At 49.9% G+C, this 71,362-nt stretch overlaps 1 protein-coding gene across 13 annotated transcripts; it reads right to left on the bottom strand.

Moving 5' to 3' along the window:
* Positions 1 to 27,924: 27,924 nt before the first annotated feature.
* Positions 27,925 to 67,926, bottom strand: KCNA6 (potassium voltage-gated channel subfamily A member 6). 13 transcript variants are annotated; one of them, XM_070269157.1, is made up of 8 exons: positions 62,419 to 67,876; positions 58,085 to 58,134; positions 57,036 to 57,140; positions 39,233 to 39,380; positions 38,968 to 39,125; positions 38,060 to 38,150; positions 37,186 to 37,930; positions 27,925 to 28,305 (listed from the first exon to the last, which is right to left on the bottom strand). In XM_070269157.1, the coding sequence occupies exon 1, from the start codon at positions 67,167 to 67,169 to the stop codon at positions 65,577 to 65,579; it is 1,593 nt and encodes a 530-aa protein (XP_070125258.1). In that variant the 5' UTR covers positions 67,170 to 67,876; the 3' UTR covers positions 27,925 to 28,305; positions 37,186 to 37,930; positions 38,060 to 38,150; positions 38,968 to 39,125; positions 39,233 to 39,380; positions 57,036 to 57,140; positions 58,085 to 58,134; positions 62,419 to 65,576.
* Between the last annotated feature and the right edge of the window lie 3,436 nt (positions 67,927 to 71,362).

Genomic DNA, 71,362 nt, shown 5'->3' with positions numbered 1-71,362 from the left:
TTCTGGCTCCTCTGCTCTCCTCTAACTCCCTCCCCAAGCTTGGTCCCACGGGGCATTACCCCCCAAACCTCGACGTAAGGTTACCCACTTTCCAGGCAGGCTCTAGGGAATCAGGACGTCTGTGAGTTTGGGTGGTTAGACCCCGGGGCTGGAGCGGCTGTGACTCTCACTTTGGCAAGTGCAATGGAGGCTTGAGGAAGCCTGGGCCTCAGCCCAGAAGAGACAAGACACCAATGCTGTCAGAAGATGAAGTGCCTACAGTGGCGACCAGGATTTAGCGGCTGCAGGAGAGCTGGGAGCCATGACTGGGGCCCCTTGGCTAGGAAGCAGGGCCAGCAGCCAGGGCCCAGGGGACAGATGGAGCCTCTTAGGTGCTAGAAGTGCATAAGTACTATTGGTACCAAACTTCTGAATTTTTACTTTTTTTTTCTTTTTTTTTTTACGAGGGAATGTATTCAAGTGTAGGACGTATAATTTTTTAAAATTTAAGAAGCAGCATTAAAATAGCAACGAGATAGCATTTTTAATCTTTTAATTTAAAAATATTTTTAAAAATAATGATAGCAGCCCTTGACAGAAATGTGATAAAATAGGCATTCTTACGTGCAGTTGGAGGAAAAGTAAATTAAACCTCTGTGGAAGTAATTAATTCAGTATGTACCAGAAATCTTTAAATTGTTTGTACGCTTTGATCCAGTGCAAAGATGTTCATTGCAGCATTGTTTATAATAATAAAAAATTACCAATGACCTAAACACCTAACAATCAGAGAATAATTAAATCATTACTGTGTAGCCTCTTTGTATATTCCATACAGCCACCGAAAGTCATGTTTATGGAGAATATTTGATGACTTTATGAAACACCCGTTACATAATTTTAAGTGAGTAAATCAGGATATGAAACACCGTATGCATTCACTGCCGACACTTCCCCTCCATACACCACACACACACACACACACACACACACACACAGTATTTTAACTCCACTTCTTCTCCGTGTCGAGCACAGTCCTTCTTGCCTTTCACCTCTGCAAGTGCATGCAGTATGCATGCCCGTCCTCTGCATGGGTTCTCTCTTCCTCTGTTCGCACCTGTCTCACTGGTCTTTCACAGTTTCCTTTGAAAAACCTTCCCCAACCAGTATTCTCAATCTAGGCTCAGTGTCCCTCCTATATGTTCTTCCAGCTCCTTGTTCGCTCCTCTATTTTAACAGACCTCATCGTATGATAATAATCTGTTTACTTTTCTGTCCCACCCACCTGCCCACACACACGTGTACACATATGCATACGTGGAAACACACACACATGATTATGCTTCCCTTGAAAGCAAAGATCTTCATTTTCCTAAACCCTTACCCAAGTACTTGGTACATAATAGGTGGCACTCATTCTTTTTTACTGAATGAATGAATAAATTTCCCCAGATGCCTGGAGAAGGAAAGAAGGGAAAGTTCTCCAGGTCTGCTGTGGATGGTTTCCCCAGTAGAACCAGGGAGAAGGAGCTGGGGAGATTTGCTCTGTGCAGGAGGGCCCAGGGGGACCTGGTGACGTTGCAGTCCCAAAGCTATGAAGATGGGCATTTGATCAATAAAACTCTTGCCATAATCCCAGCCTTTGTCTCTTCATGGCACTTTCTCTAAAGAGCTTGAAGTCCAGCTACAAATTAGGAAGACGGGCTCATGTCATTGAGATACAAAGCTTTTGCCTTGAGATAGAAGCCATGAATTTTTGTGTTTGTTACACATACACTTCGCCTTCTTTGAGGAGAGGAAATAAAATATAGCCTTGTACCTCTAACTACTTGCGAAGTAGCACGGGATGGTACACAAGGGAAAAAATACTTTGCAAATCATTGATCCACCTTAAGAATTCTTTTGGCAGTTGATAAAGCAACTTGCACACTGCACGAGAGCAGAGCAGCATCCTCTCTCCCACAAGGATCACCAGGAAATTTGCTTGAGGATAACTTTTTTTTCCATGTTTTCTTGAAATATTCTTTATCAAATCCTCCATCAAAACAAGTGGGGCTCAAATATGCTCTGGTGAAACCTCATTTTATTGAAGTTTCGGTTGTTGAAATAGAGAGAGTCTGCTCCCTGTTGGAATAAAGAAACTCTGCCTTCTTTATTCAAACATTTTCCTCCTTCACTTCTCATCTCTCTCCCGTCGCTGCCAATCACATGAGTAAAGATGAGATGTGTTTTTCCGCCCAAACCCCACGTCCTCTACTAGCTGCCGTGCGCTAGCTGTGCTTTAGCGCAGCAGCTGGAGAACTGCTGAAGTTTGAAAATGAGCAACTAAGGAGCTCAAATGTGCATTATTTAAAAGGCAGAGAAATAGACTGCTGCCCACAGCCCCTCATGTTAGGCAAGACCACACCGCGATGGAAGCCTCGCTAGATGAAGTGTGGTCTGTGGACCAGCAGCGGGAGCAGCCCCTGGGAGCTTGTGGGAAAGGCAGAATCTCAGGCTCGACCTCAGACCTGGGAAATCAGAATCTGCATTTTAGAAAGATCTCCAGGTGGGTCACATACGTGTTAGCTTGAGAAGCACTGGCCTGGTGCACGCAGTTTGGCATCAGAGCACGGGAGGTGGGTCCTGGACTCCACCACTTTCTCACCTGTGACCCATGGCAGTTCCCTCAGTTTCCTCACCTGCAAAATGGGAATAACAAAGGCATCTCCCTCACAGCACTGTTGAAGAGGTAAACGAGAAAATGTACACGCAGTGCTCAGCATGGTGCCTGGCACATAGTAGGTCTCTATAAGTGAAGCTATTATTACTGTTGTTATTATGACAAGAGTCTTCACCAGAGGAACATGCAAATTACATTTCTCCTGATGTCAACAGGGTTTACTTGTGAACAGTAGAACTGGAAACAATGTACACTACCAATGTGCTCTTTCCCATTTTAGGAGAAAAAAAATTTGGTCAGAAACAAAGAAACCTACGATAAATTGTTTAAGGGAAAAGAAGCAAGATGAAAACCACTGTACAGAGATTCCTACCTCTGTATGAATATATATTCACATTTCCTTGTATATGCCTAAAAACCCCTACTGTGGAACACCTTCCTATCAAACGTCATCACTCCTGCATGAGGCGGACCGTGGCGCGAGAGCCTTCACTGCGGTCTCTGCAGGAAGGAAACTGGTGAGAAGTCAGAATACACAGGCTTAGGACTGGCCAGTTGGAGCAGTTCCAGTGGGCTCTGGGACACAGGGGCTGTCCCTAGTTGTCTGCTACCTGGATGGTGGCTCTGCTGATAAAGGAGCCCATTGGGATGGATTGGCTGGTTTGCATTTGAAAGGCGCACTTGTGGATGGGTGAGTTGTTCACTATCTCTAGGACTTAGCTAACTTGGGGAGGGGCAGTCCCTCCAGGGTCAGCAAGGCCCCAGATGTCAAAGCATCAGAATGTAGACAGTGACAGACATGATTAATATACCCTGTGTCCACTTCGTGAAAGGCCCTAGCATTGGTGATAAAAGAATATTTATTTACCTGCTTCCCTAGGAATTGCCCTAATTTCAGAGTAGAAAGGACTTAAAGTCCAAATACACAATCAAGGACCACGGATAAATTTATGACCATACATGAAAAGCTCTCAGCACTAAGACAGTTCTCTTGTCCATACGAAGTGAACTGCTCTGGCAACGCCATCAGAAAGTGTCTTCAGGGCACAACACAGAGCATTTCAAATCAATACCGTCTACTTCTTCATTCACTGCTATAAAACCTCTACTGAACACTTATGTGCCAGGCCCAGCGCTTGGCCTTGGGGATGCAAAGCTAGTCAGGATGTACATTATGTCATAAAGGATCTCACAGTCCCGTGGACCTGTATCCTCATGCTCTAAGGGTATGTACCGGTGCTGGTAAGTTTTGTGGAAATGCTCAGAAGAGAAATCTTGTGCTTTGACATACAGAGGCATTCACATGGTCCGTCTGTTGAGAGCCAGGGTATTTTAAAAGTAAAGAATGCACCTGGATTGCGGGAGCTCAGAGTGCAAAAGCCCCCAGAGCACAAGAGAAAAAAGGAAAAACAGTGAAATCCAGAGCCAAGGAAGGCCTAAAGATCTCGTTAGGCCCTACATTTGCATTTCGTTCCTCTTTTGATCCTCAGGAGGCCTGCAGAGATACTCAGGAGCCAGAGGCAGGGCGAGGTCTGAGCCTGTCTCCCACTGGAGCCCAGCTCCCCGCTCAGCGCACTGCACCATCCTACCCTCCACCTCATTCCTTCCTCTCCCAGCAGTCTAGGACAATGTACGACAGGACAGTAAGAAAAGATCGCCGTTAGACACAGGACAGCGAGGAAGGAGGATCCTTCTGAGCGAATGGGAAGTTCCACTGATGCGCAGAGTAGGTTTGCTAACCACGCAGCCTAGACTCACCTCTGGGGCCAGACTCCAGGGAGCTGAAGAGGAGAAAGTGTGCCTGCCTGTTGAACATCCTCTGTCCTCTTCAGCTCTGCTTCTCGTCCATACGTCAGTCCTCCCTGCCACCCATTAACCCAACCATCAATCCTATCAATAAATCTCATAACCCCTTGAGTCTCTTCTTCTCTGGGCCAAATCGTTCCAATTCATCAGCCAGCCCTCTGGTTTTATGGTATCCGCCATCCATGCTAAGTGTGGTTGGTCTCTGCACACTTTCATTTTGAGTATCCATTTCAAGGTGTCTTGTACAGATCCAGACACACAGTACTCCAGAGATGAACTATTTAGTAGTGGGACTCTTCTCCATTTCCATAACCAAGTTACTTCAGAACAGCTAAAGCTTCAAAGTGACTCTGCGTGACGTCAGGTTTGTGTTATAGAAAGACCAACTCTTCGTGAAATTTCCATTCCATTCAGTTCCATTTTGGAATCAATGGGACTGCAATGTGAAGAAATTAAGTTAGACAGAAGGAAGGATCTTCAGGTCTGAAAGAGTTCAGGCCCGGAATGCGTGTTCAGCTAGTAGTGTTCCTTCTTTCTACAGCTTTTACAAAGAAGATGGGTCTACCTCAGTCCACAGCGATGTGGGTAGTTCTGCCAGCGGATGTGTGGCTGGCTCAGGCTACCCTGGCTTTCTCTTAGCTATTATTTGCTTGGTATGCATTTTTCCATCCCTTCATTTTCAACCTTGGTGTGTCATCAAGTTTTATTATTCTTTCCATCACATCAGGCTATTCTTTTCCTGGTTCGTTCTCCTCCACCAAAATCTTTCATGGTCTTGAGTTCTGTGATGTTAGTGTATCCACATGATACATATATCCAAACATCCAGATGACAACAAGAAGTCTTTCAGAGAAGTTTGGATGCTCATGAAAGCAAGTTAGAGCCCCCTGGTTTGCATCTGGAGATGGAGAGTAGACAGCATGACCTTTGCAGACTGTTGCCAGCCTAGGTAGACCACGTATAGCTAACATCTAGTGGCCAACCTCGCCCCAGGAAGATCCTGGTTGTGAAACTGGGGAACACACAGTTCTTCTGCCTCCTGATATTTATAGCTCCATGTAGGTGGGGATCCTCCTCCTTCGAACAAAGGGAGAAGGTCAGAGCCCCAGGGGAACAATGTAAACCACTGGGTGGCTGGCGGATCAAGCACCTTCCTCCAGAGGACGCTTGAGAGACTGTCGCCCAGGCCTTCGTTCTGACGAGTGGGATTAAGGCGAGGATCTCAGGCAACAAGGGGCCTGCCCCCAAGCCCTGCTGAAGAGGGCAATTTATCTTAAAATGACCCATGAGCTCTGCCTGCACACCTTCCTCTTCATTAAGTGAGCAGGCAGAAATCATTGCTTTGTTTTTTCCCAAACATCCAGGAAACATTGAGGGTCCCGAGGCTCCCAATGAACTCTTACATTCCTGTCTCAGATCCACAACAGAGAAAAGCCGTACTCTACAGCATGGGAAATGCGTGTCTGGAGGAACAAAGTCGGGGAGCACCTGGCGTTCAGTGGGCGGAGAGAAGAGCCGCTCAGCATCTGAGGAAGAGCTCTGCCAATTAGGGACCAGGGATGCTGACTGCGCATCAGTCTCTAGTGTGGGGTTTAGGGGAAAATGGCCTGGAAAGCATTCCGAGGGAGGTGGTGGCAGTGGAGGAAACGGTGGACACCATGGTTCTAGTCCTGGATAGACCATTTCTTCTACTGGGGCCCCAGTTTCTTCATCTGTAAAACGAGAGGAGTGCACCAGATCAGAGTTTCCCAGGCTTCATTAATTTAGTAGCACTTTGACATTTTTTGACATATTCATGTGCAAACCTTATTATTGGCATTTCTCTTTAAATTAACTAACTTTGTTTTACTCGCTACTTACCTTGTCTTAATCAATACCATTTGTGGACTGATTGATTTGGTGTGATGGCTATATATTTTTTCTAAGACACGTTTAATTAAATACACAAGTCACAAACATTTTTGAAGTCCCTGTAGCCCCTGACCTCTCCTTGTATACCACCAGCTATGCAATTGTTGACTACATACAGTCAGAAACTGCTGAATGATCTCTAAAGTCTCTTTCTGTTCCAAAGAATCTATATTTCGGTGAAATAAGCTTTGACCATATCTCTAAGGCCCCAAAGAAATCAGGCAGGAGAGCCAGTCATATCGAGTGGGGGACTCGGGGGTCTAGACTGTTCTTTACATCTCCAATTCATCCTTTTTGTTTGTTTCCTAGGAGACGCTGTGAGGAGAAGCCTCCCACTGCCCAAAGCACAGGCTGAGAGATGGTAGCTCCCATCTGCAGTTCCCAGTCAGGTTTGCGGATGGCTCGTCCGAGCTAAACAGACAGCCATAGCCTAGACACGTGCCCGTTTGGAGAGTTCAGTTTGGTTAACGTGCAGGTTTGGAGGCACCTTCCAGATTACACACCACTGACGTCTCCCTCCCTACAGCCAATGGCACTAATCGCAGACTCTATCTGATGTTGGTACACAACTAAGTAAGAGTCCACACCTTATGCTTCCTTCAGGCAGCACAGGTGTCATTCCTCACCTTCAGAGGAGGGCTCTGTGAGCCTTTCACTGACTGGGGGCTTTCAGAGCTGGGAACACACGTGCCTTAGAGGGCCAGGTATATCCACGCAAACAACAGTGAATCACCTGGAGAGAGCATTCAGAAATCTATGAGGATATCTACAGATTAACCATGGCACAGATCCATTTTTGGTTGTTAGTTTGATTTTGGGTCTTCCTGTGGAATATTGCTTGGTGTGGACTAGTTGGACCTACCATAGGTGAGGGGCATCTGAGACCTTGTGTCTGGCATGGAGGAAAGAGGAGTGACCCAGAGTCAGGATGCCTGGGTTAGAGCAAGAGTTTGGGTTCCATGTGACTTTAGAAATGTCACTTATCTTCACAGTGCTAACGTGCACATCTATAAGCTAGAATTATAGTCCATGATTTATTAACCTCATAGGCACGTTGTTTTTTTTGTTTTATTGTCTGCTTATTGAATACTGCTTAAGCACAGGCCTATGATTCTGAGGCCTGAAAGAAAGGAGATCAGGATCCTATAGAATCTGGAAGTCACTGGGTTAATAAATTGAAGGAAGACAATGGTAAGTGTATTAGTAACACAGGCCCAACTGCATCGTCACAGAGACATCAGGATGTGTCAGGCTGGTTGGCAGGGGTGTATCTGATCAGCATCAAATGGAGCCCAGGGTTGAGTCTCCTCTAAGTAGGGTGACCATATAACTTACTGCCCAAACTGGGACATTTTTGAGAGCAGAGGCAGACACTATTCATAATTAAGCTTGGACAATAGGTATAAACCAAAGCTGTCCTAAACTGCGTGGTCAGGACTAGATGGATGGTCCTCCTACCCATAAGTTAAAGATGGTTGAAGGCATTTTCCCTTCACATCTATGAACTTCTCTATATGGAATTCAGTAAAAGTGTTAGAAAATCCACTTTGGACAGGCCAGAATGTTCTGGATAAATGAGAGCATTGGGACTCAGAGTCCATAGTGAGCTGCTGCCTCAACTGTACTCCTCAGGCTCAGAACTAATGCCTTACAAAATGCCAACCAACTCCGAGGTCCTAGGAAGCCAGCAAAGCCTTGTAAACGTCTGGAGCTCAGGTCCTGAACGGCTCCAGTTCTGGTACCCGCGTCACTTGGATGAGCAAAATGTACAAGAACCACAATGGAGCCACCCTCCAAAGGCTCCGTTCCTATGAAGTCCCAGAGTCACGACATTTCCCAGTGATGGGGACAGAGCTGCCGGCAGTATCAGGTGTCTCTACAATGCAGGGCCGAGAGTCCAGCTTCGAGGCTCAAGAACGCCCCGGTGCATCACCACCCCGTTAAGGCAGCTCTGAGTTATCCATCAGGTGCTGATTCCAGCCCGTGTCTGTAAGGGAATCAGAGAGGACCTCCGAGGACAAGCGACTCCGCAGACATGCAGTACACTCCCAGAATCCTCAGGGAACGTGCGCCCAAGACACTCCATGAGCTCACCACGTCCCAACCCCGTTTCCTTTCTCTCCTGGGCACTTCATTTCCCAGTCTTGCTTATATTCAAAAGGGGCATGTGACTGCTTCTGGCCAATGGAGTGTTGTCAAGAGTGATGTATGCTGCCTCTAGGACTAGCTTCTAAAAATCCTACTCTCTCCCGGCTCCCTCCTCCCTCACCTTCCAGCCACAAGCAGTGGAGACCCATGAGGCCTGGGGAATGGCAGGTCCTGAGACCCTCTCTGGCTGCCTGAAACAGCTTCCACCACGCCTTCCTCTTTCACCAACTCACATTCAACGCCTGGGTAAGTGAGAAATACACTTTACTGTGTTAAGCTGCTGAGATTTTTGTGCTTGTTGTTTGGTACAGCTCTCTCCTGACCAATGCAAGCAAGTTTTCAAATTAGCCTGTACTGAAGAAGGAGGAGGGCATCCAATTGGCAGATGAAAAAAACGTGGGGGGTACTAGATTTTCTGTGCTCCTTCATGAGCAGGAATGGCACTGGTCAAGGGAATTTTTTTTTTTTAAAGATTTTTTTTTTCCCTTTTTCTCCCCAAAGCCCCCCGGTACATAGTTGTATATTCTTCATTGTGGGTCCTTCTAGTTGTGGCATGTGGGATGCTGCCCCGGCGTGGTTTGATGAGCAGTGCCATGTCCGCGCCCAGGATTCGAACCAACGAAACACTGGGCCGCCTGCAGCGGAGCGCGCGAACTTAACCACTCAGCCACGGGGCCAGCCCCCTGTCAAGGGAATTTTTGACTGGTTTCTATACCCACGTCCCCTCAAAGGATTCAAGGATTCAAATCTTCCCCAGTTTCCCTAGCTCTGTCAAGCGGAATAGATTGATGCTTCCCAAACCGTGGGATCCAGGCCGGAGGGAGTCATCCTCATCTGTTCCATATCCCCTGAGCCGGCAGTAGCTCGACTCCCAACCTTTCCTCCCTCTCATACCAGAAGAATTTCACCAATGATCTGTTTAATATATTGCACTGTTTCTCAGCAATTCTAGTTAGGAAGTTTTCCCACTAGTCTGATCTAAATTTCGACAGAAAAAGCCCTTTCACTCTTATATCCTCAGGGAGAATGGCACTCAGCCTCCCACCTCCAAACGTTTGCAGTCACCTTCCTCCCCTGAGGACCCCATGGCAGCATCCCCATGCTGGCCCTGTGTCTGCCCGCAGTCCTGAGCCCTGCCCTCCCCTCCCCACCCTCCGCCCCGTGCACCTGACCAAGAAGCAGCTAAAGCCCTTGGGAGCGGGCGTGCAGGGAGCCAGGCAGGAAGCTCCGGGATCCTGGTTCCAGCTATTTCCTTGGACATTGCTTTGCTCGCCCAGATGGTGAGACGGGTAAACAAGAAGTCCCTGTTCTCCGTCAGCGTGTCAGCGAGCACCTCACGCTCGGGCATCTGCCAGGCTGGGGGTATGATCTCCGTTTACAGTTAGGCCCTCCTCAGCGTGCCAGAAATGTGCCCTTGTGTAAACACGCAGAGCACTTCCTCCACGGAGGACACAGGGCAGTGGACATCTTGCTCCCAGCAGCATGGGGAGAACAGAAATATCACTCTCCTTACCCCAGCCCTCTACCCAGCCGCCCCGGCCCATCAGCACCCATACTGCCCCCCAAACACAGGGAGACACGCAACTGATTCCATCTCTGTCAAATTCCAACTGCCTGCCAATTTTTATGAACCTGTATTCAGCTGCCACCTTCCCATTCCCCCTGCCTCTGCTACTTACCAGCTGTGTGACCATAGGCAAGACACTTAACCTCTCTGAGCATCTGTTTTCTCGAACAAATAACGGAATAATACCACTTATCTGACAGGCATCTCTCTTTGCCACTAAGACTTGAGGAAATGTATGTAAAAAATGCAGACAGTGCCTGATGTGGCCCACGGTCCCTCTCCAACTGTTGATCCCTTTCCTCTTCCCTGGTCCACCTTAGAGCAATCCCGTACCCGGCATTATCTCTTGTCCCAGCAAGAAGTGGGAAAGAAGCCCATGCCTGGGCCAGTCTCTCCAGGCGAGGCCGTCGTGAGCCGTGTTCTCTGCTCACTGGTGCCGAGCACCTCGCTCCTGCCTGAGCGCCTCACCTGCTGGTTCCAAAACTCCAGGGACTGCTCACCTCTTAGCTGTCATCCCGCAGGCCGGGACTCATGGTCTGCTGCCTGCTGCCACCTCTGACCTTTGATCTCTGTCTTTTCAGAACCCACCTGGTGACCCTTCTCTTCTGTTGCCCATGATCTCCAAGCCTGGGTTCCCAGTTATGCCCAATGAATGAATGAAAGAATGAATGAGTGAATGATCAAATGAATGCCGGGGCAATATAAGCACTATGGAAACTGAAAAATGACATAGAATCTTCTAGCACTCTCACTAGACCTGAGTCCTCAGACTCCATCTATCACCGTAGGAGATTCGTTCTCACTATTAAAAATACACCATGACATTACTTTTCTAGTTCTGGTTGGAGGTTGTGACACGTATGTCTTAGAAGCCAGAGGAAAAATTTGCTACCACTGAATGTAAAGTCTCTTCTGAGGGGGATCCAAGCAGAGATCAAATTTCATCCCCCTAAGCAGAAGCCCACACAGGCTTGTGGCCGGATAGCTAAGATGCCAGTCTGTACCCCTCACTCCATTCCCGAGTCTCCAGGTCGGCCAGCTGTGGCCCTGGCAAATCGTATTGCCTCTCTTATCAGCACTGGCCGGGAGCTGCCTCAGAGTCCGCAGGATTACAGGCCAGAGGAGGGCGCTGGGTTGCATGCCAAGGTATGTGGGAGCCGGCTCCTGCTGGCTTGTTAGGACCGATTGTTAAATTTTCGAGAATTCTGCAACCCAATCGATAACCCACTGGTAGCTTGAAATTGGCCACAGGGGGGATATTTATACCAAGAGAAGTCGCAAATGCTCCAAATTAGAGCTTTTTCCCCCTAGAGGGTCGTTTGTTTAACATATACCAGCACCCACTGCTTGCATGGGCATCTTCCCTCCCCTCTGAGCCCTGAGGGATGCCACGATGGCATGGGACCTCTGAGCCTCAACTCGCTCCTCTGCAAGATGGGGGACTTGCCTTTGTTTCCTACCTCACCGGCAGGCACAGCCTCATCGGGGGTGGAAGAGAGGGCCTTCCCGGTGGTAAGGCTTGTAGGAACATAGATAGCATGGCCCCACCAGACGCTAATCACTGCAGGTGCCTTCCTAAATACAAATTAGGTCTTGCCATTTCTCTGCTCAGAAACCTTCGATGCCCTCCTACGGCCTCCAGGAGACAGCCAGGATGTAATGTCTGCGTTATCTTACCCAATCTGCTTCTCTAGGGTCCACTCCTTCCCATACCCTCTGCTCCCCAGTCACAAACTCTGGCTGTTTCCACGGACGCCATAGGGACAGCTCCAGTTATTGTCTGCTCACAAGGCCCCCACTTGTATTGGGCAAGAGCACCTTCACCTTTGGGGAGACAGTTGAGCCTGTCATCTGGAAGCCATGAGGGGCGAGCAGGGACTGAAAACATCACAGAAGGCACGGCTTCAGGCTGTGGCTCTGGAGAGCTTCCTACATGTGAGGTTCATTCCACCACTTACTAGCTGTGTAACCTCGAGCAAGTTACTTAACCTCTTTGGGCTTTAATTTCCTTATCTGGAAAATGGGGATAATAGTAGTGCCTCTCTCATGGGGCTGCTGCAATGATTAAATGAGCTCTTGCATGTCAAGGGCTTAGCCCGGTGCCAGGTACAGAGTTAGCATTCAATAAACATTAGCTGACATCAGCAGCAGCATCGACATCATCATTTTATTAGCCTCCGATCATCAGCATCACCATTATTATTCCCATAAGCAGCATCTTGGACTCTAGTAAGCTTCTGCCCATGCATTCCTCTGTGTTCTTCTGTCCTTAGTTGGAATCTCTTTGGACCCAGAAAATCTCCAGAAACAAGTCTGTGCCCTCCACGCCATGCCTGCCATGCTGGTAAGGAAAGACTTTGAAGACTCCTGGGACCGAGTTAACAGCCCTGACTTTCTAAGTCCCTTGTAAAACCCCACACCATGGTCAGATAAATAACCTGGTAGACAAATAAGGAAACTATGTTTGAAACATACAGAGCCAGGCGGAGCTTCCTACGAAGGCGGTTTGGCCTGGGGATCTGCCGCCCTGTGCAGCCGAGCCCGGGGTGAGCTCAGCCAGGGCGCTTTGCTGGAAGCACATTCCACTGAAAGCTGTGCATCTTCCAACCAGAGCTCAGCGCTGGGCGGTCCTGCTCCAGAACTTACCGAGGCAGCAGAAGCACCCTGGAGATCTGGTGGTTTGTCACAGGAGACTTGAAGGGGTAGAGGATGACTCAGTAAGAGCCAGTGCGCTGTGAAAATGAGAAAACACTACCCCTTCTAACGCAGCAGCACTACAGCCCTCGATGACCCCCGTGGCCCGCACGTGGGTTCCAATTCCGCAGCTTGCTGGTCCCTCCCCATCTGACTTACCTCCAGACATCACCTGGAGAACAGAAATTCGCTCACCGTGTGTTCAGACCCTCTGTACATGCCTGAAGGACCATCGAGGAGAATCTAACAGAGCGGGCGACTGGCGTGAGGGGTCGACGCCTGCTGGGAATGAACGGACCCCAGAGACTGGACCCGCTGTCCGCGTAGGAGACGTGGTGCAGCCTGGTGGGGAAGAGAGGGAAGAGTATGGTCCTGTGCATGTCACCCAGACGGCCCAGCCTGGGACCTGCGCCTGAACCCGGCTGGTGGGGCTGGGGAGAGGAAGAGAACTGGGAAGCAGGGAGGAGCGAAAGCTGCTCCACTGGAATCTCCGTGAGGCCCAGGCGGCTCACGGCAGCTTGGCCTGGGGTCATCTGCTTGCCCCTTCGGGGACATTTTGGGGACATTTTAAGGCAAGGGATAGAAGCTGCACCAGAAGCTGGAGGAGGACGAGGGAATAATCAGGATGTGGGCATTGGGAGCATGAGAGGAAAACATCGGTGGTAACCGAGCATTCACTGCCAGGACAAATGCTTAGAGCACATGAGATGCTTTGGGGACAATCCAAACCCCATGGGAGAAGTCTTGGTGGGCAGAACGCGTGGAGGCCGGGCCCAAGTTACACGGGCTTTGACTCTGACTGTGATCTGACGTGTCTCCAGGTCGGTCCCCTGTCCTAGGGAAGTCAGACCATGCTAAACCCCACAGCACCCCATCATTGAGATCCTGCTCCGCCACTTGCTGACAGCGAGCGCAGCGCCTGAGCCCCCTGCCAGCGTTCTCATGTCTCTGCGTCTCAGTTATAGTAGCACCCACCTCTAGGGCACCTGTGAGGATTGAACTGATCAATGGATGCAAATGGCTCCAAGTAGTGGCTGGCGCACGCCGAGGGCTCTGTGTTAGCTGCATCTCCACCACCACCATCATCCAGAGAGGAAAAGCACTGTCCGACGTCCTGGACCCAGAGTGCCAGGGCTGGAATTCCCACTCCTCCCTCTTATTAACTGTGAGACGCTGGGGAGCTCATTTAACCCGCCTGTGGCCCTGTTCTCTCTGCTCTAAGTGAGGACAATTCTAATGCCCGTCCCTTAGGGTTGTCCCAGGGACTCGAGGGCTCCCGCCAAGGGCCTGGATCTGGTTCAGGGAGCACTGGGCAGACGACAGCAGTGTCTGAATGAACAGCTTTGATTCAGCGTCTCCTGCTTTTGCAGGTCTCCCCGCCTCCCAGCCCGGCACGCCCACAGGACAACGCCCGCCCCACTGCAGTGCATGAGCCTGTGCCGCCCCCGTGTGAAATATTCTCCTCTTCTCTTCCATGTTTTCAGACCTGAATCAGGTTCCACCTCCTCCAGGAAGTCTCCCTCCCGCACCGTGACCTCTCCCTCCTCTGACCTCTGACCAAACGTGTTCCCACACACGGAGGCGCGTGGGTGCTGTCTGCCCAGGCACCTGCTGCTGAGCACCTACTCACTCCCGGGCCCACGAGGACACGGGAGACAGGGTCATCTCCTGGAAAAGACCCTGCCTTCAGGCTCGGATTGAGGGGGAGACAGACAAACGATGAGTCAGTGTTACTCCACGGATAAGCTCAGACACTGACGGGATGCAGAGAGGGGTATCCGACCCAGGAGACACTTCCCGGAGAATCATACCCCAGCGCCGAGTCCTGCAGGGGAGAAGTGGCGGCTGAGAGACAGGGATGAGAGAGACGCGGGCTCCAGGCCGTACTGGTTTCCAAGGTATACTGTAAAAATACCATGAAGTCAGTGGCTAACCAACAGAAATTTATTCTCTCCCATTTCTGGAGGCCAGAAGTCTGAACTCAACGTGTCAGTAGGGCCGTGCTTCCTACAAAGGCTCCAGGGGAGAATCCTTCCTTGCCTCCTCCAGCTTCTGGTGGCTGTGATCTCTGCCTCCGTCTTCCCATGGCTTTCTCCCCCTCTTGTCTCTCCTGTGTGTGTCTCGGGTAAGGATAATTGTCATTGGATCTAGGGCCCACCCAGATAACCCAGGATGATTGCATCTCAAGATCTTTAACCCCTGCCAAGACCCTTTTTCCAAATAAGACCACATTCCTAGGTTCTAGGGGTCAGGAAGTGGACCTGTCTCTTTGGAGGCTACCATTCAACCACCGCACAGACAGTGGGGTTGCATGAGTAAGGGGATGCTGGCCGGGCATCCCCTGCAGGCTCGCCAGAGCCCAACATGGACTGTGAAGCCTTTTGGCCTCCTCAGCATCCTTCAACTCACCACTCACTTCGTGCTGGCCAACCTTCCACGGTCCTTCCTGTCTTCCCTCTCCCCTAAGCACTGCTGTTCTCCACAATTCCCCCCAAAACACACATGCTGGTGGGGAGAAGCAGTCAGGTGATGGGGACAGACCAGGCCAGGAGAGCCCGTAGGCAGTGGGCCTTGAGGGGAAATCTTGGATAGACAAGCCCTCTTGGACTAGGTGGGCACTCTGGCTTGACAAGGTTACTCTAGCCCCTGAGGCTGGCCCTGCCCAGGCTGGCACGTTCCATGATCAGAAAGGCAGCTTCCTTCCGTCCCTTGAAACTGGGCTCAAAGCCGCCTCCCTGCAGCCAGCCCTGACCAGCCCCACCTGGCCAGCAGTGGGCATCGGGAATCAGGTCATTTTGGCTTCACGTTCCAGCTCTGCCACTTACCGGTGAGAAGACTTCACACCTGGGACTCAATGTCTCTGAACCTGCTTCCTTAACCAAAAACACAGACAACAGATCTTTGACCTGTTGGCCTGCAGGCGTACTGTGAGGGTGTGCAGCATAATGGGGCGTGCAGCACACTCGCACGTTGTAAGCATGATGACATAATGGATTAATTCACCCTAAGTCTCTTCAGTACAAGTCATACGTGCAAACATATAACACATACACACACACACACTCACTCTTGCATGCTCATACACGCTCACACATTCACCATTTGCATACACTCACAAGCACTTTCATTATTAACGTGACCATGCTGTTACCTGGCTTCCTCATTTCCTAGTTGCATGGCTGCCCTGCTTTCAATTGTGGATTCACATATGTTGTGATGGTCCCTGGGTCCTTGGGTTGGGTGGGAAGGGATCTCTCCTGGCTCCCCACACGATGCAGAGTCCCTGAGCTCAGGGATGGACCCTCTGTTTCTTCCACGTAAAGGGCAGCAGTATGGGGTGAGAGTCAGTGTCACTGTTGGGATGGCTGGCTGACGGACTGTTGTCCCCAGAATGAGGGGGGCTTCAGTGCCTCTCCTCACACAGCTGCTCCTGCTGACAGCACAGTGACTTCCACTGGGCCGCTCCAAGTGTAATGAAAGCCGGGAGATTGCAGCCTCCTGCACCCCTGCCAGCAAACTACCCGTGGTGAGGACTCTGCCTTCACTGGGAAGAAGGGGGACACAGCCCCTGAGGGCCTCCTGGGAGCACAGCGTCTGTGCCCTTGCTGATGTGGCTTCTTTGCTGCTCAGGGCGTGGGTCCTGCTGAGAGCAGACATCCTCACAGGTGGATTTCTCCATGGACTCCCAGACCCGCCCGTGGGCTGAGGGCCTGGGGACCCTGGTTTGCTGATTTGTTCACCCAAGTTTGAGGGAAATCCTACTCTGCGGGTTAGGAAGTCACATGCCTCTTTGGCCTGGGAAGGAAGGTAGTGCTTTCCCACATTTCTAGGCAGGGAGGGTCCATCCGCGGCTGCTGGAACTGCTGGAATTCCACCCTGGAAGCAAGGATACCAGGTTCTACTCCCCGTCACTCATTGGCTGTGTGACCCTGGGCAAGTTACTTCACCTCTCTGGACTTTAGTTCCCTCTTCTGCAGAAATGCGGAGTTAGAGCTGATGATCTCTTTGGCCCCTTCCTGCTGAGGTTCTGAATTCCTTGTTTTTCTGGGGCCTAAACTGATCTGCGTGTGTGTGTGTGTGTGTGCGTGTGTGCACACTGGTAGGGGAGGGGTCACTATTTTCTCCATATTACCTCCCTGAACACTCTGCTGTCCTGGAGAGAGACAGAGAGGGCCAGAGAGCGCCTCCCAGCGCTGCTGCAACCACAGCTCGCTTTACTCTTTTTATTAATTCATTCAACAAATGTATATTCAGTGCTTAAAATACGTCAGCCCTGTCTAAGCCCTGAGGGATGTGTTGTGACCAAAAGAGACAAAATCCCTGTCCTGTGGCACTGACGTTAGGGGACGGGTCACCAGCAAGAGACGGCCAGAATACATGGTATATCAGGTTCTCATGGATGAAAAATTAAGCAAGGAGGGGATCTAGGAAGTGCCGCCGGGGAGGGGGATGGCAATTCTAAATAGGGGGCAGGGAAGTCCCCACTGATAAAGTCAGAGTGTCACGGAGAGGAGAGGGCAGTCCTGGAGCCCCGGGCTTGTGATGTAACAGAGAGGACGTGGTTAGGCTGCCTGAGGTCGGGCGGTGATGGTGGGGAGGCTGGCTCAGAGTGCAGGGAGCGTGTGGGGCTTCTTAGGGGCATGCAGGGCTCTGGTCCTTTCCTCTACCTGCTGATGGAGTCAGGGAGAAAGGGTTGTCCTGGACTGTTCAGAGTGCTGAGAGAACCAGGCAAGGTCCCAGCTCCTGCCCAAGGAGGGTGGCCTTACCCAGGGGGCCTGCCAACCCCACACGGACCATGCAACCACATCCAGCCTGCACCTGTCCTAAGGGCCTGATGAACTAGAATTAAGGACCCCCTCCTTCCCTGCCTCCTTCCTCCTCAGGTGCAGCTGGAGATGGTGGGCAAGGGGGACTGGGGCCAGGACCCCAGTCATTTTCAGGGCAGTACCAGGCCTGGTGGACCAAGATCTATGGGGGGAGGGGGGGGGACCGTTGACCAGGCCGGGAGGCTCCGGACGGCTCATGGGGACAGCCTCTTCTATTCCCTGTAGGGAAAGGAGAGAAAAGGGAGGCCTTTGGTTCAGTTTGGAAGAGTGTTCGCCAACTCTGTCTGGAATCTTCCACTCAGCTGCTCTCTCACCTGCTCCATCCTGTCTTGTGGATGCCCTCCTCGTCTCACAGGGCTCAGAATGAAAGCTAAGGGGCAGGGACTGGAGAGGGGACAGGCAGAACCCAGGGAGGCCCCGAAGGATGCATGATGTCCCCGCCCCTTGGTGTCTCTGCGCAAGTCACTCGGAACAGACACCTGTGCTTTCCCAGAAGCTACCCTGCCCTCTGAGCCCTCAGTTTCCTCCTCCTTCTCTCCTCCTGTGGAGCCTGCCGCCACCGGACCCCTGCCTGGCTGCCTTCTCCCTGCCACCTGCAGAACCCACCCCCCTGGCCACTGTCTGTGCCGCACCCGGGCCGCTCGCCTCTCCCAAGGCCGGCTTCGCGCCCAAGCCATTGTCCAAAACCTTCCACGACTCAGCTGCCTCCAAAAGGTGGTGCCGTGGGAGGGAAGGTAGGAGAGAAACGAGTGCAGAAATTCAGGAGAAGGAAAGGAAAACGCAGTAAGTTAAACCAACCGCTGCCTTTGAAGGCAATGTCATCGCAGCTGCCGGGATGACAGTTGGGGCTGCCCGACCCGAAGCCGTGGGAGATTGGAGGGAGGAGCATCACGGGTCTTCACGGGCTCCCCTCTCCTGTGCCTGGGGTCCAGCTCCTCCCAACCTTTCCTAGGCCTTCTCTGACCCCAGTCTGGTCTTCAGGAAGCTTCCCCCGACCCCAATTGGCCTGACGTCTCCATGTAACTCCACAGTGCCTACGAGGAACACTGGGTGATTCGGCCTCTGTGAGGGCTTTAAAAATAGACTGTGGATCCCCTGCAAAAAAAAACCCAAAAAAACACCATCGCTAAAAATAGCCTCAGCATCCAAGGGAGGAAAATAAGAAACTGCAGCAAAATTCAGCTGGAGCAATGACTTTCCTGCCTCTGCCGTTCCGGGTCAGTGGCAGCACGGGGGAAGGCTGGGAGGCAGGACAGGGGTCCTTCAAGGACAGAGGAAGGATCAGAATCTCAATCCACAGCAAATGCTGCTCTCTTCTCCCTGACCTTTGGGCACTGGACCCTTCCTGGACCAGCAGCTGGGCAGCACTCAAGCCAGCAGCAGGGAGCCGCAGAGGCCGGAGTCGGCAATGGGAGCTGTGCAGAGTGCCAGGGGGCCTGGGAGTTGGCTCTGCAGTGTCCCCAAAGATGTGAGTTCAGGGGGAGCAGCAGGCCAGGCTAGGCTCTGACGCTGAAAGTCCCTCCCTCCCTCGAAGTGGCCGGCGCCGTCTGGAAGGGCGGCTGCTCTGCTCTCCACAGCGACAAAGAAGCCCCTGTGAGAACTGTCCCTAGGAAAGTCAGGATTTATATCCAGGACATCAGCGCCAGAGAAGGGAAACCCCGCGGTCTTTTATTTCAGATCCTTCCTGTGGCTGGAAGGAAGGAGAGCTGCGTGGGAAACAGCAGCGCAGCACGGAGACGGGGTTTTGCTCACTAAACACGCTTTAAGGAGCATGTTTGGGGTGGGAGCTGATAGGGTCTAAGCGGGCACACACACACACACACACCTTTTCACGTAGCTCTATAAAAGAAGGCGTCTGCTCATTTTCTCATGCCAAAAAGCTATCGCAATGAGCTGGAGAAAAATCAGGCTGCAGCCTGAGGAGGAGAGCTTCTGGTCCCTCCACTTAGTTGTAACGGGGCTCTCTCGGAATATGGGATTTGCGTGTGTTGGTCACGGAGACAGGACAACGTTAATAAGCTGACCAGAGGATTACTGGGGCTTGGGGGAGGACCCCTTAGGAGAGGTATGGGGGGATCCAGGAAATATGCGCCAAGTCCCCAGACTAAATTTTCACAGCTGATGTTTTGTTACCATCATTTGCTGTAGAGGCTGTACACCCACATGCACACAGACACACACACTCACACACACATCATAGAAATTTGTCCCTTAAATCAATTAGAGTTCAAAATACACACCTAGCCCACCAATGATCCCACACGTCCCATTGTTACCTGGACTCGTATCTTTTCTCCAAAACCAGTAGGTGGCCACTTTTATGCCAGGAAAGGAAAGAAAGGGGGTTTTGGTGGCTGAAATGTAAATCTCTTCCAAACAATTTATAGGAGATAAAGCTATTTCCAAAGCTTGTCCATGCGATGGGGAGAAAAGGGCCACACAAGTGAGGAAGGCAGGGATGACAGGGAAATGTCAATGGCCAGATCCTGGTCAGCAGGTGCTGTGTCGGCCTCGCTGCCTGCTGTGGTGCTCAGAACACACACGTCCCAGGTGAGATCGGCCACCAGGGTATAAGGAGGGGACACACTAGCTCCTGGGCCACACTTCTTTGCAAGCACAGGGCAGGTAAAAGATGCTCTCGGTCATCTTGTCTTCTCAGCCATAAGGACTGCCCTATTGGGTCGTTTCCTTCACCTTCCCCACCCCAAAGGAGCACAGCTTGATCAGCACCACCACACGTGGGGTGGACAGAGACTTTGGCACTGGCCAGCCCACCCCCAGGCTTGTGTCCCCTCCACAGCACACCTGGGTCCAGCCAGCCTAGCCCTCCCCTTCTGTCACCTTCCACAAGCTCCTTTCTCCCTCTTCTTCTCTTGCTCCATCTACAGATCAGGGATAGCCATCTTCTTGGTCTCATCTCATACCTCAAGTCACCCATTGCACAACGGGTTAACATGAACACACTTTGAGACAATGGAGGAAGACCAAACAATGCCCCCTCCCCGGCAGACCCGAGTGCTCCGTGGTGTCTCTGCACACCAGGACTGCAGCGGGGTGCGGCGCCTCTGGCACGGAGCAGTGCAGCGTCTTCCGAAAGGCTTGCTCACCTTCTCCTCAGTACTTTTCCTCTTCTCAGACCCGCAGGCCTGTGAAAAAAAACAGTCCTGGCTCCACCTAGTGGCCAGAAGCTCCCTAGCACTAGCCTGGGATGCTTCCTGCAAAGGTGGTAATTAGCCAATGCTTTAGTTACTACCACATTCTTGTTAATAACAGCGGGAAAAGGGACCATCCCTGTTTCCTTGGAGATTTAGCTGTGCACACGTCTATTGTGTTGACTGTTCCCTATAAGCTCGAAAATCCCCGGGTTATTACCTGCACAGTGCTTGCTGCCCTGGATGTAGATGACAACCTGGTGTCATCACTGTGTTCTAGCCAGTGCTACTCAAAGCGGCGTCCTGACCTGCAGTGTCAGCCTTGCCTGGGAGCTGGACCGAAATGCACATGCTTGGGCTTCTTCTCAGACCTACTGAATCAGCAACTCTGGGCAGGTCGGAGCCTAGGAATCTGCATTTTAACAAGTCCTCTGGGTGATTCCGATCCACATGAAGAATGAGGTCTGACCTAGGTCACACATGCCCTGGTATTTCACTCCTATTTTGCCCAGAAAACTTTCTTGACTATTAAAGCATTGGACAAAAAGAAAACTAAAAGACACGTCTTCCTTACTCTAATCAATAGTGTATTGATTGGAATAACATATTGATTAGAATAAGGAACACCCTCTCCCAGGTTTGCCTCTAAGGAAACTCCCCCACGCCCTCCCGCTGTCATCCACTTTCTTTTTCATCAAAATCCAGTTTGGAATGGAGTCTAAGTCACTGATGCATCTTTGAGAGACTAAGCAGTGCTTGGAAATTTCGAGTAATGAGGACGCTGTCATCAGGATGGGAAGCAACCTCACAGAGCCCCCAGGAGCTGGCACTAGCCCATGAAAGGTAAGCAGAACCAGAATAGAAACTAGACAGGAGGTGAGTGATTGTTGACGTAGAAAGTGTAGAGCTTAGCCCTACTTTTTGGAGCTTTCCAGCCTATTGCCGTGAATGCACCAATTACTGTTGACACTGTTAAACGCAGAGGGCTCGGAATCGTTTTGATGAGCTGACTGGTTCTAAGAGGTCAATCTAATTTTATTTTTACTGGTATTTTTTTAAAGATGCTTACATGGGGGAGGGAAACCACTTTTAACAAGCTTCAAACTGCAGAAAGCAGAAAGTTGGTGACAAATGAGCGGCAGTGCAGGACAAACTGAACGTACACTGTCTCTTGCAGGACGGATCTTGGAGATCATCGAAATCCACTCCCCGCCTGACAGAGGAAGAAACCGAGGCCCAGAGTTGAAGACTTGCCCCGGAGGAGAAGGGTTGTGCGCATGGCCATCTATCCTTCCATCTCCTTAACTCCAGGTACCATTTCCAGGTACCATTACCAGGTAGGAGTTCAAGATAATTCGGCCTGATTCTTAGCCTGGTGAGATTCCAGAAAATCTCTGTGACTGAGTAGTATTTGAACTGGAAAATCATTTCGCCAAAAGACACCTGATCTCTTTGCCGTGTCATCTCCTAGCCCCTACAGATAACTTCCCTCCACAGACAGCAAATTAGCAAAAGCCCCCAGGATGCAGGCCTCTGTGTGGAGTTTTTAGGGCAGTGCCCTGTTGCTTCCCTCTGCTCCGTTGCCTCCTCCAGGAGGTTGGGGACACCCCACAGGCAATGGCCCCTCAAGCTGCCCACTTGATTTCCCAGGCCAGGGCATCAGGGGCCTTTGAGACCCTGGCTCTCCCCTGCCTTCCCAGGATCTCTGAGCAGCTGTGTTTACAGCTGCAATAGCACCTCCTCGTGCTCATGCACAGACAACGGGGGCAGGTCATGACCCAATTCACTGGACATCCAGCCACATCAGGACCACTGGGGAAGACTGACCTCCCCAGAGGAGGGGCAGTGCAGACTGCAGCTCTGAATGGATCCACATGGCAAGTTTCTCTGGTCAAGCAAGGACCCTGTGGAATAACCTGCGTGCTGCGTCAAGAACTCTTCCAACTAGGTGGTGCCGTGGGCACCCAAGGGCTGCTCTGAGGGTCCTTGTTTCCCATCGGGCCTGTGGGAGAAATATAAGTGACGGTGGCTCCCTCTAGTGGAGCTGTCAGAAATGGAAGGTGGTTCTGAATCTTACATGGAGGAGGCCCCTGCTGGAAGATACGGAGCTGATGAGTGTGGCCCAAAGGTTCTCACACATGTCATCTCAAGTAGTATGTACAGAGTTTGGAGGAAGGCGTTTGTCTTGTTTTGTCTCTATCACCTCCAGCACAGGAGGCTGCGGCTGTGGAGACAAGCACTCTGATGTCTGGCTGCAGGCCTCACTGTCACACTGTGGACAAACCCCTCTCTCTTCTCTGGGGCTTGTTTCCTTCCATATGTTGGGGGTGGGGATAGGGGGTGTGCAGGTCAACCGTCTCCAAGATGCTCTCAAATGAGCTCACCGTCTCACAGTCGATTGCTCATCCAGGAGCAAGCCACAGCATTGCTCATAACCTCCCACGCTTGGAGGGAGCCTGACAGTCACCACGCACTTTCCCGAACATCACTGCACCTTGCTCTCACCATGACCACGTGACGCTCCTTGTCCTGACCTCTCCCATTCCACCCCAACCACCAGGTGGGCTTTGTGTCCTGAGACTGAGCTGAGAGATGAAAGGATCCTCTTCTGTGGCCCACAGAGCCAAAGATGCCAGGCCAAGATTCCAATCGGGGCTGTTGGCTTCAGTGTGGAGCCCCGTGAAAATGAGGCAGAGGAATTCCACTCTGTGTTAGCAGGAGAAGAATGTCTATGACCCACCCCATAAGAGTTATGATAATAGTAACAGTGGTTAGCACTTAAACATGCTCGCTACCGGCCAGGCCCAGTTCAACACACTCTGCTTATATATTAACTCTTGTAATCATCACGACAACCTGTGTCACAGGTAATCCATAAACTGGCCATCTTGCACAGATACCAAGATAATTTTAATGAGCCAAAGTCACTTGGCTATTATAACTGCTTGCCACCAAGTGTAGATGCGATGTAAGAACTTAATCAACATGGATTTCCCCAGGCCAAAGGAGAGGGTTTCATTCTCCATGATCGTGTACCTGGAAGTCAGTCTACCCTCGGATACCCAGGTTGTGATATTGTGATTAATAATAAGGAATATATATTTAGTCTTCATCCTGTTTCTGACACAGAGCTCCTAAAAGTTTGGAATTTCCTAAGTGATGAGAGTGATAAATGTGTCTCTTGTTATGTTATTGAGGTGACATTTGCACTGCACCTAACGATGGGGCTGGTTGCCAGGAGAACCCAGCGAGTGATTAGAGGATTGGAGCTTGCAGTGCCACCCCCGACCTCTGGGGAGGGGAGAGCAGACTGGAGGTTGAATCAGCCGCCAATGGCCAGTGATTTCATCAGCCACGCCTCTGGAATGAAGCCTCCATAAAACTCCAAAAGGATGGGGTTTGGAGAGTTTCCAGGTTGGCGAACACGTGGAGATTTGGGGAGACTGGTGTGACCTTTAACCCGAGGGACCTGAGGCTATCCCCAGGTAGATAGTGTCAGAATTGAGTTGAATTGTAGGACGCCTTGCTTGCTTGGTGATGTGGGAAAAACCCACATACATCGTAATGGGAATCAGAATCCCACACCTGATGGAGATAAAGCTCAGAATTACCAAGTGGGAAGAGACGTTAGAGATCATTGGTCCAATTCTCCATGTCCCGGATGAAATGGACGACTAGCGAGTACAGAGGTGAAGCGTCTTGACGTGCGGCACATAGTGAGTCTAGCGGCAGGGCCGGGGCTGGCCCCCAGGTCTCCAGACTCTCAGCCCAAAACTCTTCCCACTCTACCACATCATGGCTGCCACACACCTGGGCCAATAGACAGCACTGAGATCTCTCTCCCGTTCCATGGCCCAGGGAGCTCCCCAGTCATCAGCCAGCCAAACCGAGCTCAGGAAGCAGAATCCTCCTAACACCAGCCTGAGGCACCCGAGGGTGGCCCGGCAAATAGGTCCTCTGCTGCGTCACCTACAAACAAAGACAACAGTCACCCCTGGAATGGTGCCTTCCACAGCTAGACAGATGGCAGAGAGCAGGGACAGTCTGAGGGCAGCCTGTGACATCGGGCCTCCTGCTGTCCTTTATCCATCCACTCTGGCCAAGGCCTCCATGGTCCCTCCCTAGGAGCCATGACAGATGCATTCTCCACCTCCGCCTGGTTTTTCTTCTTCTCCCAGACTGGTCTGGGGTTCTGCTGCTGGTGCACTCCATGAACCCCACCTTTGCCCTCCCCATTGTCCCTGTCTTGGGGTATTTTGGTCTTCTGCTTCCCATTTCGGTTTGGTTTCCACTGGGATGTGACTATACCTCCCCTGTCATTTCCAGCTGTAGTCAGTTTCAATCATGTTCCCAACTTTCCCAGGAACAGGCTGAGTGGAAAGAGAATCTTCCAGAAGATCTCTTTTTACTGCTCTGTGACTCGGACAGCAGTCTCCTGGTCGGAGGGTGCTGGAGAGTTCCCCGGGCACTTTGCTGTTGGTGCTCTGTCACTTGGCTGGCAAGCAGGCTTCTCTGCTCTAGTTTGAGCGGGGAGGGTGAGGAACTTGCAGAGGCTGGTGGATAGAATCAGGGGGTGGATGCGTGGAGGGGAGGAGAGTGAGAGACTGAGAATGAATCATGGAAACTCAGACACAGTCCCTCCTAGACTGGGGGTCAGGACGACAGCCCGGGCAGAGGCGACCACAGCTGTCGCCCTCCCACTGGCTTTGGCCAGAGAAGGACGTGGGGCCGGGAGGCAGGGTCTCACTCCTCTGGGCCTGCTGAGTTGGAGGAGGAGCTGGGCGGCACAGCCGGCTTAGCTGGGTGAGGGGTGTCCCACAGGCCAGCCTCTGGGCTGGGGGTACCAGGCCTCCAGCAGCCACCAGAAAGGGTAGCCTCAGACCCACAGCCTGGAAGTTTCCCTTGCCTTCACTCTTCCTTTCACACGCCACTCCAGTTTCTCCTGTTGGCTCTCCCTTTAAAATTATCCAGAATCTGTCCACTTCTCCCCACTCCTGCTGTTGACAGCCTGACCCAACCATCATCTGCTGTCACCTAGGTTATTCAAACAACCTCCTAACTGGTAATCCTGTTAAAATTTAAGACCACTCGTATCATTTCTCTGCTCAGAACCATGGAGGAACGGCTTCCCCTCCAACTCCGAGCACAAGCAGCAAAGTCTTTTCAGACCCTGACTGGTTAGCCCCGCCTTCTGCCACCCAGCTGGTCTCCGGCCTCATCTCCTGCTCCTCTCCTGCTTGTTCAATCACCCTCCAGCCACCCTGCTCCTTCTTGTTCCTGGAACGTGCCTGCGGTGCACCCACCTCAGGGCACTCATACTTGCTGTTCCCTCTGCCTGGAAGCTTTCCCTCCAGGTGCCTCCCTGGATCCCTCCTGACCTCTGTCCTTTACTCAGACATCACCTTCAAGGTCAGGCTTTCCCTGTCTCCCCACTTTAAGCTGATCTCCACACCCCGCTGCTGTATTTCATAGCCCCCTTTCTTGATTTCCTCTTGTATTTATACTCATCTAGCAAGCAACATATTTTAGTTATTTATAGTACCGATCGCCTGTCTCCCTGACCAGCACCTAACCTTCACAGGGCATGGGTTCTCGCTGGTTTATTCACTGGCCTGGCGCACAGTAGGCACTCAGTGAACACTTGTTGCATGAAAGAACAAACGAATGATAGACACAGCTTGGGAAACAGACCTTCACAGGGGATGTCAGAGTTACGGGATTTCTCAAGTAAGAAGAGAAGCTTGGGAGAGAAAAGGGTGCATGTGTGTGCACGTGTGTATGTGCACGTGTATGTGTGTGTGTGTGTTGCAGGGATCCTTGACAACCACCTTCACTTGGTGTGAACAATGTGTGAGTCCTTGCTGATTTGCTCTAAGTGTTCTAACTGCGTGTATTAACCAGAGCCAACCCTCCTTCCTCCACGTCCTCACTCACTCGCTCACCAGACGTTTTATGAGTGAAGTTCTGTCAGGTACTCTGCTGGACACAGGTGGGCACGTGGCTAAGAATATGGTCCCTGACCAGCACCTAACCTTCACAGGGCATGGGTTCTCGCTGGTTTATTCACTGGCCTGGCGCACAGTAGGCACTCAGTGAACACTTGTTGCATGAAAGAACAAACGAATGATAGACACAGCTTGGGAAACAGACCTTCACAGGGGATGTCAGAGTTACGGGATTTCTCAAGTAAGAAGAGAAGCTTGGGAGAGAAAAGGGTGCATGTGTGTGCACGTGTGTATGTGCACGTGTATGTGTGTGTGTGTGTTGCAGGGATCCTTGACAACCACCTTCACTTGGTGTGAACAATGTGTGAGTCCTTGCTGATTTGCTCTAAGTGTTCTAACTGCGTGTATTAACCAGAGCCAACCCTCCTTCCTCCACGTCCTCACTCACTCGCTCACCAGACGTTTTATGAGTGAAGTTCTGTCAGGTACTCTGCTGGACACAGGTGGGCACGTGGCTAAGAATATGGTCCCTGCTGCTGAGACTTCTGCAGTGTGGCAGCGAAGCCCAGGCACTCAGAACATTTCTGGGAGGGTCTGGGCATGAAAGCAGATTGTAACCCCAGCAACATCTCATTAGGAAAGTAAATTCTGGACAAGAAAATCAGCCTGATGTGCTTTGCCACCAAGAGGAAAAGATACTTGGATGAGAGCGGCTTCTAGTGGGAGCTGGCCCCTGCAGAACACCTGGAAGGATGCTGGAGGGAGGGAAGCGGTGAGAAGGAGGGGCTCCCCTCCGCAGAAGTGCCCTTGCTCTCCTCCCCCTGAGGACAGGCCAGGAGCCAAGAGCTGTCAACAACAAGAAGAGCCATGTGGGTTACACACAAGAAAGAAGCCCTTCCCTCTCCCTGCAGGCCCACACACAGCATCACCCGGGCCCTGGGTGGGCCTTGGGAAATGCCGCTCTGACCTTCACATTTGCCCACAGGCGTGTATATGTAAGAGGCAGACAACTCCTAGACCGTGGGTTACACATCTTGCTTCTTGGAGAACGTCCCCTGTCCAGGGTGCGGTCACTGCAGAGGGTAATCAAGCGCTTTTTCTGATGATCCGTGGGTGGCGCCTGGGAAGTGATTGGTGCTCTGGCATCCTGGATGAGCCTGCTTTTGTCACAACTACTTGACTTGTCTGCTTAACTTAGCTGTTGATGCTTTCACACAGTGAAACACACAGCCTCTGAGACTTTCCATATGTTTATTCGTTAGTCTTCCACAACAATCCTTTTCCTGGGTGGGTCTGTAGCACAGCCATGCACTTTCTAGCATCCCTTGACCCCTGACCTCCCAGACCTGCTCTCTTTTGCCCACATTACCAGTTTTCCCTTTCCCCCTACAGCCTCACCCCAACATCCTGGGCCCTATCTTTAACGCCGGTGGGTCAGATCTCAGCTTTTTCTAGCCTGGTCACTGCTTCTGGGAGGTCACCGCAGGGGTGTCAGGCCCAAGGAGGGGTCTCATTCGTCTTCTGGAGAAGCTGAGGGTCCGGGCCCTCTCTGTCCAGCCGCTATCAGAAATGTATGTGTAGGTCTCCTTGCTTGGACCTCTGTGCCAGCCTTTCCCTGCCAGGGAGGAATCAGAACAAAAGGAAGTGTAGTTAGTGATACGAGGGTGAGCTGCGCGAGGAATGGACCAAGAAACAGGAATGCCCTCTGGCTTCTGCGCCCAGCTCCTCTGGCATTTGCCTAGTGGTCCCCACCCAGCCTCCACTTCTGGGCTGTCTGGTTTGCTCAAGCCAAACCTGCATGACACAGGCCCTACATGGGCCCCTCAAACGCGTCAGCCTCTGTCAAGCACAAGCAACCTGAAGCCACTCCTGCAGAGGTTGTCTTTATATACTGCCTTAATTCTCTATCTTTGGTGGCCCATTAGTCCCCCAAGAATCAAGTCCAAGCAATTTACTCAACCTCCAGGCCCCTCGTACAGTCTACACAGCTGGGCTCACTGCCCTGTCACACCCGGCACTGTCCACCGTGGTCCCAGAGGCCCGTCTCGGACCCTCAGCACACGCCAGGCATATCCTCCCTCCGGGAAAGAGCTCCTGCCACGGCCGGTCTCCTTCCTTATGCACCTCCAGAATGTTCTTGTTCTCCCTCCCACATTCCTCGTTCCCACCATCCTCCAGGCCCAGCCCAGCCCCACACCTGCACAGGCCTCTCTGGCCATCGCACCATGACTGATCTCTCTCCTGATTTCCTGCTCCTTTACAGTGTGTCCCACGAGATACTATACATAATTTTTTTCTACTGGAAAGTATGTGAGATTTGGGGCCCAAAGTCCAGTGTTCAACGTCTGCTCTCCTATGCCCTGAGCAAAGAAAGTCAGGCCCCTGAGCCATCCCCGTGTGCTGCGTGTCTGTCGCTACCAAAAACCCCTCCAAGAGCAGGCCGGGGTTGGGCTGAAAATAAACAAAGCCAGTCACTGCCTGCAATTCTGTCTCCACGAATGTGAAACAGGGATGAGCATGATGAGGTGTGTTCCAGGCTTCCTAGGGCTGCCACGAGGACCAGATGTTTGTGAAGCTGCTTTGGAAAAGGTAAAGACTTACAGAAACACCAGTAGATATCATTGTGCCTCTGCAGTAAGCTCCTGTGTAACAAAAAAATTTAATATGGGTAATTTCAATTATTTGGGAGCAAGCCCCAGGGTCCATAACGTGGAGTAGCTTGTATTTTACTAAGACCCAAAAGCATACGGAAAGCCTGGAGTCCCAGCACCAGCGTTTGCCTCGCAGCCAGGTGTCACTGACCATCTAGCTTCAGGCTCACAGGACATCACACAAGGGCTTTCCATGGCCTTCGTCCATTTGCAATAACTTCTGCAAAGTACTGAAAAACGAAGTGAAACAAAACAAAAACCTTTGTTTCCCTGTGAAATCCCAACGGTCATCAAGTGAAAGATGATACTTTAGCAAAGGGTCAAAGTGGAGTTCTTGTTGTTTCAAAGAGCAGGGAGCAGAAAACTGATTGCTCTCCTCACACACTCATGACTGGGGAGGACCCCGTCCAAGCACTGCCGCATCCAAATATGGGCCGTGTCAGGCGTCTGGACACAACTCCCAAAGGCCAAGGTCTGCATGAGGCTCAGTGCTCAGCATACGAATGCAACCACACCCCGTGCGCTCTATCCCAGGGCCGCCCACACATCCCACCCACAGCTCCTCCATGTTCTCAGGGAATTCATGATGCTTTTCACGTCAGCCCAAAGAAACAGCATGAGGGAAGCCCATCTGACCTAGAGTTAAAAGTGGCAGATTAAAAACATGGGTTTTTTTTTTTTTTTGGTTTTTTGCTCCCTCCTGAAACCCTGCTCAAGTAACAGTAAGGGAAATTTTTAAAGGGGGCAAGGGAGATAAAGTTACAAAGACAAAAACATCACACTAGTGGATGAAATAGAACTAAAAGCCAATTTGTAGATGACAGAACACCATCGGGGGCACAACATCTGCTTAGAAGAGGGGAAGATTTGAAACCTGAGTGCCTGCAGACGAGGGGCCAAGGGGATATGATGATTTACCCCCAGGGAACCCATGGAGCTCAGGAACTGGAGGCACCGGGTACCACAGAAGCAGGGTCTAGGGGGGCTAAAAAGTGGTGGCAGTTAGATATACCTTCCAGGTCTCCTTCCCAATCCCATAAAGCCAAACACCCAGCCATCTGCCATCCCAGCAAAAGAGGGGAACTTTAAGAATAAGCTTGACAGACAGGGCTGGACTCAAGGTCATGGAGCATTGTGTACGGCAGGGATGTGGCACCGTACTGAAAATAGGGGGTTATTCGTAATGACGGAGTGACTGCATCCTGAACAGCAAGGTCTGCCACCTCCCCTGCTCTGCTCCTCGAACACAATCAGGCAGGCAATTGAATTCTTCCTTGGAGAAACCAAAGGCTTCCAAGCGAAAATGCCTAGAGACACTGACATCTAGAGGTCCCCAGCCAGATGGCCTGGTCTCGCCTCATCGCCCTGTGGTGAACTCTCCACTCGTTAAGCCCCACAGACCAGAGCTTCCAGGCAGCCTTTTGGCTCTTCACTCTTGAAAATGAACTGCTATCCTCAAACCACAAACATCTGGGAAAGGCTCCAACAGGTCAAAACAGACGGAAGACAGAAACTCAGAGGAAACAAAATGCCAGAGACGGGGAAAAAATCTTCAAAAATATTAAAAATCCTTGGTTGAATCAGATGGAAAACTTTATCCATGAAACAAGAACAGGCTGCTATAAAAAAGCAACCATCCAAGGAGAAGAAAAGAATTTTTGGAAATTAAAAGTATGATAGCCAAAACGAAACTTAAACAGAAGTTCTAGAAGATACAGTTGAGGAAATGTCCCAGAAAGTAGAACAAAGTATAATGAAAAAGAGTAAAGGTAAATGTGATATTGTGAATTACAATAAGAAATAGATATTTGATCTTCCTCCATGGGTCCTGGCTAACAGCTCCCAAATCCCAAGTCGTTTCCTGAGCATTAGAGCAACAGGGGCATGTTTTGTTATAATATTTGGTTTCTGTCCTAAGTTCCTAAAGTGGCTTCAGAGCCATAAAGGGGAAACGAGTGCCTTTTGTTACTCATAACAAGCCCCTTTCAATCACACCTAGGTTTATGTTAACGAGGTGACTTTTGGAAAGCCCCTAAGAATGGGGCCTAGTTACCAGGGTAACAAACCAGGATTAGAGCATTGGAACTGTCAGTCCCACCCAAGGACTCACCCTACCTTCCCCCACCTCCAGGGAGGGGAGAGGAGCTGGAGGTTGAATCAACTGCTAATGACCAATGATTTAATCAGCCATGCCTATGAAATGCAGCCTCCCTAAAAACTCAAAGGACGGGGTTCGGAGAGCTTCTGAGTTGGTGACCATGTAGAGTTGCTGGGAGAATGATGCACCTGGGGGAAGGCATGGGAGCTCCGGGCCCCTTCCCACATACCTTGCCCCATATATCTCCTCCATCTGGCTGTTCCTGAACTATATTCTTTCATAATAAATCCATAATCTGGTAAGCAAACTTTTCCTGAGTTCTGTGAGCTGCTCTAACAAATTAATTGAGCCTGAGAAGAGGATTATGGAAACCTCAGATCAATAGCAGGCAGGTCAGAAGCCCAGGTAACCACCTGGACTTTTGACTGGCGTCTGAAGTGGGGAGAGGAGCAGTCTCGTGGGACTGAGCCCTTAACTCGTGGGATCTAATGCTATGTCTAGGTAGATGCTGTCAGAATTGAGGTAGATTGTAGGACACCCAGCTGGTATTTGGAAATCTTGAGAACTGCTTGGTTTGGGAAACTTCCCCCACACACGTTTAGTGACCAGTAGTGCTGTGAATATAGTGTAAGTGTAGACGAGACACACAGAGGAGGGTTTGTCCTTAGAATACAGAAATTTGAGAACCAGTCCAGGAGAGCCAAAGTTGACTAAACAGGAGTTCTAGAAAAAGAGAACGGACCAAAAAAGAATGGAAGAAAACCACTAAAGAGATAATTCAAGAAAATGTTCAAGAACTGAAAAACAAGCATTTCCGGACCCAGAGTGCCCACTGAATGCCCGTGAAAATGGATAAAAATAGACCTACATGAAGGCACAGCCGCCGCCTGAAACTTGGGAATTAGGATGGCAGCAGATTTTACCAAAAGCAAAACATAAAAAGCTGGAAGCCAATGAGGGGGTTTTCAACCCAAAATGCTATACTCGTTCAAGCTGGAAACTACCTGTCACAGAGCCGTGAGGGGAATCCCTGGGTACCAGTGAAGGGCTGTGCCAGGACGGTAGGTGTGCAATGCGCCCAGACCACACTGGAGCAGAGGATGGAGGGGCCCAGGCAGTCGGGATGATGGGAAAGACAGCCTGGTGTGTCAGCAGATAGTAGAAAGAGATTTACACGTCCAGTGAGACGTCTGCTGAGCCCCATTCTCCTTTTGGGTATCAAACAGTGACAGGTACAAAGAAAATTAAGCAATGAAAAAGAAGGTATTGAGTAACTCCAGAGGAAAATGAAAAATAGTGCAAGGAGGGAAATTTAATCACAGCACAGCACACTACATGGCTCAATGAGGAATAATATTTACAGTCTTAATAAAGTAGGACTGAATATGAGTGAATAAGTATTGTGACACTTACACTGGCATGGGCTGAGAAGCACGTGCGTCTCTACTTTGGAGAGCCATGGCGGATGGTGTAAGAAAGCTAAACCCTGATCTTCTAGAGAAGGAGGCTGAATTTTCTAAGACTTAAAAAATAAGACAAAAAAGCAATGTAAGTGCATTATTGAGAAATACAGTGGCAAGTCTAGAAGAAAGATCTAGAGAGTTGAGAGAGATTATTTCTGGAAGGTGCGAGATGGGGATGGAGAGGGAGGAAGCTGGGGACTCTCATTTTTGGTTATAAGCCCTGTTGAAATATTTTATCTTTTTTAAGCTTTGACTAATATTTTAGCTTAAAGGAAATGGAATAATATGTGAAAATTTCCCTAAACTGGAAGAAAGGAGTCTCCAAATTGAAAAGCCCAAGTTCTAGGGTTTCCAGATTTAGCAAAAACAAACAAAAACAAAATAGGACACCCAGTTAAATTTGAATTTCATAAACAATGAATAATCTTTTAGTAAAAGTATGTCCTAAATATTGCAAAAATTACTTGCAGTTTATCTGAAATTCAAATTTAACGGGGGGGTCCTCTGTTTCATCTAGCAACTCCATACCCAACACACGCATCCTAAGATACATAGCTGTGATGTTGCAAAGCACCGGGGATAGAGAGAAGATGTCAACAACTTCCAGAAGGAAAAAAATGTCACCTACAAAGAAATCAGAAAAGCATCGACTTCTCGCAGAACAATTGGAAGCTTGGACAGAGTGGAGCAAAGCCTTCAGAAGTCTGAAGAAAAATGATGTCCATCCCGGCATCTTAACATCCACCCAATCATTAACGGAGTTCGAGAACTGAACTCCATTAAACATGCCTAAAGGCATTTTTAGGCACGCAAAGCTTCAAAAATGTACCTCCCCTTTACCCTTTCTCAGAAAACTACTGGAGGATTTTCCCCACCAAAAGAAGAAACAAACCAACAAAGAAGAGAACGTGTGGTGCAGGAAAACAGAGACCCAATGTGGGAGAGAAGGGAAATGAATGCCCAGGACACAAGCTGCAAGGAGGCAGAGAGACAGCAGATAAGACTGGAGTGGGAGAGTGGAAGGCTCCAGAAGGGAAGGCACCAGAGGGGAAAAAAAGGAACTAATAGAGAGCCTGATGTATTTGACCACATGGAAAATGGTGTTTGGATGGGTTTTCCAACTCTGTGGGAGAGTTTGGAAAGAATTTCAAACAAGGTACACAGAAAATTAAGCAGGTGAAGAAAATGAGGCAATTTTTAACAAAATGTTTAAAGGAGATTAAATGAACTTTACCATAATATACTGCTTGGCAATGCAGAAAATAACATTTGATAGTGATGACATAACCACCGAACGCTGATTTAACTGAAAAATTATGTTGAAGCAGAGAAAGTGCTTCAGACAAAGACGAGCGGTAATGTCCCATCACCCAGGGCAAAGTCAAAGTCCCCACAGCAGCCCACAAGGCCCCGCACAATCATGTTGCCCCACCTCAGTGCTCTGATTTTATCCCTTACGGCTCCCCCTCATCCACCTTGCCCCAGCAATAAGGGCCTCTTTGCTGTTCTGCTCCTCAGTTACACCACAAGTTCTCCCACCTCAGGGCCTTTGCACTTGCTGTTTCCTTGCTTAGAATGCCCTTCTCCACCCACCCACAGGGCTCTCTCTGCCATCCCTCAGGTCTTTGCTCAGATGCCACCTTCTCAGTAAGGTCATTCCCTTCCTCCACTCCTGTATTTAATATTGCATTTCTTCCCCCACATTCCCTCCATCATCCCCATGGATGCTCATTTTTCTCCACGTTGTTCTTAGCCATCTCTCCATGGAGCACCACCTCTATATAACGAGATGGTGACGGTGACATTTTATTTAAATGTTCGCTTATTCCCCCACTGCAGGGAAAGCTCTGTGAGGGCAGGGAATATTGTCCCCTAGCTGTATCCATCATTCGTCCACTAATGTACCCGTGCTGAGTGACCAGCACGAAGCAGGAGCTTTATAAATATTTGTTAAATGAAAAGAGAAATCAAGAAATAGCAATGTAAGCCTTTCCTGAGGAAAACAAAGGTAGACACCAGAAACAAACTGCTCAGATAAGTGAGGGTGGTGGGCTCCATGGACCTGGTAACGAGCCGGGCTGGGGCTGCTGGTCTTCCATAAAAGCCTTGGACTATTATTCAGCTTTTCAAACCGTGCGTATGTATTACTTTAATAAAAATTCAAATGATTTTTAAAATATGCTCACTGTTTCCACCCCCCCACCCAAATCACATGTCATCCCCATATCAAAAGGAAGTGATGGCTGGACTTCCTGTTCTTTCGTGTTATTAATCTGAGAAGCCTTCCTCTCCCTCTCATCCACCGCCTTTTCTCTAACCCACCACCTCCAACCCATCCCCGAGGCCTGAGGCTCTCGCCTCCCCACAGCTCTCCAGCCCATTCACCTCTTTCTATCCCCGTCACTATCACCCTAGTGCCATCTTTCACCTGGACGTTGGCAAAAGTTTTGTAATGTCCACCTGCATCCATTCAGTCCATCCAATCCATTACACTGTGGTCAGCCTGATATTTTCAAACACAAATTTGATCCTATCGCACCACTGCCACTTGCTTAAAACAGGCCCATGGCATCCCATTGCTCCTGGGCTAAAGATAAAGCTCTTAAGCCTCCAACCTCACTCCATGCTTGCCCTTTCCCTTGCCACCCCAGTCTCTTGTTCTCACCATGTTAACCCCACCACAGGGCCTTTGGACATGCTGTTCCCTCTGCTTGGAATACTGTTTCCAGAGCCTTTGTCTATTTACCTCCTGCTGATCATTCAAATACCAGCTAAAAAGTCATTCAGTCAAGTCCCCTATTTTCGGCTCTCACAACACAGGTATGTGCATATCTGTACCTTGTCACACTGGTCACAGTTGCAGTTTTACATCTGGCCTTATTGGATTAACATGTGTCTCCACCCCCACCATCAACACACACCACACACACACACACACACGCACAGGCACACGCACACACACTCAAGCTCCATTAAAGGAGGACATCATTTGTTTCACTTATCATTATACATAGTAGGAGCTCAGTAAATGTCTATTGAATAATTTGTTGAAACACTACATTTACTACCACAATAAGACCTCTGTACTGCCTGGGTGTGAATAACATTTATTCATCTGTCTCGTCACTACTCTAAAATTCTCGGGCTCGGAGACTGCATGCTTTTTTGAAAGCCCTTCCACTCACTCCTCTCTACGCTTCCAGTTCCCATCTTCACATATAATTTCTGAAAGTACGTATTGACGCAAAGTGTGCAGGAGATCATGTGTTGAAGGGGGTTTCTATCCTGGAGAGCTAGCATTACAAAATCCTTCCTTACACTTTGCTTTTTAGACACAGTCATCCCCGATGTATTGCTAGCACTTCACATATGATCTTTAAATATGTTATCTTCTTTCACGATTCAACACAGATTTAATTGGCTGAATTCCAGTGAACGTCTGATTGAAGCTAAAGATTAGCATTTTAGGCAAACCTAATGATTTTTATCTTGTCCCAACTCTATTCAGTTTAATACTTAAGCTTTGTGCTGTAGAGTTCTCTGTTTTCCCCTCATTTTTATAAAATAAGGGCAAAAAAGGCAACAAAAGTGGCCAAATTATTGCACATACATACTGAAAAGATGGGACACTGGCCAGCTCACAGAGCCACCATGAGATGGACCATTTGTCAGTTAATGCACAAAATTCCAAGTCTAGCATAAGATAGGGCACGAGGGGCTTCTAAATTGGAACATCTAATACTGAGCACCACTTGTTTACACTTCTTGTGCAATTAGGGAGCACCTAATAATCCAATATTAAATCAACCCTTTGCTTGGTAAAACAAGTTTAAATTCATCCATTTTCTTCTTTCTACTTATTCAGAATTTTATAACACACCAAATATTCATTAAAGTTCCTTCTAAAAAATAAGGCTATTGGGTTGCCTTCCTTTGCATTAACTCCCCTTCAGACACAAGCTGCAGGAGCCATGGGGAGCCCAAAATTTTTATGTCTGTAATATAACACAAGTGAACAACTAAATTGGAGAATCCCCTGCGTATATTTTTAAAACATCCCTTCCTTTGTCCCCCAAACCGGTCTCTGTCAATAACTATTGGGGGTCACTGCCCAGAGCTGGGCCGTGCCACATCAGCAGGGAAAGGCTGGCACCAGAATCTGGGCGATCCTGCCTCTTGCTGCACCCACTGTTAACCACTGACCACTCAATCTCGTCTACACTCGCTGCTCTTGTCACCGTTGTCGGAGTTAGGCTCAACAATTGTTTCCCAACCATTCTTACCATTTCCATGAGTGATGTTGAATTTGGCATTCCCGGAAACCTTCAACTTGGTAGAATTTTCGGCTCCTCTGGGGTATGTCACCAAGCCCTGTGCATTCCCCGAGAGGTGGAGTAGCGGCCTCCACAAGTGTAGGGCTGCAGCTGGGCCTGCAGACGCCACGGGAAAAGCGCCAGGGCTCTCTCAAGGCTCAGTGTTCCGCATGGTCTCTTTTGTCCAGTTTTGTTGAGCCATAACTGACATACAGCACTGTGCAAGTTTAAGGCGTAGAGCATGGTGATTTGACTTACACGTATTGTAAGTGATTACCACAATGAGTTCAGTTATCATCTCATACAGACACAAAAAGAGAAAAAAGATTCATTTTTCCTTGTGATGAGATCTCTTAGGATTTACCCTCCTAACAACTTCCAAATACCCCGTCCAGCAGTGTTCGCCGGAGTCATCACGCTGTGCGTCGCATCCCCAGCACTGATGTATCTTATAACCGCAAGTGTGGACATTTGATCTCCTGCGTCCAACCCCTGCGCCTGCCCCCCACGGGTGCTGACCACAAATCTGATCTCTTTTTCCATGAGTTCAGTATTTTTTTGTTCTTGTTTTTTTTAAATTCCTCGTATGAATAAGATCATACAGTATTTGTCTTCCTCTGTCTGATTTATTTCACTTAATGCCCTCAAGTCCATCCATGTTGTCACAAATGGCAGAATTTCCTTCTTTTTATGGCTGAAAATATTCCACCATGATCTTTAAGAGCAAGTAAATTACAATCATTGATAAAATTCAAATTAAACAAGATAGTATTTAATTCCCATCACATTAACAGTGGCCCCTCCCAACCCAATCCAGAGCTGGTAGGGTGCCATAAACACTCACTCAGAGCAGGCGGCTTCTTCTATCTGTTTGCCTCTCACTTTCTATAACCATTCATTATCACTTTTCAAGACGGAAATAATTTTTTCTGATCCTAAAACACACACATTCATTGTAAACAATTCAGGCACTGCAGAAAACTATCAAAAAGAAACTGAAAATCACACATTTCCCTTCAACCCAGAAAAAAACGCATCGCCTTTGGGGTCACCGGGAGCTGCTCTCAGCCCGTCACTCACTTGGTTACTTCTCACCTGACAAAAGGAAATAATAATTGAAGTGGGCTCACAGAGTGAGGACTGAAGGCAAGGTTTGTATACGGCACAGTGTTCAGTGACTGGAAGCTGTGGCCGTTACTATTACTGATACACTTCCAGTCTTTTCTTACGCATATTTACATATATGTCAGTGTGTACTTTTTATGTTCCTACAAGTGGCTTTTGTGTGTTGAAAAGATTATTTAGAAGACATATTGCTTTGATAAATAAATACTCAATTTGTTAAGGTTATAAATCTTCACATTGAGTTTTTCCTGAAGCTTTTGAGTTCAACTGACAAATTTTATTACTCTATTCACAAGCCGAGCTTGCCTGTTTTGTTTTCCAGAAGCCTGAACTCCTTGAGGGTCTTTGAAAGGAACAAGAAAAGAACAACTTTAAGGATCTGTGTTATGGACTCAATGTTCACGTCTCCTCAAAATTCACATTTGGAGATGGGCCTTTACAGAAGTAATTAAGCTTAAATGAGGCCATAGCGGTGGGCCTGGTCCTATGGGATTGGTGTCCTTATATAAGAGGAAGAGACACTAGAGCTCGCTGGCTTGCCCTCTGAGCAGATGGAGGAAGGGTCATGTGAGGGCACAGAGAGAAGTTCAGAGGTCAGCAGCAGGGGAAGAACAGGGACCCACTCACCACCAGATGGGAGCATCCCTGGAGACGGCCAGATTTCGGAGGGAATGGCTGTTGATGCTCAAAGGTGGCCAGACCTGAGGCACAGGGCTCCCAGCCCAGCAGCAAAGCTGCAGGGCCACTACTGGGTTCATGAACTGAGGTTTAGACCGAGTCTGAGACTGGAAGGTTGAGCAAATAAAAATACAGGATCCACAGTTAAATTTGAATGTCAGATGGTTTTGCAATATTTGGGACATTCTTATACAAAAAATTATTCACTGCTTACCTGGAATTCAAATTAGCCGAGCCTCCTGTATTGTGTCTGGCAACCTTGCCCAGCACAGGCACGACCTTCTGGAGGACATTTCAGTAACACACGTCGAAACATTTAAGGCGTACCTAATTGTTAGCACATCAATTCCACTTCTAGGAATCTAGTCACAAGAAACCATTAGACAATAGAGAAATATGTACAGGTAAGGATATTGATCAGTGTATTGCTTATAATCATGAGCAATTGAATTACTGGAACTGTGGTTAAACAATTATGGTAATTTTGTTCAAATGTATGCAGCCTTAAAATGATAATTTTTTAAACTCATATTTACTAATATGAAAAGACGTTCAGAATATATCATCAAATTTAAAAAGGTAATAATGTAACTTTAAGTTCGATTTTATTTTTAACTAAATATTTTACATGTAGCCCCCACACACATATCAAAAATATCCAGATAATTATAGCAAGACGTTGACAAGAGTTATCTCTGGATGGTGGGACTGTTGGTGAGTTTTATTTTGCCCTATAACCCTTTACGCATATATTATCTTAATTATCAGAATAAAACAAGAAAGCTATTATGATTTTGAAAAAAAAGTACTAGCAACTTTAAAAACTTTATGCAAAAGCATGATTCTTTGACAATTCTGTAATCTTAAAATCTGAAGCAATGAGTCCACGCTTGGATTCAGGAAGTCTTTATCTGAAGTCATGGACGTGTTCCTCGTCCTATTTTGGTGCTGATTTCTCTAAGCTGCGACATCTTTCTCTTGCTAAAAGACCCTGAATGCAGTCGATATTTGCTGTTTTTGTTTACTTGCTTGTTGAGCGGGAGGGGTTTTTTTTGACTACCCAACATCCATTTTATCCCTTCTTTTCATTACAGAGCACAAATTTTCCTCTGGAGAAACATCTCCACACCCCATGCTCAGTCCACATGCTTTGGGTAAAACTGACTCCAACCTTGGCTCCAAGGGTGTACACATGACCCAGATATGTCCAATCAGAACACATGATTCCCCTGACCTAATAATTTGCCCAGATAAGAGGATGAAGTGGAATTCTGACCAATGAAAATTAGATCATGTATTTTTTCAGTTGAGTAGAAGCATTCTTTTTTTAATTGGATTAGAAACTGGGAGGATATATGCCTGGAGTTACTAGCCATCTTACTGCTATCTGAAGCCAACATGGACAGCAGAAGTGCATTAAAAGAGATGAAAAACTTTTTTACCTCCTGGATCATACTGTACCTGAAGCCCAAATTTATTTTTTTTAATTTTATTATTTTCAAGTACATAGTATGGACCTTAGACTTATCATCAATTTTCCAGCAAAGGCTCCAGTTAATTTAATTGACATGAGAATGAAATTAATTGAGTCTACTAGCATTAGCTGAAAACACTACTTATAGGTATGGGTAGAATTTCAGGGGTGGAAATACCCTAAGGAGCAGGCTTGCCAGGTATCCTGTATATACAGGACGCGTCCTATATTTAATGGTTTTGTCCTTCTTCTTGTATTAGTTTCTTGGGTCACCCTAAATGTCCTGCATTCAGCTTTTTTCCAATAAATTACAAAATACAGCAGTTGGGGCTTTTTATCAAATTCATCTGGGCATCCTGTACTGTCATTTGCTAAGTTTGGTAACCCTACCAAAGAGTCATTCAACCCCTACAACCTACCATGCCTCTCCCTGCTCTATAGCATCTCTGCCAACTGAAGCCCAATGTTAGATGAAGTTATAGGACTTAATAAATTTCCCTTTTTTGATTAAGTTGGTTTGAGCCAGAATTTTAGTCTCTTGTAACCAAAAGAAGGCTAACTGGACCTAATTAGTTACAGAACCACCAACACTAACCTCTATAGCTAATTACAATAATAACTGTGTTTTTTAAATCATTTACTGTGTTTAACATACTTTAGAAACCTTGTCTCATGAATCAGCCTACTCGTCCTTTGAGATACGCATCATTTGAGTTCCACGAGGTTAAAGAATTCACCCTGAGTCACACGGCTGGCTGGATGGAAGCAGGACCCCAGACACCAGCTCCACATTCTTCCACTGCATCATACTCTCTTCTAGTCCAGACTTAGAGATCTGAACTCTGCTCCCCCCACAGAGAGAAGGCTTTTATCGGGCTTGGGGTCACTAGCGCTGGAGCTAAAATAACCACCAGGAAGCTTAACTTCCCACAAAGAGCTCGGATTTGGGGCCAAGCGCATGAAAAGTATGCAAACAGAGCCTCAGTTAAAGCGGGAGAAGGAGTCCCCTCGGTACAGCCGTTTTCTCTGGGTTCCAAGCAAGGGCCAAAATCTGAAAGCCAGTTTGTGGCTCACTTGAGTAGCGTCAAATGCCAGCCAGCACCGCGCAATCTCCAAAGCAGTGTTCAAAGCTGACTCCATCGTTGAAATTAACCGGATAACTGCAAGTTTCCCACTTCATGTGGACACTGCCTAAAGCTGTGTAAGTTGGCCATGAACTGCATATACATGCAGACCTGAGACAAAGGAACCACCAGATTTCCAATAAATCATTTCGGTTTCTCACAAAAATATAAAAATATGTAAGGGGCCAGTCCCGGGGGCCTAGTGGTTAAGTTTGCTGAGCTCCACTTCAGCAGCTCAGGTTTGGTTCCCAGGCGCAGACCTACGCCACTCATCTGTCACTGGCCATGCTGTGGCAGCAACTCACATTTGAAAAAAAGGAAGATTGGCAGTGGATATTAGCTTAAAGCGAATCTTCCTCAGCAAAAAAAAAAAAAAAAATATATATATATATATATAAAATGGTTCCTGCACATTTACCTGTGACATGACAGTTTATGTGCAATTCATCTCATGTTTATTATTTCTCACAGTAACCCCATATCCCTCTCAAGAAACTGAGGTAGAGCAGAGAGGTGACAGGCTCCTTTCAAAGTCAGGCAGCATGTCAACAGCAAACCGATAAAACAGTTTCTCACTTTCCAGAGGCGAGTGAGTGCCCTGGGCCATCACATCACGTTTTCTTTAGGCTGCACCTGAGAAGCAGCCGGTGTCAAGGAAAGCGCTGGGGCTGTCCCGGGTCTCTGCCCACAGGGCTCACGGGCAGCCTCCCAGTGGATGGCACGAGGCTACTGCTTCCCGGGGCACCGAGGCAGCAGCAGGGGCTCCTGTGGAAGCCTGGAGGAATGGAGGCTGGCTGGCCAAGTGTTCCGTTTCTTTCTGAATCAATCTACTTCTCCAACATCTCCACTTGACCATTTCCTGGCAGCCCTGAATATTTTAAGGAGGAAGTTCCAGAAATAAAAGAGAAGTTGTCCCCCTCCAAGCAGGCTGAGGGACGGCTTCTCAGGCCCTGGGGAGGGTCAAGGGGAGACCAGCGTAGCTGCAGGAGATGGAATTTGTGACACTAGGCTCCTGAGGTCGGTAGGATGATGACAACCACCCACGCCCCACCTCCACGGCGCGGCATGCCCTTGGAGTGCGCCTGTGCACTTCCCACCCCCGAGAAACTCTGGCAGAACAGTTTCCGCAGCCCCGGCGCCCGCGCCGCAGCACCCGGATGCAAAGGTCCTTTTCAAATGCACCTCTGAGCCGCAGGGCCCCCACTCAATGCGTCTATCCAGGAGCGCCTCGCAGATGTTCAGGAAGCGACTGCAACCTCTTCTACCCGCTTCCTGCAAGAGCCATCCGGCGGTGGCACCCCAAGGGCAGCGCCTTGAGAAAGGTCCCCCGCGCACGCAATAAAGGGGTGCATTCTCCGCAGAGGATTTAAAAACAGTAACGAAACTGACCAAAAGTTATTTTCACACGTGCCAGCAGTTATAAACAGTGTCAGTGATAAAATACTCCTTCCAACTAGGGTGGACCACCTGCCCCCACGACTGGCTGCGCCAGCCGCTGCTCCCACCGGGACCCCACCCTCTCGTCTCTTTCTCACTCCTTCCTCACTTCAGCCACAGGGATCACTCCAAAATGGCACCTGAGCGTGTCATGCCTCTGATTTAAAATGCTTGCTTGCTCCGAGGGCCTTCGGAACGAATCCAGCTTCTAGCAGCTTCGTGGCTCTTCACAGTCTTGAGTCCAACCTCTTTTTCCAGCCTCCCCTGCACCCTTTCTCCCATGCCATGTGTCCTAGGCTCCCAGTTCTTGAACACTTTATCCCATCTTTGGGCCCCCTTGCCTTTGTTCAAGCCATTGTTTCTATTAAGAATTTTCTTTTCAATCTTGAAGACTCCGAGTCATCTTGCAAGACTCAGCTGATGTGTCAACTCCTCTGGGAAACCTTGCCTGACTCCCTCCAGCCCTGGAAGAATTCACCACTCTTCTTCCCTTACCTGGAGCGCCTGCTACATGCCCCACTCAGTCACTTACTGCAGTCGCCCCCACCACCACTGCCATTGAGTAGTTCCCCATGTGGCCTCCAAGACTCATTCCTAATTCCAGCCTCCGTGAAAGCAGCCAGGAAAGTGGACCTTTGCTCTCTCTCTGCCTCCTGCAAGTCACCCCAAAGGGAGCTGGTCACAGATTTTGGTTCCAAGGTCCAGGAATAAAAGACACCCCCTCCGCTCGCCTGCGGTCGCAGCTGTGTGTCAGCTCAGCCTTTACTCCTGAGCCCTAAGCTGCAAGTACCTGGGTGCTGCTTGAATGCTGATAAACTTGTCCCTTGATTCCTGCATCCGTCTGTGCCTGTCACCCCCTCAGTCAGAACCTGGTAGCAAGGAGGAGGAACAGCATGGCAAGGTCTGGGCCCTCCTGTGAGCCCCGAAAGCCTGCTCCCCCCTGCCCTCTGCCACCTGCCCCTCTGCACCACCGTCAGTTGTTCACTTGGGGCTGCCGTCCGCTGTGATGGCCTTCCTCAAGAGGTCAAGGTTTGCTCACTCTCTCCAGCGCCCGGCACAGGCAGGCTTAATATAAATGTTGAAAATAAAAGAGGGTACAAGACACCATGTAAGGTGCTTCCTCCACACCCTACTGACTCCCAGCCCAGCTGCCATCCCCTGCCCCCGCTTCTTTGCTCCCAGAATCCCCATTTTGTCCAGGTTTCTAGAAGCCAAATGCTCCACAGAGGCTGGGTCCCTCCCCAGCCCTGCAGAGGCCTCCAGCTGAGTCTAAACCGACGGTGGTAATCCTACCCACCTCGGCCGAAGCCGGTCAGGATGGGCCTGCACCCCAACCGTGGCCTAAGGGAGGCTGGTGGGAGACGCTGGGGAAGGTTTCCTCATTCTTAAACAGGCTCATCCCCTCCTGCCTTCGGACACTGGTGTGAGGACTTGCTGCCCGGAACTGCTGCCGCCATCTGTGAGCATAAGGGGGCAGCGGGCGAGGCCCAGAGGGCAGAATCCTCTGAGCCTGACATCACGGCCAGCGGCAGACCCCTGTCAAAAATGGTTCAAACGCCCCGCCTCCCTTTGCAATGGGACTTCGAAGCTCCTCCCGCCCAGAGGCGGAGCCTGTTTCCCCAGGACTTGAGTCCAGTCCTCGAGGGGTGACTAGCTTTAGCCAAGAGCGCGCGGCAGAGGTGACTGCACCAGTGCCAAACCTTGGTCCCAAGTGGCTTTCACGCTCCTGCTCTTGCTCTTGGGCCCCTGCATCCGCCGTGAGAAACAGCCCAGGCCGCCTGCGAGAGGGACAGGCACGACGCACGGGAGAGCCGGCTCCTGGCCCAGGGCCAGCGAAAGCCCAGAGACGGCGGCACCCGATCGCCCAGAGCCCACGGCAGAGGCCTGGAGCGCAGGCCCGGGCACTGATCACCAGCCCAGGAGCGGTCCCTCCCCGAGACTCCATGTTATATGAGATAATAAATGTTCTCTTGTTCTTTGGGATTTTGTTTTTAAATGCCACAGTCAAATGCAGACAATAGTCCCTGATGAGGAATGAAAAGACGAGCGGGGGCCCGCCTTCAAGGATTACAGTCCAACTGGACTTAAGACATATTTTTCAACTGGGCTGTCAATCCTTTGAGGGAGGCACTGGTGCTTTGTGTGTCTGCAGAAAGGATTAGAGCCCGACCTGTGCCCAGCAACACAAGGTAACCTCCGCTAAGTAAAAATGGGCGCGCCCGTCCTCCCGGAGGAGCCTGGGGAGAGCTGGGCCGGCTTTGAGGGAGGTGCAGGATGTAGGGAGACAGGGACAGAGGGGCGGTGGAGAGGGGCGGGCTCGACCTGGGCCTGGAGCGATGGACAATCCACAGGGATTTGTTCTGCGAGGAGGTGAATGGCGAGGAGTGGAGCTCAGATGTGATGATTTAGGGTGTGAAGGACACAACAAGAAAGAATAGCATTCTCAGTGCAGGCCCAGCAAACATTTGTCCTATGAGGTCACAGGCAGAGCTGCTGGAGGCACAAGGCAGGGTCCTCCCTCCGTAGCCACCCTCAAAAGAGTTTCAAAAAGCACATCCTCTCAGAGGTCATCAGGTCAGTGCCCATGACCTCTGCAGTGACCAGGCCTGAAGAATCCATTTCCGCCTGTGTCCCTGTACCCTTCACCTTCTCTCACCTGGTGGGCTTACTGCCAGCCAGGGGGCTGGGGGGGTCACAGAGCAGGCCTTTAATAAAGGTTGAAGGGTGGGCTGAACGGATGTCACAAGCTGGAAGAAAAGCACCAGAGAACTACCTCATTCTTTCAAATTTGCCAGGGTCGGCCACGTCTCTCTCCATACCGGAGTTGCCTAAGCCTGAGAGGAATGGTCATGGGCCAGCAGGAAGACAGCCAGCTCAGTGTAGGGGCGTCCCCTTGGGGGCCTGGAGAGGAGGCAAAAGAAAGTGCTCTGTTCTCTGGTTCCAACTGCAAACATGAAGGCACTAAATAATTCCCAAACCAAACCAGCTTCAGAATCAGAGCACAGCAAAGGGGGCCAAGAAGACTTCTTTCTTTATTGAGCAAGGACTGTGTGCTAAGCATGTCTTATCCTCAATAGAAAACCCTCATGACATTCCTGTGAGATGAGGATAACAATCCCCGCATATAGGTGGGGAGCACAGGCCCCGAGAGAGGGAAACGTGCTGAGGAGTCCCAGCAGCCAGCCTGGATGGGCTGGGGCTGCAGCCTGTGATCTCTCCACGCAGCCCGTGTGGTACCTGGCTACTGCAATTTCTTCCGAGTCTGAGCTGAAGGCAAGCTTTCACAGGAGCTCATTTGAAGAGGCATCGCATCTTAGCCGAGACACTGAGTGAGTTAATACCCCGGACCCAGCCCCAGCTCTGTCATAAAGCAGCCATGCAGCCTTGAGCCAATGAAGTGGTCTCTCAGGACCGACCTCAGTGGTTTTTCATTTATAAGCGGAGAGAGTGAAGCTGGATGATGGGCCAGAACTCTTCCAGGTCCCGTGGCTGGGAGGCTTTCCCTCTCCTCCATAGAGACTGGCCCAGACTGAACCAGAACCTCCTGTCCCAGTGAACAGTTTCTAGGAAGGAGGCTCTGGCTGGCTCAGGCTCTGCCCTCCTCCGATCCACGGCATCAGGAACAAGTCGGATGGCACCAGCTTGGCAACTGGAGGCACAGCCTGGTGGGTGATGGCGCAGTTAAGGGGGCAGCTGGGAAGGACCCTTGGACCCTCTGACCACCACTCTATCTGATGACATCCAGCCAGAGAACAGAGAACTGAAGACTCACCAAGCTGGCCATCTGGGCCCTGGGACCTGGCACCCTGCTTCCTTTGCTTGCGGAGAGGAGAGCTCTTTAAACCCAGCCCCCCCCCCCCCAAACACCCTCTCACCGGGCTGAAAAGCCACACAGGATTGTTGTATAACAGGAGTAGGGCAGAGTGGGGCCGACCTTGCTAGCCGAGAAGGCGCCTTTCCTGAGAGTCAGTCCTGGCGGATCAAAAGTCATGGAGGACATTGATTGACCCTCCACAACAAGCCACCAAATCAGTGAACAACACACGATGAGCAGGTCCTGGGAGGGAGAAAGAATGATACTGCCGCAGGAATCTGCTAGGTGCTGGCTTCGTCTCGGCCACAAGGCTAGTGACCAGGTCTGGTAAGGGGAATTCGGGGAATCAGCATTTGTCCTCTTCCCTCCACTGGCAGCTCTGCAGCCTGCACTGCCCAGGAGGCAAACCCCGCCTCCCCCCGCGCCTCCTCCCCGCATCGCTGGGCAGAGCTGCGGGATCCTGACATAGAGAGCTGCAGTCCCCGGGAGCCTCTCCAGGACGCGGCCTGTGCAAGGGAAAAGGTCTGAATGGGGAGGGAGTCAGAGCCAAAGCTTGGCTGCTAGGGGAGGATGGTGGAGGGTGCACACGGGCACCTGGTTGTGTTCTTCTGTCCCTGCTCCACCTCGTTAAGCTCAAATCCATGCCAGATGTCCAGAGTGGGGCCTGACCACTGCAAGGGCTCCAGCTCTCAGGGCAGCCTCACAGGAGGACTCAGGTGGGCTTTAAGGCTCTTGGGGTGCCGGGGGGGGGGCAGGGAAGGGATGGAGGCTTTGGTGGTGAGTGTGAGAATTCAGGACGGGAGGTAACAGCTGGGGGGACGGGATGCAGCGCTGGGGCAGCTGCTGTGGGATGGGGCTCTCCTTGCTCCTGCCATGCACTGTGTTTTCTGGGGAGTCAGCAGTGAAGGCGAGATCTGGGGCTGAGGGTCAGAAGGCTGTGGGTGACGTGCGCTGTCCAGGCCCCGGGCCTCTGTCCCTCAGTGCGTTACTTAACTGGGAAAGGGGATGGAGCCTGGGAGAAAACCTTGACTGCACATTTCACAAGGAGGCTCCCTGAGGAGGGAGAGTGACTGCAGGGGAAGAGATGAGGTGAGAATGAAGAGAAGGAGCCTCTCAAGCGTCTACACTAGGCTAAGACAGGTCCATCCTGGAGGACTTCCAGGGGAGGGGAAGGGAGAGGAGGCTGCCCTTCCCCAAAGGGCCTGGCAGGACTGGCCTGGGCTGGGCAGAGAATGGCTGCTGCCACTGACGGATGGAAAAGCTGTGCAACCTTGGGGAACTCGGTCAGCCTCTCTGGGCCAAGGGCGCTCATCATAATGCCTGCTCTACTCACCTTAGTGGATTGTTATGATGTTCAGTTGTGAAAGAGATTTGTAAAATGTGAAGCACACTTCAACGAAAAGGTATAAAATTATTACCACCAGGATTTCTTAGAATCTGGCTGCACACTAAAATCTCTTGAGAAGCTTTTTAAAAAATGCTGCACCTCGGGGCTGGCCCCGTGGCCGAGTGGTTAAGTTCGCGCGCTCTGCTGCAGGCGGCCCAGTGTTTCGTTAGTTCGAATCCTGGGCGCGGACATGGCACTGCTCATCAGAGCACGCTGAGGCAGCGTCCCACATGCCACAACTAGAAGAACCCACAACGAAGAATACACAACTATGTACCGGGGGGCTTTGGAGAGAAAAAGGAAAAAATAAAATCTTTAAAAAAAAAAAAAAAAATGTTGCACCTGGCCTCAACCCTAGATCAAGTCTTCCAATGGAGCGGGGAGACGGGAGGGGCAGAGACGGCGGAGGAGGCAGGAAGAGGTACGTTTTCAAAAGCGTCTCAGGTGATTCTGATGCCCTGGAGGTGGAGACCCAGGACCTAAGACTCCCCAAACTTGCTGAAGATAATCACCTGTAGCGCTTGTCTTTAAAAAAGCAGATTCGGGGGAGGCGTCCTCCTCGGAGAATGCGCGCAGACAGGTGCTTCGGGGACGGGCTGTGCTAGACAGCCACAGCCAATCCCATTCCCACTCCACTGGGGTGACAGTCCAATCATAAAATGACAAACCTCCCAGCCAAAGAGCCTGAGAACCTTAACATAAAAAGGAAACCATGACGCGTTATCTAAACTAACAGCACAGGTGACCAGGGTGTTATTGATTCGTCAGTGGATTGCCCAGGCTGTCTTGTTTCACACTCTCTCTGCTGACTGTTCCACTTGTAAGATTATCTAAACACACACACGCATACACATACTCACACAGAGACCCAAGCTCATCACGCAAATAGAGGGATGAAGAGATTAAAGGAGCCGGTGAACTCCATCAGGCAACTGCGTTGCTTGGGAACATGGATGGCCAGTGCGGAATTGAACGATGCAGACAATGTTGGGACCGAAAGGCACCCTCGGGATTGCTGGATTTCGTTCTTCATCTCGCAGGGAGAGTGTCCACACAGCAGGGAAGAGCAAGGGCTCCGAAGCCAGATGGCCTGGGCTGAAATCCCACCCACCTCCTCCCGGCTGTGCCACCATGGGCAAGCCCCTCGTGTGGAACGGAACTACTGACAGGGCTGCTAAGAAGAGTAAACGCGTTAGCACATGCAAAGCTCTTAGAAAAGTGCCTGGCACACAGTACGCTAGAAAAGTGGTTGCTGTTGCTTCGGTCATTTTATTTTAGATGAGGAAGCTGACGTCTAGAAAATTATTCATTCATACTTCTTGATTCTTATAGGAATCCAACTAAGAAAATAGTCATAAACGTGAACAGATATCTGTACTGAAAACGTTCACCGCAGTATCTTTTAGAAGAACGAAAAGCTAGAACAACCTATATGCCCAACGAGAGGGGATAGGTCACCAAAATAATAGTGCATTATATGGTGGTTATGTAATAACTGCATGAGACAAACAGAGATACAGCATGACGTTTTTAACATTAAATACAGGGTGATCTCTGCAGAGATACAGAGACAAGCAGAGACAGAGTGGTCTGGAAGGAAAACACGACAAAATGCCAACAATTCATGAATGTCTCTAGTTATGGGATGATAGGGGCTTTTATTTTCTTCCTTAAACTTTTCCGAACTATACTAATTTTCCATAATGAGCAGAGATTACTTTTAAAGTCAGAAAATATAATGCTTCTTTTAAGCAATTTGCTCGAGGTCAAAGAGCACATTGGGGGCCCACACAGTGGTCCTGCCACTTCCCCAGGCTGCACTAGCAGGGGGCAGGGAAGCGACATGGAGCAGGAGGCAAAGGAACAAACAGCAAAAAGCACTGAGGCCTGGTGGAGCCTGCAGGCTGGGCCTGGCTCAGTGAGGACCCTGGTCTGTCTGGACGTGCAGCTCCAGCTCCCAGGGCTGAGCTGGAAGGACAGAGCTACACGCTTTCTAGCCAGCCAAGAGCTTCTGTCCAGAGCCACTGTGTGGCACCATGGGGCCACCCCAGCACACAGTCCAGCACCTGCCCTTGGGGTCACTGCCCTCTCCCAGAAATGGAAAGAGCCAGCCTCGGCTTTCTCCACGGATATCAAAGACTTGTACCAACTTTGCTTTCCTTTGTTCCTTTTACAGGCTCCGTCTGCAAGTGGGGAGCCTGAGACCCAGAGAATCCTGCTTAGCACCCGCTCCGGGCTGCATTCCCCTGCTTCTCCTTAATATAGAAGCGCTTTCCATGCCCAACATTTTTCCAATCATAATGCCAAGGTGCTTAACACAGCCAAGACCCAGGGATGTTTATTTTGCAACTTTGAAATAAAAAAGAACTAGAATCACTTAATAACCAAGATAGAGCTCATCTAAGAAAAATAGGAAGGGATGGAAGGAGGGAGGGGGGGAGGAGAAAAGCAGAGGGAAGCGATTTATCACACTTGGCATTATATAAAAATGATTACGTCTCTCTTAAAACTTTGCTATAACATGTCATTATATTTTTAAGTGTTAAGTGCTAATCTTTGCCTGTAAACTAAGAAGGTGGAGTAGATGATGTTTAAAATTCAATGATTCTATATAAAGTTGAAGTTTTAGTAAATCCAACTCTCTTTTTAAAAGATTGTTCCGGTGCAAAAGCCAAGTAATAAAGTTTGCCAAGTTATCAAGGGACCAGCTGTACATTTAACGAACAAGCCTGAGCATCCGTAGAATTGCTAAGAAAAACCTCAGAAACTGTCTGATCCAGGCACCTCACTCTACAGATGAAGACACTGGCCCCGAGAATAACGCTAACAGCTAACATCTGCTGGGTGCTGGGCAGGTGACTTGCACAGGGTCACACAGCAGGTCAACGACAGAGCCAGAATCGGATGCGATTCCCACCTGCCCCTCAGTCAACTTGTTCTGACTCTTGGTGGGTCTAGAGATGAAAGAAACAACCGGATATCAGACACTCCCCGCAGCCCGCGACGTCCGGAAAAGAAGCAGGTACAAAGGCACGAGAGGTCAGGGGCCACCCACAGCCTTCCCCTTTTCCATCTGAGCCCAGAAGGGAAACCATGGCAGAATTCAGTCCTGGGACAGCTGTGGAGGAGCGGGCAAGAGCGTCCAGCCTCTCCTGGGATGAGCAGAGAAGAGTCAAAGGCACAAGCCTTCACGGCACAAAGCACAGCCAGCAGAAGAGCTCCCGGAGGGACCAGCGCCTGAAGTTCCTCGGGAGAGAGAAAGGGTGCGTTGCACTTGGAAACAGGGTTTAGAAAAATGGGAAAGAAGACTGAAACCTGGTTACTTAGAGACCACTGCTAGTATTTCTTGGTGTCTTGCTCAGATTGTGAATTTTATAAGTATGATAATTAGTAAAAGTATACTTGAATGTTTTCATTAAAAGGTCCAGTTCAGGGGCTGGCCAGTGGCACAGTGGTTAAGTTCGTGCACTCTGCTTCGGTGGCCCCTGGTTCACAGGTTCAGATCCCGGGTGTGGACCTCACACAGCTCATTGAGCCACACTTAAACAGAGGAAGACTGGCACAGATATTAGCTCAGCGACAATCTTCCTCAAGCAAAAAGAGGAAGAATTGGCAATGGATATTAGCTCAGGGCCAATCTTCCTCACCAAAAAAAAAAGGTTCAATTGAGTTAGAAAAGTACTTGTGAATAGAAACTCACATGATAATCATTGATTTGGTTAACAACATGCATAGGAATTGCACTGTTACACCACAGACAACACCCTAAGTCAGTCATCTCTCTGGAGAACCATATCCGAAGTGTGGACGTTTGCTGGCAAAGTAGAATCTCGTCTAAATCTAACAAATTAGACCAGCTCCTGCAGTGATTTTTCTCAAAGACTTCTATTTCAGAAGGCTGTGAAAGTCAATGGAGAGAGGACATCTTCTTTCACGTTATTCAGGACCTTAAACTACTGATTCTAGATGACTCCACACCACTCAAGAGGAGTGCAGAGAACTTAAGAGGGTTGATAAGAAGCCACAAAACGGTCCATCTGAGGAACCTTTAAGGGCTGAGGTTCCACGGACTCAAACCCATTACAGGCAGCACAGCTCTCTTTGAGTCTCTCAAGTGTACTCCTCGGATTACAGTGTCTGTGAGATGGGAATGGAAGTTACCCCCCAAAAGGGGGTGGAGACTCTGTGGTAAAAATAACTTGAACAACATGGAGTTAAAGAAGTGAATAGGTTTATTTGCTGCAGGACTTCTCAGAGCCTTTAATCTTGTGTGCATATGCTGTGCATCTCCAAGAGGCAGTGTTTCTGAAATGTGGGCCCTGGGGATTTTTTTCCATGAGAATGTCGTGTGGGACCAGTGCTCTGCAGACCACCTTTGCGGCAGTCCGGCATGAGGAGTTATTTCAGGGAATATGGTCAGTGGAGTATCCATTTCAGTAAAGGAGAAAACAGAGGGAGGGAAGTTTAAAGCGCAGCAGGAGTGTGGGACTGAGACAGCAGGAAAACATCCGGACAGCAAAGGTCGGGAGGCTCAAACGCAACTAGCTTGAAGGAGTCCAGGTTACGGATGCTCTTTCTCTGGGGATGTTCCAGGACAGGTCTGGGGTCACCGGGACCTTGTTCTAACTCGGAGTAGAGTAATGGATTCCGTGACTTTTGGAAGTCTCCTCCTGCTCCATAATTCCACGTCATTTTGTCTCATTCTCTACTTACACATCATTAAGTGATGTCAGGTTCAGCTGACTTCCTTGCAAATTAAATACATTCCTGAAACGTACGGAAAGAAACACAGCATCTGTAAATCGAGTCATATTTTCCACTGGCTTGTGTTATAATTCCAAAGAACGCCAACCCCAAACATCACGAAAGGCACGTTCACGAGCCTGCTCGGCACTCGAGGAAGGCTCCTCCCGGATCCTTGCGCATCTCCTCCCAGCTCGTTCTCCCACCCAAGGCCAGCCCTGAAACCAGGCAAGTGAATATGGGCCATGTGACCTGTCCGCACTGGTTACTCTCAGTTAACTCCTAAGTGTGCTGGACGTTCTCGCTGCTCCCGGGAATTGTGAATGGATAAGCTGCCACATTGCCTGTGTTCTTTTTAAAGGAGTTTATCAGGATCTCTGGTATTCTCATCTGCTGGCTTTTTAGCCTAGAAGCTAAAGTCTCACAGGGTTTATGAAGCCCCTTTACATGAGTCACCTCCGTTGTGGCCACGTCTCTGATGACTGAAGAGCTAAAGCACGGTCAGTGTCCAGTCAGGAAATCTAAATCGACTAAGTGAGAGAAACTATTACATGCATGTTTCCCTGAAGACGATTTATGAGAGCTTTGTGTGGGTTCACTGGTCCCTAATGGCTGGGCAGTTTTCAGAGGCTTGCCTGTGCCTTGGTGCCCCACTGAAGCGGGCAACGAAGAAAGAGACATGGAAATAATAACCCACTTTTATCGCATGCTTACTACAAGCCAGGCCCTGTGATGCACCGGGTTGGCATTATCTCATTTAATCACCAGCCACCATGAGGGACACTATAACCACCTGATGGTACAGAGGAGAAAACCGAGGCTCAGGGACGCTGCAAGATTCCTGAGGCCACACAGTTACACAGCAGGGGCGGCAGCACCGGGCACTGACTCCCAGGTTGGCTGACATCACCCCTTCCTACACGGTTAACAGAGAGACCAGGGGCTCAGAATTGTGTCTTCAATTCTCCCATCCTGCCTCAGCTGATGCGGCTACAGGTGTGGCATGTGCAATGCTGCGTACGTGCAAATTCAGTATCTAGAGAAGCAAAATGCAGTAAGAAAAAGAGAGAATGGTGATAGAGTTTCCCGGAGTAGCCACTTTTGAACATATATTTTGAAAAATATCCCCTAATTCCTCAATGAATAAAAAGGGTCTTGCTTTCTCAAATCTGGTCAGCAATCCCCCCCATTTCTTTTCTTTTTTTTATTTTTTTTTGTGAGGAAGATTGGCCCTGAGCTAACATCTGTTGGCAATCCTTCTCTTTTTGCTGGAGAAAGATTAGACCTGAGCTAACAGCTGTGCCAATCCTCCTCCATTTTTTGTATGTGGGATGCCACCACAGCACATCCCACAGCATGGCTTGATAAACAGTGTGTAGGTCCACACCCAGGATCCGAACCCACAAACCCTGGGCTGCCAAAGCAGAGCATGCGAACTTAACCACTAGGCCACTGGGCCAGCCCCCACTGCCCATTTCTAATACCGTAGCATTCCTTTTCCTTCCCTTGGAGGAAGGAATTATGATTATGTAAAGTATGCTATCAATTAGTTTACATTCATTTTTCTGTAGACTACATACTCTCTTTTAAGGTTAGCTATGTATGAGTTTTAAACATGAAAGAGCCCCTTCTATTAAAAAGCACCTCTGATAGGAAAATGATTCTATTATTTTTATATGCACATGCATGTACACACACACACTCATGTCAAACATGACAGCAACTTTTCAGCAGTGCATCTACTGGGAAAAGGGAGGCAGACGGCCATTAAGATGTAAGGCCCATGGTGGATTTTCTTTACGCCCAACCTGATTGAATTTTTTCTGCACTCCTGGAAAGGGCAATCTGGGGGGAGGGTGGGTTTTAGAATCCTTTTAAATTTGGGTTTTCAGAAGAGAAATCTGTCCCCAGTGAGGGATGAGCAGTGTGAAATCTCCTCCTCTCCTGGAATCCTAAGGATTCTGTGCTGACTCTAGCCCACACTGCTGTGGAGACTCTCCTCGTGAATTCTGGCCCTGGAGTATTTTAATACAATTACAGATAAAGCAAGAAGAGGAGAGCCTTTCTTATCTCTCTCCCAAGGCAATAATGTTTGGCATGGTTCCATCTCTTCAGTCATTTAACTTTGGGCCAATAAATTTCACAGACAGGCGAGTCCACTGAGAGCTGAAAGGGACTGGGAAGAATCCAGAAAGGCGGCAAGAAAGGACCTGGAGATGACCACGGGGCTCATGATATTGCACAGACGACAAGACAGATGCAGAGCCCGTGCCTGGGGGCCATCCTGACCCAGCAAAGCCCCACGACCCCACGTATGAATCCCGCTCTTCACTCCCTCTCAGTCCCAGCCAGCAGGAACGGCGTGATGTCTCATTATCTGACGTCACAGAAGCAGGAGGTTGTCCTCAAATCCGGAACTATCCAAACACTGAAGTTTGCCTTTTTTTCATTTTAATCATTTTAGATGGAAACCCTTAATTGCATCACACATTCCCCTGCCTGCTTAATTGGACAGAGAACATAACTTAGCAAGTCCCTGATTGCTGCAAGGTCCCTTCTCTCCTTGCAGCCGCACAATTTGGTCTCTCGTCTGGAGTTGTGACTGTCTCCTCCACAGGCTGCCAGCCTGGGCTTCTGCTCTCCCTCTCAGTTTCTAACAACCACACCTACTCCCATCCCCACCTTACAGTCCACCATGACTCATCACAAATGCGATCATCCAGGAAGGCTTTCGAGAGCAGCCACATGCACCAGTGTCCCCAGAGCCACCAGATGAAGTAGGCTTGGTGGAGTTTTCCTACATGTGCACCTTCAGTGTTCGGTTTTCTAGCCTTTGGTAGAAATGCACACATAGGGAAATGTGTCCCACCTACAACAACGACAGTGCCGTGGGCACAAGGAAAACAACAGGAGGCCCCAGCCTCCGTGGGCACCGGGCAAAAAAGGCCCGGCTCCCCTTCTGAAGGAAGCAGCTGGGCTCCGCTCTGCTGACTGATGTAGAAAGCAGAAATGCAGGCTCGATGAGACCAGGCCTCTTGTTTTCCGAAAGAAACCAAAAGTCCAGGTCTGCATGTGAAATCTTCTTATACTTCTTGTATTTTTATTTTTTTCCAGTTTTATTGAGATACGATTGTCATATCTGGTATTTCTTAACGCAGTGTCATATTTGACCCATGAGTCGCCAAATGAGGACCTGTCATCAGGAGCATCCTGCAGTTTTAGGTTAGGGGCTCTGTGACTGCTCTCTGGAATTCTGCGGGCGTGTAAAACCAGGTACCAGAGGGCTGCAGATGCACAAAATACATAAATAAATATAACAAAAACCAAACACACTTCCAGCAGAGTCAAGAGCAACTACCAGAAGTGGAGTCTGGCTGGATGTGAGTGAGGACCTGGGCTCCCAGTGTGCACACACGTGTGCTGCCCCCGGGCAAGTGTGCCCCCGCCCTTGAAGCACCGAGAGCAATCCTGCAGGGGCACAGGCTCTTCTCCCAGTGTGCCAGGCCCTTCTCTCCTTCCAGCCATGCCACACTGCCTCGGAGCAGCTGGGGAGCGCCCGTGTGATTTACGCCTCAGCTACCATGGCTTCTGGAAACTTTGTTCTTCCTGACTCTAGTCCTGTGATTTATAGAAGAGATCTGTAACAAACAGCAATTTCTCTTGCTCTACCAGGGCAACGAAGTGCAGGGAAGAATCTAGAAGCTGGTTTCTATTTCCCAAGGCATCGGAGTCGGAGCTCACGCATAAGATGATAACCTTCTCCATTCCTTCCTTCCTCCATAAAATACATGTCTCAAGGAACCTCCTGCTTTCGGGATTTCCAATCTATGACAATCTCCTGCTGTCCAGCCACTAAGTTTAACAGAAAAAGTAAAGCCTGAAAAGGTTAAAGAACGTCTTCCTCAGCGACATTAGAACCCCAGGTCTTGGCTGCTGGAGCCGGTACATGAGCCTGTCTGTGCCCGGTGCGAAAATGTCTTTGGCACTCACTGGAGTAACAATGATTAGTCCCTCCCTAAGAATCCAGGCGCTGGTTACCTGATTAGGATGCCTCTGGCTGGGCCTGCTGCCTCCATCCCCTGGAAGGTCAGGGGGAGAGAGATGAACCATAAAAGCACTTAAACCCATTCCCTACGGGCCGCTCTGCTGAGGAGTTTGGTTGAGTAGGAAACGAATACAGTTGTTTTAAAAAACTGTTTAAATAATCCTTAGGTTTCCATTTTCCATGGAAAACAATACTGGTGTTGGAGTCTAGACTCAGCTCTGCCCCTGCTGGCCTGTGGGGTGGGGGTTGGGGGGGGTGCTGTCCACCGGTGACCTTAAAACTCCCCTTCGCAGTGCTCTGGTGCTCGTGGGAAGAGCAGAGTGAGAATCCTCACTCTGCTTTGGTTGGAAACCAACTATTGAAAAACATATCACCGGTATCTCCATCCTATGCTTACAAGATATATTCAGATTACGTTTCCATATATTAAATCACATCTCAAGTGTAATTATTTAAGGAGATTCTGCTGAGAATCCTTTAGGCAAAGGGGCTTCTGGTAAAACAGCAGCTACTCTGAGTCTATTTTTTATGTTGTATTCATTTAAATGTTTTTTTCAGAGAAGAAAACTGAAGTCTGCAGGGACCCTGCCTCTGTTTGAGAGTGCAGGTGGTCCACCGCACCCCCCCCCCACAACTGGCTGTTCACTGTCACTGAGGCCCCCAGCTGGCTACCTGCAAAGAGCTTATTTCCTGCTAAACACTAACTTGCAGCCTCGGCTGAGCCTCAGGACACCCACATGAGGCCAGTGGACTCAGCTTCCTTATTCCGCAGATGAGAAAGCTGAAGCTTGGAGAGGTTAAATGAGGTGCAGCTGGTACACAGCCATTCCGGCCCAAGCTCTCTAACTCCTAAGGCGAGCAACAGCTCTGCGTTCAGACGGGGAGGGCAGTGCCATCGCGAGGGCGAGGACCAGGCGAGGTCTCTGGGAAGCCGCAGCAGCTATGCGAATGAGCTGAGGGTGCACAGAGCATCCAGGCCTGAGTGGGGACCCAGTGAGAGCTGGGGTAGCTGCTCCCTAGTCACATGGAAGCAAAAGGATACCAACAGTAGTGGGAGCCGGCTTCTTCCGACTCCAGGTCTCCTGTCTTCACCTGAAAGGAGGAAAGGGAAGCTGGGACACACCCAAGGAGTGTTACAGGGTACGCCCACCTGGAAAGTGAGGGGTGGGTGCGGCGGACCTGAAGGCGCCAGGGAAAGAAGTGGATGCTGAAGACGAGGACCAGGGGAGGTGAGATTTTGAAGCCGCTGTAACAGTGTGCAAAAAGTCTGAGCCGGGGTCCAGCTTATGGGTTCTGTCCCCAGGGCTAACTGTGAGACCCTGCATTTGTCCCAAGGAGAAAGATACAAGGGAGTGTGTGAGGAAGGCTCTAGTGGATGCCAAGCCCGAGACCCTTAGAATGTGAGGGGAGGAGAATAGTGATGGAGTAAGGAAGAGCTGTGTAGAAAGATATATACATAGAGCTGAGTGCATTCAGAGCCCCAGAGAGAAAAAAGTGCAAGGCGCGTGCTGGTTTTCCATCAAAGAGAGAAACTGGCATGTAAATAAAAGCCTATATACACATTTAGGAGCCATAAATTCCTTCTCTCTCCTTGCTTAGTACCAATCAGACCCTCACTGTGTTCTGTTCTGTTCCATCTCCCCTGAGGACAACAGGACACACATTAGCTGTGTGTCCTTGAACATATCACATCCCCTCTGAGCCTCAACTGTCTTATCTGCCAAAGAGGAAAGTAATGCCGAGCCCGCCTGCCTTATCTGGGTGCTGTAGGATAATACTGATGATGACAGCTGATCTTTGTATAGTGCTCACATTTAATACATAGTGTTACACGCTCCATCCACATCATACATGTATTAACTCATTTAATCCTCAAAAAAGCTCTATGAGATTGGTACTATTATTACTCTCTCACTTGACAGGGAAGGAAACTGAGGCAAAGGGTGGTTTCAGAACTTGTTCAATGTCACCCAACAGGTAAGTGGCAGAGGTGGGATTTGAATCCAGAAAATCTGGCACCAGAGTCCATGCTCCTGACCTCTTTATTTTATGACATGATGTCTGAAAGCACCGAATGCGTTTTGAATGCATTTTAAATGAATGGTGCCATTCTCATTCCTGTTGGGACTACGCCCACTGGGAGGACGAAAGCACAGAAGGATTCACCCAGCAAGGACGGCGCCTCCAGCCTTGGGTCTACGGTCCCCACTGGCCAGGTGCAGGGCTTCGTGGAGGAGAGGGAGGCAATGGCACGTCCTCCCGGCCCTTCCCAGCCGCAGGGCTGTCTTCCTATGCTCCTTTGCAAAAGCACAGTGTCTCTGCTGCCAAGAGCGGGTTTGTCTGTCTCCTGGAGACAGCGGTTGTCAAGCCCTGAGAGAATAGCAAGCATGTCAAAAATAGCAGCGCCAGCAGACTGCGTGGCTGCAATTTCCTTTTGAAATGTCGGCTTTGCTCTCGCCAAAGAGCCGGGGTCTGTCTGTGCTCCCTGCAGCCTGCTGCGAAGGTTGCTTAAGGTTCCAAGATGTTTGCTAGGGGCAGGCAAAGAGTATCTGCTGGGCCCATGACAGACGAAGGAAAAATCCTCTTCACAGTAACAGTGATGAGGTCAGAGTTGTATTTAAAAAAAATCGTCATAAATTCAACCAGGGCTAAGCCCCAAAAAGGTTTAGTGATAGCCAAGGTGAGACCAGTATTAACGACATTTACTGTAGTGTCAGCCCCTTTTCTTTTTTGTTCTGGGAAGGAGGGAGTCACTCTCATGCTTGGATAACCCTTCAGAAGGGGTCACCAATAGGTTTCCACTCCCTTTTTAGGGTACCAAGGGGATGGGGACCAAGAAGGGACAAAGAGGCAGGGTCAACTCCTTTCTCCAGGAGTTCAGAGCAAAGGGACATGAAAGACATGGCAATCTCCAACCCCACAGGGACCTCAAGCCAGAACAGGAAAGTGGTTCACAGGAGACACAGTAACGTGAGAACTAAGGGACCATCTGTCGTCATTCCCAGTGGCCTGCATCTAGGAAGCTCCCTCTCCATCTAAAGCCCCAAGCTCCAGGCCTTATTCCGCCATGGGCTATCTGCACAACCCAAGGCAGCCGGTAGAAAGTGGGATGGAGAGAGGAAATCCTACAGTTTAAAGAACGGATTTCTTTTCCTTCCCTAAGTGACCTTAACGAGCTGGAATTAGACCCCACTTTGCTTCCCAGGGCAATAATGCACAGTCAAAACCACTCAGAGCCGGGACGCCAGTTCCAGCCAGCTTGTCCCAGGAGGGTAATATTCTCTAGGAATCTATCGTGGCATTTGTGGAGAGACGCCGGGGACAGAAATACTGCCAAAGGCAAGGGCTCAGCCAGTGCAGAGCAGGAAAGACGAGCAGCAGGACCAGAAGATGTCATGTGAGGAAATGCACCAGAGGGAAAGAAGGAAGGGATCAGTGAGAGAAAGGTGAGTAAGAGCAGGAGGAGAACAAAGTCTCCTTTGGAGCGACGGTGATGTGATGTCACCCCCTCTGTTGACCAAAGCGCCGAAGACCGCTGGGCACCATCAGCGGCCGTAGAGGGTTAATGACCACTGCAGGGAGCGGGTCGGGGAAAGCTCAGGAGAACAAAACAGGGACTCCTGGGCAATTTCTGACGGAATTGTGAGTTTAGAGGTGTGGAGATTAGAGGGTGGTTTTGGTTTGTTTGTGGGGTTTTTGTTTTTGTTTATGGGGCAAGTTCACTGCCCTAGTCCTGTGTAATGAATAACGTCTAACACACTCGTCCTAGTTCAGCACGTGCCAGTCACGCTCTGCACTTACCAAAAACGGCGTGACCTATCTTTAGAGCAACAAGAAACAAGCATGTACATCCCACAATGGTCTGATTGTCAAAATTAAAACAAAAAAGAAAAACAGCTCTTGGCACTGTACATGAGTAGCAAGGAGGAGCTAAATGGAAGCTCAAAAGTGTCCCCATGTGGCAGAAGAAGAACACTGTCATTCCATCCTGATGTTCAGGCAAGCCATCTTTACAGATGCTAAACTTTTAGATTTATAAAACCAAACCATTCTCCTGGCCAAGATGTGAAACTCCCTGGTTATTAGCCTCGTGTCACCTTTCTTTCACAATTCAATGACTTTTTTTGGTTAATTTACAGAATTGTACAATTATCACCACAATCCCATTCTAGAAAACCTCCACACCCTCCAAAAGCCCCTAGTGCCTGTTCTAATAGCACAATCTTCTCCCCACCCCCCCCCAGCCCCCACTCCCCTTCCACCTCCCCCGACCCGGGCTCCCTGGGCCATCCCGATGTCCTAATGCAGGGGGACCCACCCTATGCTCTGCGACCTCCAGCAAGGAGAGTGCAGAGCTCTTCTTATGGACCGGATGGTGAATCTTACTTGTCAAGCAGTGTCCCCTGCACCTTGTACCACTGGGATTGATGTCCTTTGCTTTTGTCCTGCCATCAGGGCATAACAGCTGGATGCTACGAGAACCTTCCAGTGAATTAAGGGCCAGCAGAAGGCCACTTCTGAGTTCAGGCATTTTCCAGACTAATTCCACTCTTATGCCTTCCTCCTAAGTCCTCTTTTCTGTGTTTATCCTACTATTTCTACTGATCCTTTGTCTTGAACCTCTCTGCAAGCTTCCTGAGGTTGGGGGACCCCGAGGTGGACATATTCCAGTGCTGTACAGCAGAGTACTGATCTGATTATGGGGTCCTCTCTCTCTCTCCCTCCTATCCTTGCAGGTTCAGGAGATTTCCAGAAGACATTTTTCTAAACACACAGCAATCTCATCTTGCCTCATGAGTTCAGGACATCCCCCGAGGCGAGCATGGTAGGAAAGGATGCTCTGCTGAGCTGGCAGGGGGGCAAAGGGAGATCTCTAGCCAGGGAATAGCCTTCCTAGCAAACTCCCCAGATCCCAGCCATCCTAGAGCTCAGAGTGTGATCGCAATGGAAACGCTGCAGGTGCTCCCAGCTGCTAGAAGGAGGAGAGAGGGCGAAGGATAGAAAGAGACACATAGAAGGAAGAAGAAGTTAAAACAACAGAAGGGCAAAAAACAGGAATGTGAGAAGAAGAAAAAATGCAGAGAAAGTGAGAATGAATAGAAAGAACGAGGAAAATGCAGAGAAAAGGAGCCAATTAGAAAGGGTGGGAGGAGGCAGCAGTGAGCGCACAGACCTGGAGAAGGAGGAGACAAAAGTAGATGGAGTCAAAAAACATCACAGGAAGAGAGCGAGGTGGCTGCTGCGGAAAGAGAAATCAAAACCTTGCTGTCCCCCGGCGCACGCTCGCCCACCCTCTCTCCACCCCTCCCCACCCCGAGTGCTAATTTGGCTCCAAGGACTGAGCTTGGAGCGAAATTCCCCAACAGCAGGACCTACCTCAGATGCAAAGATGGCCAGCTGTCCCTCTCTCTCTTTGGGGACGATCAGGCAGGAGGACAATCCCCCATCTCAGCCAAGCTGACAGATCCAGGAAGACCTTTGGGAGCTCCTGCCGGCTGGAGTCAGGTGCAGCGATGGCCTGCGGCCTGCCTGCGCTGGCAGCTGTGAAATCACCGCTCCAGCTGTCGCGGCACAGAGGCTGAACATGCTTTTGGTGCTCAGGACACAAAATCCACATGAAGAGGCTCAGAGTCGGAGGAGGATCACTTGGAAAAATCCTTCCCAGAAACTAGGTCAGGTCACAGCCTCTCAGTTTTTCTTCAACATCTTAAGAGCCACCTATGAGATTCCTAGGAACAGAGCTGGACTCTCTGGAGAAAGGAGCATCATTTGTCTCCATCTCTCTTAGAGCTGGGTGGAGACTGTCTCTGAGGAGTTGAGAACAACATGACACTATGGACTGAAACTATTATGATTCTCGGCGAGACCCAGCCGGCTGCCTCTCCAGGAGCATGTCCCCTCCAAGGCTCCCCTTGTCATTTTGAAAAGGGTAATATTGACATTGGTTTAACTGGCAGTTGCTTAGCATTCAAGTTTCTGAAGAATCAGGGGTGAGATGAGGCAGCTTCAATGAGTGGGTGGGGAAATCAGGAAGAAAAGTGCAGGGAGGAAGTTTTGGGGACCTGCTACCCTGTCATTTTCCAAAGGTCACACATCCCTGTCCTGTCACTACCAGTCCCTAAACCAATATGCGGGAGGTGTTCCCATTTCAGAAGCTGGGGCTATGTAGTCTCCTGTTCTCCCTTGCTGCCCAAATCAGAAGAAAGAGAGAACAGTCTGGAAGGTTGCTATGGCAACCAGAGTCCCTGGAGAGCTCCGCTTTCCACAAACCCTTTCCTCTCAGGCGTGCTCTGACTTGAAAAGGCAATGTTTGATTCGGGATGCTGAGGAGGATGAGCGCACACACATACGCAGAGATACATGCACACATGTTCCAACAGTTACCTCAGCGGGGAGCATCCCCTTCCCTCTGGAGCGGGCCCATCCTTTCCCCAAATAGCCAGAAGTAATCGAAGAGATTTGGAAAACCAGCACTTTATGGCTTCAGAGCAGGTTGGGAATTATGAACTCTTCTATCTCCTACTGTATTTCAGGTTGGGCACGGAGAAGCCAAGCTCCTAATCAAGGTGGCCTCTGGCCCTGGAAGGACCCACTAAACCGGTCTAAAGTGTATCCTCCTTGCTGAAGGGTAAGAAGAAAGAGTGAGGCCCAGTTCAAGAAGCTAAGGAGGGATTTAAGGAGCTAATGGCCTATTCTTGGACTTTGGAGCCAGAGAAGGAACTCTGGGAGAGGCCTTGCCTATGGGAAAAGGGGAAAAAGGATAATGAACTCAAAGTCAAGTCCGTTACTAAAATTCACACATTTGCATAGCATCATTCCCAGCTTCCCAGGTGAATTTGACATTCCCCATGAAGTAGGGAGGGGAAGACAATAATGTTCCCATTTAATGGGCGAGAAAACTGAGGCACAAGGAGGAACCGTGGCACCAAAGTTACCCTGTAAAACTGTGGCAAAATCCAGATTTAGATCCGGCACTCACAGGAGCCACAGAGTCTCTCAAGAAAACTCTCAAAAGGCCATCCCTCATAAGTTGCTCGAGAAAATAATTTTTTAAAAAGAATTCTCATCAAAGAGTCTTGAAGCATAGATATAAAATGAAAAACATGTTAACAGTCCTTTCGGTTTCTGAACTGCACCCGGAAGAGCTCAGAACAGTACAGCACGGTTTATCAAGGCAATAAACTAACGACAATGGTACTAGGAGAGAAATGAGGGGAAGCGGGCAGGTGGATGGAAGGCAGCGGCTTCACAAGGGAAGAGGATGGCTTCGTCCCGCTGGTACCACCACATTATCTTACCAGAGAGAGCAGGTCGGCTGCAGCTCCAAGGGACAGAGCAGGCCAATGTTTGTTTGACTCAGCACAAACACCTCTCATAGCGAGGCTGGGAGCACAGGAGTAATGCTTCTTCCCCACTCTAACCACCTACCTCATTGCCCATAAAATGGGCAGAGACCCACACTGCATTCAGTGTGTGCTCTTACTTGTCTGCGGGCTTCAGCTGGAGTTTGCTTTGGAAAGCCTTCAACTGCAGGCCTAAGTCAGACTCCCAGGAAGCAGCGTGGAGGGCTGCAGAGGGGGAGGGGAGCGAGGGAGAGAGATTTGCCTTCTGCAACAAAATTCCTCTGCCCCTTCGAGATGACAATGTCTAAGTGGTACCTCTCTTCACAAATGCAGTCAAGCCAAGTGCTTGACTCTATTCAGCCATTTCTATGGGCTCTGTGGTTCCCCTTTTCCAGTTCCTCTGCACAAGAAGGCACCTGCACAAAGAGAGTATTTGGTTCTGAGGAGGAACCTTCCTGGAAGCTAGAGATCAGGGGATCATAGTGGGGAGGACTAAACACAGACCAAAAACTGATGTCTACTGTGCCAGAACACACCTGGAAAAACCCACTGGCCCCTCTGGTCCAGGGCTGACTCTAATGTCCTCCAAATGGCCAAGTTTAATAGTAGTTTCTCTAATTCCATCCAAGATTAGAGATGAATAATGTGTTTTGAGGCTGCACAGCTAAAGGCTCTACAAAGGGTCCTCTGCCAAATGACCAGCAGGTGTTATAGGGCACTGGAGGAAAATGGCAGGATGAGTATTATTTCTGTCCTCTGGCTTCTGCTAGTTACCACACGGCTGGAAGGTAAGACAGGTGCATGCCCCAAAGCTAAGGAGAGAAACAGAACCCAGGTAAGCTTGGTTTCTATCCTGTTGACATCTCTGTTCCTAGAGATACTACAAGTCCCAGACATGAAAAATCAGAGTCTTGAGGGAAGGTCAGATGGAACTCTCATCCATGTAATAGAAGATGGGCATGGATGGGCGGCACCGTTAGAATTTCAAAAATGTCACTTAGATGGATAAACCTTGAATGCTGCAGGGAACAAGCAACAAGGTTGACAGTCCAGGCTGCCATCCACTGGGTGTTGGAGAGGGAGTAGGAAGTCAGCTGGACCTAGGGTGAGAGTAGTGGAGAATGAGAAGGAAGCCTAAGAGATCGTTTGCTCAGCGCCATCCTTCTCGTGCAGGCCCTGCCTATGCATTGGTCAAACCTCAGTGAGCATCCTTTTCTCTGCATATACCCGATGTGGAGTGGGAAGGTAGCTGGGTCTCCGTTCCCGGGGGCCCTCAGAGAACTCAGGCTTGCCAAGTCCATTGTCAGCTGCCTTCAGGTCTGGTGTGGGCTGCCCACAAGTGACATGGGTATATTGGCCCTGCTCCTCCTGCTCCGTCTCCCGGTGGTAGAAGTAGTTGAAGTTGGAGACGATGACGGGCACAGGCAGGGCGATGGTGAGGACCCCAGCGATGGCACACAGCGAGCCCACAATCTTGCCCCCCACTGTCATGGGGTACATGTCCCCATAACCCACCGTGGTCATTGTTACTACTGCCCACCAGAAGGCATCCGGGATGCTGGGAAAGAGCGAATCATCATCATCAGCCTCTGCGAAGTAGACAGCACTGGAGAAGAGGATGACGCCGATGAACAGGAAGAAGATGAGCAGGCCCAGCTCCCGCATGGAAGCCTGCAAGGTCTTGCCCAGGATCTGCAGCCCCTTGGAGTGGCGGGAGAGCTTGAAGATGCGGAACACCCGAACCAGGCGGATCACTCTGAGGATGGCCAGGGACATGGCCTGCTGCCCATTCTGGCCACCACCTCCACTGGCTGACTGCTGTTCCTGCTGCTGCACCAGCTCAGTGCCCAGCGTGATGAAGTAGGGGAAGATGGCCACCAAGTCAATGATGTTCATGATGTTGCGGAAGAAGGCTGGCTTGCTGGGGCAGGCAGAGAAGCGCACCAGGAGCTCAAAAGTGAACCAAACGATGCACAGGGTCTCCACGAGAAAGAAGGGGTCAGTAAAGAAGGAGCCCCCAAAAGTACTTAGTGAGGATGAGCCCCCTGGCACCATTCCCCCAGGGGTGATGCCAGGATGAAAGGCATAGGAATCGTCTTCTTCCTCCTCTTCCTCCTGACTCCCCCTGGAGACCGGGGAGACTCTGCTCACACCACCACCATTGCTTCCACCTCGACCATCTGCACGGAACTGGGGCAGGGTCTCCAGGCAAAAGATGACGATGGAGATGAGAATGACCAACACGGAGACGATGGCGATGCCCCTGGCGGGCCCCGAGCTCTCTGGGTACTCGAAGAGAAGCCAGACCTGACGCTGGAAGGGCTGGGAGGGCAGCGGCTTCTCGTCCTCACCACCCTCGGGCAGGCAGCCCTCGTCCTCCCGGAAGGCTGCCAGGGCCTCATCTCCCAGTTGGTAGAAGCGGATCTCCTCCAGGAAGATGTCCAGGGGCACGTTGACCGGCCTCCGCAGGCGGCCCCCCGACTGGTAGTAGTAGAGGATGGCGTCGAAGCTGGGCCGGTTGCGGTCGAAGAAATACTCGTTCCTCAGGGGGTCGAAGAAGCGGACGCGGCGGCCCGGGTCTCCCAGCAGCGTGTCGGGAAAGAGCGACAGGGTGCGCAGTTGGGTCTCAAAGCGCAGCCCGGAGATATTGATCACCAGCCGCTCGCTACTACACAAGCCCCCGCCCCCGCCGGCCTCCGGGAAGTCTCCCGCATCCTGTTGCTCCCCCTCCGGCCCGCGGACCTCCCCCGGCGCCGCCAGCGTCAGAGATTTCTCCGATCTCATGCCCCCTCCGCGGTGCGCTCCCCGCCACCCGGACGGCGCCCACCACACAACCACTGGAGTCCGCACCGCTTCTCAGCTGCCGGCTGCGCCCTCTTTTTAGGGTGGGGCTCACGCTCCTCTGAACTCGCGGTCTGACCTGGAGACTGGGTCCGTGAGCCCTGAAGCCCTGGTACCTGCAACTCTAGGTCTGGGGAGGTGACCCGGACGCAGAGGATTTAGCTCCGCGCCTCCACTTATCCGCGTCTGGGTGCTAGAGATCACTGGGATACCTGGAACCGCAAACTGGCGCGTGTGAACTGGATCCCCGAAAAGACGTGTGGCTTCGCCCCTCGCCGTGCCTGAGCCTGGGCTCCGGGACGCAGGGGTCCGCCCTCCAGACGGGTTAGATCTTCCCGGCTCCCACTGCGCTTCTCCAACAGCTCAAGACCCCCGGCTGCCGCTGGTGCCAAAGCGCCAGATGCGCCTCCCTCTGGCTCGGCAAAGACTCCTGGCGGGGCTCGGCCTCCGCCCTACGTCCACCGCGGGCTCGGTCTGGCCAAGGTCGCCGTTCCCGCCGCCACCGCCGCCACCGCCTCCCAGGGAGTCGCGCCGCAGGCCTCGGAGAGGGCCCTGGGGCTGCCCGGGCGCCGGGGCGCGGGCACCCACCTCCCCACCGCTGGAGCCTGGGCTGCAGCCGCCGCAGCTGCAGCGGCTGGGCTCTCGGCGCTGCCCTTCCTTCCCAACACACACTCTCCAAGTGACGTGGCAGGCCCCGCCTGCTGCCCCCTCCCACCCACTCCCTCATCACACCCCTCGCCCAGCCGGGGGCTGCAGCGAGCCAGGGCGCTGTGGAAATAGACACACGCTTGCCTCCCCAGGAATCTTTCCCGCGCTCTTCTGGCATGCTTCTCCCTTTCGCACGTTCACTCACGGCCCCCCTAAACAAGCACCAGTACCCTAATACCACACCCCCTCCACGCTAGCAATCAGCTTTTCTCTTTTCGGTTTAGGGAGTTGACCTGCGCAGTGCATTTCATCAATAAGAAAACACAGCCCGCCCCACCGCACAACACGGAGCGCTGTGCCTCCACCCATCCAGAAATTTAGTGAGAAAATCAAATCATATTTGGTTCCATATTTTGACCCACTGCCAGCTTCTCCAATCTCTACTTAAAGAAAAAAAATACAGAAGCAGCGTTTTTGAGATGTCTTGAGAGCTTCCAGTTTAAATCGTACTCCAACGTAAGTCCCCGGAGAATCCCCTACCTCCCTTTGCAAACCTGGGAGGGCGGGGCTGCAACTCTCCTAGGATTGCAAAGTGACGGTAGAGAAAGGGTGGGAAGTCTCTCCTAGCCCTTCCCATCAGAAGTTTTCCAGGGGAGTGCTAGGAACAGACGCAGCAGCCCCAGTGAAGAAAGAACCAGAAGATCGTGGCATCTCAGAGGTATCATAATCCAGGAAAGTACACCCCCAAACCTATTTGCTCCCAAACTCCCTGGCAACAAATCTACAATGTTTATTGCACAGCCAAGAAAAGGGAGGAGGGAGCTAGCGGAAAAGGTATGTAAGAGTGTTGACAAAAGTAACAGCTGCATTTAGTGAGCATCAGGTGTGTCCCACCTGTGCTATCTCATTCAGTCCTCACAAACCTGGGAATGAGATGGCCTCTGCAACTAGGTGACCTTACAATGAAGACCCGCCCCGCAGTATTTGGGTGGAGACCACACTTTGTTGTTAGGGCCTCTCCAGGAGGGAGAAGGGAAGACTGGTTTTCCATCCATTTCTGCCAGAGACCATGTCATCTTTTGTCTCTAGATCAGACAGGCTGGGGTCTGGTGAGGGAGATTGGTCTCATCTTTTCAGACTGCCACTTCCAGGTAGAATTGGCATTTGCTTCTTTGTGCCTCAGTTTCCCCCTTTTTGGGTGGCTATAGCCAAAATTAATTGGCTGACAACTACAAGGTGTTTTTGTGTAGCTTCTTGTGCATGCTAGATCATTAGTAAGAGTTCATTGATGATAGTGATGGGAATGATACATAAAACTACTCTCAAACCACAAGACACATGTTAGAGTTCTTTGTATTGCACAGTGTTTTAAAACCACACTGGTTGGCTCCCAGAGGGATGAGGCAAGTAGGGAGCTAAGGCTCCTGGACCTGTAGAGAAGAGGTCAGGTGGTGAGTGGGTTGGAGAGGCTCGCATCTCACTGCATCTTCATTCTCTAGACTTGCCCCTCACCAGGCCTGCCAGGCAATGGTTTCTGCTTCCTTTCCATGCTTGTACTGTTAGTTTCCACTCCCTCCTCTCGCCTTGCATGTTTCAGTGAAAGGCGAGAGAGTAAGTGTACCAAGTCACCCAGTTGATAGTTTTCCTATTTACAGGCTATGTAATTAAGTGATTTAGACTTCATGCTAGCAAATTGCTCCATTCAAAAAAATTTTTAAAGGAAAGCAACAACAAATACAATATAGATGACACTCTTTACCCTTGTTCAATTATCTGCAATTATTTTCTGGGCTGTAAATTGATTTACTGGTGATTTTTTTTTGTCTTTGTTTTCAGAATTTATAATGAATTATTCATTTGCATGTTTGTTTTCATCGTTGCCATTTTTATCCATGAGGTTGTCAATGAGGTCAGTAACTCCTCAAAACAAACCTTGGAGAAGGATGGGAAGGAAGCTATATTCTGCTGGAAAGGTGCAGTCTCATATGGTGGGGGGAACCACCATTTGAGTACCCCTTGGGTTCAGCCTGCCAAGCTACTGGCAGAGCTGATGTTCCATGGCTACCCTCACATCAGACATAAGGCTGTGACCCAAGAGAGCTTTCATTGTGCATGGGGAGGTTCCCCTGGGGGAAAAAGCCGTTAGCAAATTCATGAATCAGAGTTCTGTTTTTAGTTCTTTTGTGAAAGAACTAAACTTTAGAAAAGCCCTACGCCTGGATCATTCTTCTCAAGTATATATTAAGGGTGACTGAATCACACCTTTAGAAGTGCCAGCTCCCAGGTGAAGGACAACAAGAGAAACAATGCCATCCATAGACTGGAACCCTGCTTCCAGTGACAGGTGAACACTTCCCCAACACTCGCTGAGCACCAATTTCATGCCAGCATAGATTTTTCTTGTTGCATCTAAATTCAGATATTTGCAGTGATGATAGGGGTCATTCATTTATTTAACAAACATTTATTGAGAAGCTATTTATTGAGAAACAATTATTTATTTGGTGCCGATCATGGTGCCAGGTGCTGAGGATTTAAAAGTGACCTAGACAAAGTATCTGCTCCTAGGAGCTCACATTTTCATGCAACAAATGCATTACATTCTAGGGGCCGGCCCCGTGGCCGAGTGGTTAAGTTCGCGCACTCCTCTTCAGCTGCCCAGGGTTTCGCCAGTTTGGAGCGTGGGCGCGGACATGGCACCACTCATCAGGCCATGCTGAGGCAGTGCCCCATATGCCACAACTAGAAGGACCCACAACTAAAAATACACAACTATGTACCAGGAGGCTTTGGGGAGAAAAAGGAAAAATTAAATCTTAAAAAAAAATACATTACATTCTGGATAGAAAATTTTAACGGTAAACAATAAAGAAGATATTTACATATTGTAGTAAATGCTTCTCAAAAAATAAGTAGGATGCTATGTCAGAAATGAACCCTGAGATTCGACTTTGAAGAGGCTGGTTGAGAAAGTTCCCTATAAAGAAGTATTATGTCAACTGAGAATTCAAAGATGAGAATGACCAGTCATGCTAAAAGCAAGAGAAGAGAATTCTGGGCAGACAGGGGCAAAAGCCCTGAGCTAGACAGGTCCTAAGTGTTCAAGGAGGAAAAGAAGGCTATGAGCTGGGAGAAGAATGGGCAATCGGGAGAGATGTACAAGATGAGGTTGAAGAAGGAAAAGGGGTAAGATCTTGCAAGGTGAGGTGTTCAGGTTTTATCTTCAGGGCGATGGATGTGAAGCCAATGATGGTTCTCCAGAAAAGGAGGGACTTGCTGATTTCCATAGAGGCTGTGAGGAAAATGAATTACAAAGGGGCAAAAGAAAAAGTAGAAAGACAAGGAAATTGCAGTAGTCTGGGGAAAGGATGATGGTGACTTGGACTAGAGGAAAAGTGGAGTGACTAGAGAGAGTGGGGAGAGGTAGGGGATGGGGGGTGACTAGAGAGAGTGGGGGGAGGTAGGGGATTGGGGGTGACTAGAGAGAA

Source organism: Equus caballus, chromosome 6, assembly GCF_041296265.1.
Source record: "Equus caballus isolate H_3958 breed thoroughbred chromosome 6, TB-T2T, whole genome shotgun sequence".
Lineage (NCBI taxonomy): Eukaryota > Metazoa > Chordata > Mammalia > Perissodactyla > Equidae > Equus > Equus caballus.
Note: the sequence above shows the minus strand (reverse complement) of the source record. Positions and strands in the feature narration are given on the sequence as shown.

Bases quoted from the DNA above. Each gene is read 5' to 3' on its own strand.
- KCNA6 (XM_005610813.3), bottom strand. From the start codon at position 67,169: ATGAGATCGGAGAAATCTCTGACGCTGGCGGCGCCGGGGGAGGTCCGC.